At 42.0% G+C, this 72,089-nt stretch overlaps 2 protein-coding genes across 2 annotated transcripts; one reads left to right on the forward strand and one right to left on the reverse strand.

Moving 5' to 3' along the window:
- Positions 1 to 9,203: 9,203 nt before the first annotated feature.
- On the reverse strand, positions 9,204 to 47,503 carry Dcaf12 (DDB1 and CUL4 associated factor 12). The gene is made up of 9 exons (XM_010619214.3): positions 47,163 to 47,503; positions 45,817 to 46,071; positions 25,815 to 26,021; positions 24,410 to 24,470; positions 20,248 to 20,441; positions 18,872 to 18,937; positions 14,825 to 14,987; positions 11,500 to 11,678; positions 9,204 to 10,987 (listed from the first exon to the last, which is right to left on the reverse strand). Exons 1-9 carry the CDS (start codon positions 47,238 to 47,240, stop codon positions 10,829 to 10,831), a joined length of 1,362 nt encoding a protein of 453 aa, XP_010617516.1. The 5' UTR covers positions 47,241 to 47,503; the 3' UTR covers positions 9,204 to 10,828.
- Positions 31,009 to 32,679, forward strand: LOC104858844 (keratin, type II cytoskeletal 8-like). Its single transcript, XM_033759029.1, is given in 2 exon segments — positions 31,009 to 31,220; positions 31,223 to 32,679. Coding segments are annotated over 2 exon segments (1,413 nt in total). The 5' UTR covers positions 31,009 to 31,042; the 3' UTR covers positions 32,458 to 32,679.
- Positions 47,504 to 72,089: the final 24,586 nt, after the last annotated feature.

The following is a 72,089-nucleotide window of genomic DNA, read 5'->3' on the forward strand; positions in this document are numbered from 1 at the left end:
AACCCCAGTATTAGAAAAACAAAACAAAATGAAAGAAAAAGAAACAGCAAGCAGGGAAGAGCAACAAGAGGCAGAATTGGGAGCTGTGAGATGGGGGGTTCGGGGAAACCTGGGGTGCCTCCTCCTTCCTCAGAGTATAGTCACCTCTCCAGCACCTCCTGGACCTGTTAGATCTCTTTGGCTGTGTCCAAAATTCTCCACCCCTCATCCCTTCAACCTCCTTGAAGCCAAGGAGTCTGGGGAATCGAGACTCTGAGAAGCAGGTTAAACCAGTTCTTGCAGGCCTGGGCATGCACTGCTAAGGAACAGCTACTGCTGAAAACATTGTCCTCAGCTGTAGCCACAGTCAGCTACAGAAGTACAGAAGACCTGGAGAGGAGACACCTGAGGGAAAACACAATCAGCACCTACTTCCAAACACAGATTACGTGCAGGCAAAACCAGTGCTCCAGCCATCCCCTTGCCCTGGTCATCAGTGGCCACTCCTGTCTTCAAGGGCGTCTCCTCCAATCCCAATGCCTATTACTTGAGGCCTCACTCACGTTGTCAGTGGAGCTCCTCACAGAGTTTCCGGTGTTCTGCAAAGCTGCTTCCCAGCAACATTCCTAGGAGCCCAGCTTTCTGCTCTGGTCCCCTAAGTCCTGAGAAAAGGCTACCAATAGCTTTTCCTGCAGTGTGGGCAACCTGGCTGGCTTCTTCCGTAAATGTGGTTATACAGGGTAGGGACCAATAAGGAAGAGTAAAGAGGCTCCTGGTTGAGTCTTCAGTAAAGGTCTGGCCAGATTTTAGACAGCTGTGTTAGCTTTTTATTTTTTTAATCCTCAGACCATTCCTCTGCTCCTAGCTGCTCCAGAATCATAACATCAACCTGCGAAAATCTCAACAGATGACTCAGGTTATTGGGAGTCCCAAGAATGTCTTACAGTTGTGCTGTGTTTACAGAGCACCTTCAGATCCCTTATCAAAAAAGTTAACAATTGGCCCAGAGAGATTCAGTGACCTCCCTAAAAACACAGGGCTAGTTATTATACATTTTGATCGTTATTTACACTTTCAGTTTCTCACACAAGAGAAGCTATTCGGTATTTACACACGTGTGTCCTATTTATTTCACTTAAGAGTAGGCCTCATTGTTCATCCCTTTAGCTATAAATGTCCATAGTTTCTCATTCTTTTTTTTTTAATACTAGGAGTTTAATATAAATACAACCAGTATAGAAAAGCTCATTCGTTGCTCATTCTTTTTTTTCGTTTTTTTTTGTTTTTTGAGACAGGGTCTCACTATGTAGTTGAGACTGCCCTGGAACTCACTATGTAGTGTAGGATGTTCTCGAACTCACAGCGATCCTCCTGCCTCAGCCTCCCAAGTGCTGGGATTACAGGTGTGCACCACCACGCCCGGCCGTTTCTCATTCTTTATGGCTAAGTAGCACTCCATTTTATATATTTTTTAAAAAGCCACATGTTGGGGCCAGGGATTTAGCTCAGCAGTTCGGTGGCCTTCCTTGCAAGCGCAAGGACCCAGGTTCGATCCCCAGTACCAAAAAAAAAAAAAAAAAAACCAACATGTGCTTGAGACCCTTTTTTTTTTTTTTTTTTTTTGTACCAGGAATCAAACTCGGGCCCTTGCAGTTGCAAGGCAGGCAGCGGAACCACTGAGCCAGATCCCCAACCCTAAAACCACGTCTTTATTCAGTCTCCAGTTGATGGGCAATTGGGCTGTTTCCAAGTTTTGGCTGTTATAAACTGTGCCTCTATATTGGGCCAGGGATTTACCTACCTTACTCCTCCAACACAACTCTATTAGGGCCTGAGATGTAGTTCAGTGGTGCTGTGCCTAGCTGGCAAGCACAAGGTCCCCTGAGTTTGATCCCTGGTACTGAAGAAAAAACAAGAACTATCTATTAACTGGAGAGGCAATGATGACCTCCCATTCCTTCCACAGTAAGATCTATCTTGCTTTATTTTCTTTTTTTTGGTGGTGGTGGTGGGGTTTTAGGGATTGAACCCTCAGCCTCTCACATGCTAGACAAGTGTTCTACCACTCACTATACCCCTAGTCCCCATCTGACTTTATTGTTTTGTGTTTTGGGTTGTTTGTTAATTTGTTTGAGACACAGTCTTGTTGTGTAGTTCTGGCTTGCCTCAAACTCACAGCGATACTCCTGCCTCAGCCTCTGGAGTGCTGGGATTATAGGTATGCACTGCTATGCCTGGCTCTGTTTTTCTTTCATACTGGGTCTTGCTATATTGTTCAAGCTGGTCTTGAACCCATTATAAATAGCTTGCACTGTAACCTGGTAGATGGTGAGAATACACATCCAAGATCACTCATATTAAAAATAACCTTTTGGGCTGGGGATTTAGCTCAGTGGCACTGTGCCTGCCTTGAAAGCAAGATTTGATCTCTGAGTTTGATCCCTGGTACCAGAAAACAAAACAAAACAAAAACAGCCTCTAAATGTGTCTTGTTTCTCTGAGCACCTGAACCCCATCCTTTAGTGTGTCCTGTCTCTCTAATTCTTCTTGTACCTCTTTTCCTGACATGTCCTGAAAATTACTTTTCCATGACAGGAGTCATCAAACCTCAGTACTTCTGTTAAAGGGATGCGTTAAATTCCTTACTTCAGCCTCGGGGACACTCTGACTCAGACTGTAACTCAGGATTACAGGCCTTCGTACCACACCTAGTTCCCATCTGACTTTAACAAATACACACACATTTCTGAGAAGTTGTGTGCATATTTATATGTGTATGTAAACCAAATCCACATATAAGTGAGTAGGGAAGTGTGGTTCAAGGGTTACTGTTATGAAAATGCTATTAAAGCAAAACAAAATGCCTTTAAAGACTGACATTGCATCACTTCCCACCCCCCCCATTAAAAAAATATGTTTTAGCCAGGCCTGGTAGTGCACACCTGTAATCCCAGCACTCGGGAGGCTGAGGTAGGAGGATCGCTGTGAGTTTGAGACCAGCCTGGGCTACAGAGTGAGTTCCAGGTCAGTCTCAACCACATAGTGAGACCCTGTCTCAAAAAACAAAACAAAACAAATAAATGTCTTATGCATATCTTTTTTTCACAACCTATGTGCAATTTATACAGAAGAGAAGAGCTGTGTATCTCAAGAGTTTGGAAACTAAGCTCTGGCTCCCCCTACTGTGTATACGATACATCTGTCAGCCTCATAAGAAGGCTCTCCAGACAACCCTGTCTGCCTGTGCTTATAAAATCCCTGGAAGGCAGAGCTTCCTGAGAGGACATGTGAAATGGAAGACATACTAGAAAAGCTGACAATCTAGATTTTGACAGAAGTTAATTGAGAGAGCATATTTTGTTTCTAGTTGGGACTTGTTTGTTGTTGTTGTTGTTGTTTTGAGACAGGGTCTCACTATGTAGTTGAGTCTGACCTGGAACTACGTAGCCCAGGCTGGTCTTGAACTCACAGTGATCCTCCTGCCTCAGCCTCAGGAGTGCTGGGATTACAGGCATGCACCACCACACCTGGCTTTTTTGTTGTTGTTTTGAGAAAGGGTGTCTATGTAGTTCAGGCTGCTCTTGAACTATGTTACCCAAGCTAGCTTCGAACTCATAGCAATCCTTCTACCTCAGGCTCACAAATACTGGGATTATAGATAAGCGCCACCACATCTGGTTGTATATGTTAAGAAAAAAAACTCTTTAAAGCCAGATATAGTTCAGTGCAAAAGGCCCTGGGTCAAACCTCAGTACCCACCCACCCCCAATAAAGGAAAGTTTTTTTTTTTTTTTTTGGTGCCAGGGTCAAACTCAGTACCTTGCACTTGTGAGGCGGGCCGTGGCACCACTGACTAAATCCCCAGCCCAGGAAAGAACTTTTTTATTTTTTTTAATTTATTTTTTATTTATTTATTTTTGATACCAATAATTGAACTCAGGTCCTTACTCTTGCGAGGCAGGCAGCAGAACCACTGAGCCAAATCCCTGGCCCAAGAACTTTTTTAATGGAAAATTTCTAACATTATAAAATTAGAGGTGATGATGAGTATGATGAGCCCCATATGCCACTCACCAGCTTCAGCAATTATCACCATATTGATGCTGTTTTGTTTGCAGTACTGGGACCTTGCACATTTTAGACCAATGATAGCGAACCCTTTAGTGATGAGCACCCAAATTGCAACCTAAAACCCACTTATTTATTTCAAAGCGCCAATGCTGCAATTAAACATGAATACTGACCAGCTGTGTGAAGGCTTGGAGGACTCGGAGCTAATGAGTTGCAGCTTATGACATCATCACCTGGCACGGCTACTCTTTGAGCATGGACATGGCCCCTATGTGCACTATTATCTGATGCTTGGCTGTGAGGGTGATGCTGGGGCAACTTGGCTCAAATGCGGACAGAGAGCTGTGTGTGGCCACTGTGGCATGCATGCCATAAGTTCGCCACCACTGACCTAGACATTTGCTCTACCTCATCTCAGCCCAACTTTTTTTAGGGGATGAGGTAGGACTGGAAATTGCCCATGCTGTGCTACACAAGCACTCAATCACTGAACTCTACTCTCAGCCCCTTTTGTGGGAGACTGACTGCAAGACAGCTGGCTGCTTGCATTGCAGTTCCCTGAGCGAAGGAGTTGCTATGTTGTAAGTTCTGATTGGCCGTGATCGGCTGCCATCTTATGGCATTATTTACAATAACTATTTTGTAGAGCTGAGTTTCGCTTTCCAGAAAAAGCACCTGTTTCTTGTAAATCATGTGTACTCTGTGAAGCCATAATTGTGGCCTTGTACAGTTATCCTTGAGATTGTTTTTCATCCTTGAAGCTGTTTTTACCTTCATATTATTGCCTGATATAAGTGTGAGAGCCGTCTGGCAGAGAGTAGTAGTAGTAGTAGTAGTAGTAGAAGTAGTATTAGAAGTAGAAGTAAAAGAAGAATAAAGAAGAAATCTGTTTGAATCTGAGCATGACTCAGTGTGTTTACTCTCGGTGAATCCTCTCAGGTTTGGGGCCTGCTGGCAGGACCCCGACGTCGCGGCTCGCGACACCTTTTATCTTCTTCATTTTCTTTCTTTGTTTGTTTGCTTGTTTTTTTGAGACAGGGTCTATGTAGTTGAGACTGACCCGGAACTCGCTATGTAGCCCAGGCTGGTCTCAAACTCACAGTGATCCTCCTGCCTCAGCCTCCTGAGTGCTGGGATTACAGGCGTGCGCCACCATACCCGGCAGCACTTTTTATTTTCTGCAACATTTTGCTAAATTGCCTAGCTTGCCTCAGAATTTGCCATCCTCCTTAGTTCTCAAGTAGCTAACGAGATTGCTACAGATGTGTGCCATTAGGCCTGGATTTTTTTGTTTTGTACTAGGGATTGAACCCAGGCCTTTGCATTGAGCTATATTGCAGCCCTACTGATTGACTGATTGATTGACTGATTGATATGTAGTCTAGTCTGGCCTTGAACTCACTATATAGCCCAGGCTGGTCTTGAACTCATGGTGATTCTCCTCTCTCAGCCTCCCAAGTGCTGGGATAACAGGTGTGTACCGCTATGTCTGGCAGTTTACTATTGTTTACACACTTGAGATTGAAGCCAAACCTTCACACTAACACCTTCAGCCTTTTTTATTGTTGTTGTTTTTGGTACCAGGGATCAAACTCAGGACCTTGTGCTTGTGAGGCAGGCAGCACCAATGAACTAAATCCTCGGACCTCCAGCCTTATTTTGTAAATTTTGAGATAGGGCCTTGCTAAGTCACTAAGTTGCTAAGCCTGGGTTCAAAGTTGTAATTCTTCTACCTCATCCTCCCAGTGCTGGAATGACAGGCATGTATCACCATACTCAATTTTTTGTGGTGCTAGGAAATTAACCCATGGCTTCTGGCATGTCAGGCACATGCTTTACCACTGAGCTACATTCCCAATCTCTGCTTACCTTTAAACATTCTACCCATTCTAAACCAGACTAATCCAAAGCATGGTAATTGTGATAATTTTGTATTCTCAGCATAATAAACAGCCTAGGGAAACAAGAGGGGCTGGTGTAGGGACTGGGGATTTAGCTCAGTGGTTCGGCCACCTGCCTCGAAAGCTCAAAGACCCAAGTTCAATCCCTGGTACAAAAAAAAAGAGGGGCTGGTGTAAAAATGAGAGCTGTTTCTCAAGTAAATAATACATGGTAGGGCCCAAACTTCTATACTTCACACCAAAATACCCAGCTCAATGATCTTCTCAGCTGTTGACAAATGCCTTCATTTTGGTGTGTTATTCAACTTTCCATCACTGTGACAAAATACTAGAAACAAATAAAGGAGGAAAATTTTATTGTGGCTGATAGTTTCAAAGGTTTTAGTAGTCAGCCAGCTTTATCGCCTTCAGGCAGGCCTATGGCAAAGCAGAACATCATGGTGGGGGAACCCCGCACACATCACGGCAGCTGTAAAGCAGAGAGGGTCCCAATATCCCCTTGAAGTGCCTGCCTTCAGTGACTTAATCTCCTCCTTCCAAGCTGCACTTCCTAAAAGGTTCCATCCATTGTCTCCACGAGCTAGGGACCAAGCCTTTACACAGGAGTTTTTGGGGAACATGAGATCGAAACCATAACACCTGGAGAATAAAGATACCTCTTCATTTTCTCCACAGTCATTTGCCCAGGCTATTACTAGTTTTTTTTAAAAAAAAAAAAAGCTACAAGTGATAGTTTTGCTGTGTGTGTATGTGTGTGTTTAATTATTTAGTGACAAGTCAGGGTAAGTTGCCCAGGATCCTGCCTTGGCCTCCCAAGTGCTGGGTTTACAGGCCTGCACCACTGTGCCCGGCTGGGACTTTTTAATCCTTTAAGACAGTAGTTGATCATTTGTTTTCTTCCTGTCTGTATCACTAGGGATTGCTAATTACATCTCTGAGTGCAGTTAACAAGAAGCGCAGTAAACATGTTACTATGAGCTCAGTTAATGAGTATTATTACCCTTTAAAATTTCTGACTTCAGCAATTACACAGTAATCAAGAGTATTCAGATGTGAGGCCCAACCCAGGGGGAGTTTCAGAGGACAGCTCACACCTGTCTTGGAGAGGTGAATCATAAAAGAGATAAAAAGCTTCATCTTGAGTTTAGTGCACACCTTTGTCTCTGGTGGTAGTTTTTCTGTTTCTCACATTTGTTTTTGTTTTTTGTTTCTGGGTCTCATTCTGTATGTAGTCCAGGCTGGCCTACAACTCACAGCAATCTTTCTGCCTCAGCCTCCCAAATTCTGGAACTACAGGGATGCACAACCAGGCCCGGATTTTCTCACATTTGTAATTTCTACATGATTTGGAGGAATTGAGATTAAGGGCCAAAGACCAGGACAAGGGAACCAGGATATTAATGAGGCTTAAATGGCTAGGAATTCAATTCAGTACCAAAGCCTTCTGCAAAAGGACCCAAACAATGATGGGAGAGGGCTGGGGATTTAGCTAGTGGTTCCACCGCCTGCCTTGCAAGCGCAAAGGACCCGAGTTTGATCCCTGGTACCCTCCCGCAAAAAATGATGGGAGGACCCAGTAGACAGACTATTTGGAATGAGGAATGAGTATGTATTCTGAGAATACAAGGAGGTTCTTTCACAGCCTGCGAAAAGGGACAGCTGGGAGGGAGGGGATACCATAAAGTCCACAAAGCCCTTCTGTGATACTTATTTTGCTGGAAAATAAGAGCAAGGTCAAGATTTCATACAGGCTACATGCCCAGGCAGGTCCATCCCACCTCCCCTAAATCGCCTTTCTTTGAGCATGTTCCAGGGAACGTGAGTCCCAAAGTAACTAGCAAAATGTAAAGTGATGTTTGTTTCAATCTGCATTTCCCAAAAACAATGGATCATTTTGTGTAAGCACCAATACTCTTTAGGATCTATTAAACTCCTTACAGAAAAACCTTGTTCCAGTCCCTGTCCAAATATAACTTTCCTAGGAAGCCTTCTCAAATTGCTTAAACTCCTCCACTCCCCTTCCTATCTTGCAGCCTTTGATCACAGAAGTGCCCATGTGAGTTAGGGTCTGACTTTATCAGTTTCTAAGGCAGATGTGAAGAGCATCAGTAGCCAGCTTGCCCTGGCAAAGAGAGGAAAAGGGACAGGCTCAGTGGTCCAGGCCGGTGGGTGTTCCAGAGATGGCTGTGTATGACAGCAGTCGACCACTCTCAGGTACAGCTCCAAAGAGGCTCTAGGAAGAATGTTGCTTAGCATGATCTCCATATCCACTTTTTTTTTTTTTGGTACCAGGGATCGAACTCAGGCCCCTGTGCTTGTGAGGCAGGCGGCAGAACCATTGAGCCAAATCTCCAGCCCTACATTTCTACTCTTTAGAAAGTATAGTGGAGTTCCAACTGTAAAAATAGCATCCTCTTCCCAGGACACTGACACTACCCACTGACACAGAAAGGACCTATATGATGGGTGCAGTGGCACACACCTGTAATCTCTAATCCCAGCACTGTTAAAAAAAAAAAAAGATCTATCAACCAGTGCTACTTGCTCAAATCCATAGTCAGAGAGCCAGGTATGGCAGTGCACACCTGTAATCCCAGCACCTAGGATCACGAAACTGGAGGGCTACTGTGAGTTCAAGCCAGCCTGGGCTACACAGTGAGTTCAAAGCCACACAAACTACATAGTGAGATAGTCTCAAAAAACAAAACAAAAACAAAAAAACAAACAGAGCAGGGACAAGTACCTGCCCTCCCCATGCTCAGCCAGTGTTTCTTCAGGGCATAGTTTTCCCTGGGCATAGTCATGCTCCAGTGGACCCCAGAGCTATTGAGATTGGGCCAGAGCTGGGGACCAGGAGCAAGCAGGCCTTAGCACCTGTATCCCCACTTGTGACTTCACGGAAACACTTGTGTTGTCCCACGTAGTCCTAACGCACCTTCCAACCAATTCCCAGGCAGCCTTTTGACTACAGAGACTCACTCAAACTACTCTGTACTGCAGTAATATTTATTTTTTCCATGGCAAAAATTCAATTGCTACATTTTTAAAAACAAAATTTCAAATGATCAAACGCATTACCCATCATAGAAGAGGGTCTGGTAACAGTACAAAACATCCTACTTAAGAATTTTTTTTTAAAATATACAAGTCAGTTTAAAATGATAGAAGTTCTGTGAGAACTAAGAAATCTACAGCCTGTAGTTTAATAGAAAAAAAATTAAGACAAAAGATTTCCAGCATCCAGCATTTTGCTTAATTCCTTGTTTATAGCACCTATTTCTCTAAGTTAGAAGAATTTCAGAATCAGTGTATGCTGTGTACCAAATTAGGACACACTTGTTTGCCCTCCCCACGTTATGAAGACAGTGCTCTTTTTTCCAATATCCCCTCTTACACCCAGAGAAGGGGATAACTGTGAGAGCCACTGGGGTACAGGAATAAATATATGATGTTTCCATTCCCCAGGATGGGATGTTGACAAAGAAGCAATGTATTTCCTCAGAGGAAGAATCTGTGGGTAGGAGCAGTTATTTTCTTCACTAAGATGTATAAAAAGCAGGAACAACTGGGTATCAGTTAGTTACCTGCAAGTTTAAAAACCTCAGACTAAACAGACAAGTGAAGGGAGGTACAAACATGTTACTAATCACATCAATGCTGTTACATGCACAGTGATGCTGGCTACAGGCCACTTTATCACCATACCAGGGCTGAGCCAACAGAGCAGGAGGTGACTCCAGCCCTAGGCCCCACGGCACTGAGAAAACAAATACTCCACACATGAAGCACTCATTACACAGATAACCCCACCCTCCTGGACTGAACCCAATTTAGAAGATAGCTTTAAAACCCACTAGGGAGACTGGAAGAATGGTAGAGAAATTTCTTCTCAAAGCCAAGAGGACTATGCATAGGAATCTTAACAGACTTACGACCTCCACAGCCTCAGACCTCTGAAATGCCAGGTCAGGTCTTATTTGAGGGTAGGAGGAGGAGACTGGGATGTAGATTCACTTTACCAAATCTTTCTACAGCCTCCAGAGCTGCACTTAATGTTTTCAGAAAGTGGCCACTGGCTAAGTAGTTGGGAGGTTGCCAAGCAAAAGTGACACACACCTAAGTGTACTCACTTGGGGGGCACACAGGTGTGAAGGTAGGTGGGGGTAGATCACTTTGGAGTCCTGGCACAGAAAGCCCCAGGCACTCTGAAATCTAACTCTAAGGATATTCCTAGTAGTAACTTTTTTTCTAGTTTTACTTTCTATTATGTTGTTAGGCTTTAGAAAACAAGATACAGACCAGTCCCAAAGTTGGACTCTGAGTAAAGTTGTTTCTTTTATAAATATTTTAATTACAAGTAATCCTCACTCCAGGTAATTTTAGTGACACAATACCTATAGGCACACAAGTTCACATGCACACGGGCGCACACACACAGCTCCCAGGCTTTCACAGAAAGTCTGACAGCTACCACATAATTATAAAGGAGCCTACCTCTCAGGAGTGAAGTAAGGGTGAGAATGACCATGTCATTTCGGCCTTATGAAGCCAAAGAGGGAAGAGCATGTGTCACTTAAGAAAAAATACAAACAGGATTTGCAATAAAGTTTGGTTGAGAAGTTAGAAAGAAAAAAAAATGATAATAAAACCCCCAAATACCAGATGGGAAAAGACAAAGGAAACAACAATAAAAAACACCCTCTGCATTTCTGTACAAAGCTTCTTCCTATTAGGTGCCTAAACCACCAGCAAACTTGGGTGTTCCCACTAAAACAGAAAAGCCTCACACAATCGGGAAAACAAATCAAAGGAAGAAACAAGGAAACTGAGGGTAGATGTTAGTGTAAATCTGCATTTTAGGAGAAAGTTAGTTGCCATTAACTCCAGAGCCCAGCATAGTTCCCATGGAGCCCTGAAGGGAGGGGACCTCCTGCCACAAAGAGCTTCGTTCCAGACGAGTCGTAGCAGTGGGTGTAAACAGCATTGGGGAAGAAATCAATGTCTGAAAAGTAATTCCTCCAGGTGTCATCGTGATTCTATGGGAAGAGAAAAAAAGTGTTAGATCTCTAGACTGTGGGGTAGGAAAGTGGAAAGGGACAGGAATGCTTTCTGGTCTCCTTAAGAGAGTCCTATACCTATAACCTGATGAAAGGAAATTGGTTCTCAAAGAAACAGGGCCTCACTTTTCCAAATAAACACTAAAATAGAAATGAGCAGGTTGAGGGATTGCTACACAAAGCGGAGGAATTCTTAAAATGGTTAGAACCAAACTGTATAATTCACTGGCACCCGTGGCTGGAAATTCCTTATCCTTCTTACTATATTACCACTGGAAGGAATCCAGTATAATTTACTGGGCCTCTGTTTTCTAATAGACAATATGCAGATGCAACAGCAAAGTAGGAGAAAGTGCCTTTCTTGGAACCATGGAGGGCTTCTTAATAGTGAAAAACTGAGGGTGATATGTCAGTGGGGCAGGAGTGGGTATTAGAGGGAGGACATCTTTCTGTTACTGCCCAGCAACTATCTCAAGCAAGGGACTACTCACCAGCCATCCTTTGCCAGTGGTTAGTTTCAGATTTTCCCCTGCTAGCCTGGGCTTAGACCCGTAACAAGACGACAGCCTCTCTTCCAGAAATCTCTGAGCTCGGATGTCATAGAAGAGCAGGGAGCCCTGCCCTGTGCCCACAGTGATGATGTGCTCATAGAAGCTCACTGACCGGATCCCTGAGAAAGAAAAGTGAAAAGCAATGAGGGAAGAGAGCACAGGCTAGCAAGTCTGCTAAACTGAGTTTCACCAACATTATCAATAGACAGTGCTATTCCAGTGGTTAAGGACAGCTCATGTTTGCTAACAGGAACCCTCAGATAGCCTTTCACTGAACTAGATTCCTATGATACCAAAGATGCTCCCAGCCAAAGAGCATGTGTGTGTCTAGAACTTTCTTGCCTCCCTTAAGTCACTGTGGAGCTATCTGCCATAACTGTAAGCTCCATTACATGCTACCAACCTAGACTGCAACTCAGGATAATCTGGACATTTACAAATCATTACATCAATAAGGACTTCCACATATTTCACCTAAAACCATTAGCAGGGTACTACACGTCTTTAACTAGTATTAAGTGTGTTATGATTGTGGCAAAAAAGCTTAGCACTTAAGCACTCCATGAACAGAATACCCTCACTCACTCAGGGTGAATACAGAACGTGTTACTACTTACTCTGGGATATTAGCAAAATACATCTGCTGCACCAACTAAATGAACAGCTCCTGAAACACACAAGGAGCTTAAAAACATTTGTGGAACCAGTATTTCCTTATTAGGTATAAAGCTACTCTAACAGGGACCAAAATCTCTTAAAACTTTTCATTATATACATCATTCCAGCCAAGTTTATTGATTCCTTCTCCTATTGCTTTCATTATTACTCACTGTTTTCTGTTCTAAAATGTGAGTGTCTTAATATAATTTAAAATAAGAACTGGATAAAAAAAAAAGAACTGGATATGGCAGCTGAGGCGGGAGGATCTCTGCAAGTGTGAAGTCAGCCTAAACTACATAGTTCAAGACCAGCCTAGACTACATAGTGAGACCCTGTCTAAAAAAATAAATAGGTACTATGGTGGTGCATGTTTGTAATCCCAGCTACTTGGCAGGCTGAGGCAGGAGGATTCCAAGATTGAGGGCTGACTGGTCTCAAAAGCAAAAACAAAACAAAGCAAAAAAAGGGCTGGGCACATAGTTCAGTGTGGCCTGGGTTGAATTCCCAGTAGTATATCAAAAAGGGAGGGTGGGGGGAAGGGGAAGGGGAGAAAGAAGAGAAGCAGAGGGGGGAGGGGAGAAGGGGAAAGGAGAAGCAAAAAAAAGTAAGATAAGAAAATACTTCATTAAACTGGATGATCTAGATTCCAATCCCTGGCTGTTCCCTCAACAAGCTGTGCGATGACTAGGCACAGTGGCACACACACCTGTAATCCAGCACTCAGAAGGCTCAAGCAGGAAGATCTATATACTCTGCTCTTTTTATTCTGAGATAAGCGCTCCAGGCTGGCCTGAAACTTGTAGTCCTCCTGCTTAGTCTCCCAGGTAGCTGAGATTATAGACATGAGCTACTAGAGCTTTGTTCTGTTCTGTTCTTTTCTTTCTTTTTCATTCATTCTTTGTTTTTAGTTTGAGGGGTGTGCTGCTGAGACAGTGTCTTGCTATATAGTTCAGGTTGGCCTTGAATTCACTGTTTATGTAGCCCAGGTTGTCCTCAAACTCATGGCAATCCTCCTGCTTCAGCCTCTTGAGTGCTGTGATTACAGGTTGGCTAAGATGGGGTCTTACAATGTTGCCCAAGGTAGCCTTGAATTCCTGGGATCAAGTGACTCTCCTGCCTCAGCTCTTTAGTAGCTGGGTCTTTTACTATGTTCTTCCCAAGGGATTCTCAGGGTAGGATGAAATGAGATGTCAGAAAAAGGTATTCTGTGGTTTTTGTTGTTGTTTTTGAGATAGGGTCTCACTATGTAGTTCAGGCTGGCCTTGGAACTCAACAGTAATCCTCCTGCCTCAGCTTCCCAAATTCTGGGATTAAGGCATATGTCACCATGCCCAGTTTAGAAAAAGGTATTTTGAAACCTTCAAGTATACTATAAACATGCCTACAGGATGTTTATAGTTCTCCAGTAAAGAACAGGATGCTCTTAGAATATGCTATACAAGATTGTAGGTTTGCTGGCAATTTAGCTCGCTCAATGGGTCCGCCACCTGACCTGCAAGTGCAAGGTCCTGAGTTCGATCCCTGGTACCAAACAAAACAAGATTGTAGGTTTAAGCTCACCCAGTACTCAGAACTAAACTCAGTGTTTTCTTGTTTTATTGAAGTACAAATGTCATATAAAACACTAAACATATTTAAGTATACAATGTGGAGCTAGATATGGAGATGCACACTTATAATCCCAGCACTCTGAGAGGCTGAGACAAGAGGAACTCAAAACTTGAGCCCACTCTGGACAACTTAGTGAGACTCTGTCACAGAAAATAAAGAGGAGCTGAGGATGTAGCTTAGTGTGAAGATCCTGAGTTAAATACACAGCATTCTAAAAAAAACAAACAAATTTGAGGGTTGTTTTTTCAGTCCTGGGGATTGAACTAGGTGCTTGTATGTGCTAGGAAAGCGCTCTACCCTGAGCTATACCTCCAGCCTGAATCTGACAGCATGGTAACATGTTACATCCATGACACCACGACCACAATCAAGATAATAAACACCCCAAAATACCCTCATGCCCCTTTGTAAATTCCTCAATCCACCATGCCATTCTCTCATATAAATAGAATTTTAATTCAGGCAGGGCCCTAGTAAAAAATTACCATAGGACAGAAAGTAGAGCTCTCTGAAAAAAAGAAAAGAAAAAAAAAAACATAGAAGCCAGTAATGTCTTGACTGTTGGTTTTCAGCAAATGTTCCTGTGGTATCTGAAACTCTGCTGCCATATACAGATATTTAAGCTCATCTCTGATTGACAAATACTTGCATAAATAAAACAAAAAATTTTTAAAAATCTCCTAAAAAACAAACAAACAAACAAACAAAAACACGACAAATACTTCCATGTTACATATCCATCACTATATTTCTTTAGAAAGCACCATAGGAGCCGGGCATGGTGGTGCATGCCTGTAATCCCAGCACTTGGGAGGCTGAGGCAGGAGGATCACTGTGAGTTCCAGACCAGTCTGGGCTACATAGTGAGTTCCAGGTCAGTCTCAACTACATAGTGAGATCCTGTTTCAAAAAAAAAAAAGCAAAGCACCATAGGAACTGAAGGTCATCTACTGGTAATGTATCTGCTAGTCACAAAAGACATACCAGGACTTACCACTGCCTCGTTCCCTAGAGCATACAGACTTGACACTGTTTGATGGCTGCCGTGGATCCAAGAAGGAGACATGAGCTTGGGAGCCCACTGCATACACTGACCATTCACTACCATAGGCCAGACACACATTCTCCCGCCAATAGGGAAGTTTGGTGGAGAGGAGCTGAAAAGAGAGGAGAGATGTAGCCATGGTATCACCAGAGTGTACAAGCCAGAGGCTTTTTGCTTCAATTCCCACCTCTGAGTTTCACTCATATACAGCTACATAAGGTCAGAGAAAACAGCGACCCGATAAGGAAATAATCTGCTAGGTGTGACACTTGTTTGTAATCCCAGCACTCCAGGAGGCTGAGGCGGGAGGATTAAAAGTGCAAGCCTAGCCTGGGCAACTCAGCAATTTAGCAATTTTGTCTCAAAATAAAGGAACAGGCTGGGGCTGGGGATTTAGTTTAGTGGTTCTGGCACCTGCCTTGCACGCGGAAGGATCTGAGTTTGATCCCTGGAACCAAAAAAAAAAAGAACAGGCTGTGAGTGTGGCTTAGTGCAAAGGCTCTAGGTTCAATCCCTAATACAGCTAAATAAATAAATCAACTAATTTTTGTTTTTTTTGGTACCTGGGATCAAACTCAGGTCCCTGCACTTGCAAGGCAGGAGGCAGAACCACTGAGCTAAATTCCCAGCATAAATTAACTAATTTTTTTTTTTTTTTGGTACCAGGGATTGAACTCGGGTCCTTGAGCTTGCAAGGCAGGCCACTGAACCACTGAGCTAAATCCCCGGCCCTATACATTAACTAATTTTAAAAAAATGAAATAACCTTTGCTTAAGGAAAAAGGTAAACTGGAATTAAATAATGAGAAGTGCCAGGAAAGGTAAAGACCTGCTGGTTGTTTCCAGGAATAACCATAGGGTACTAAACGCCAAGGTTCTACCCCGTTTAGTCTTCAGGAAGAGACAATGCCCTTCTCACTGTTCTTCATACAAAGAGGCTGATCTCTGGCTACCCTCAGACCAACTCCCCAGCTGAATGGAAACTGTAATCCAGATGACCCGAATCAGCCGCAAACCTGGATCCTTGTCACTTGGCAAATTCTCAGTGAGTGCCTACTGCACATGAGACACCATCCAAGGTCAGAGTTTAGAGATGCCATGACATAAAGGGAGTCAGTAATTCCCAGAGCCCTGCTTTCTCTTGTGAGAAACTGTGGCCCTGTCAGGAGCACCCCCACCCTAGGCAGCCCCTCCCAAACACACTGAAATTATGGAAATGCCTGCTCAGTTTAAATTCTGAAACATAACTACAGACCAAGATAGCTTATCAACAGCCAAGGACCTTCTCTCCCCCACACTCTCTTCCCTCCACTTTTCCTTACCCCCAGCAACCCTTTGGATCCTTCCCTTGCACTGCTTGCTGCTTACACTTGATCTTAGCCAAAAAAGGCCGAGAAGCAATCACTGCTTGCTGCTTAAACTAGCCAACCGTGATAGATTGTAAACCTTTGTTTTTGTTTTTGGTTTTTTGGAGACAGGGTCTCACTATGTAGTTGAGACTGATCTCGAACTCACTATGTAACCCAGGCTGTTCTCAAACTCAGAGATCCTCCTGCCTCAGCCTCCCGAATGCTGGAATTACAGGCGTGCACCACCACACCCAGTGATTGTAAACCTTTGAATTCAGCCAATGAATGTAAAGGATAGCTGCTTCCTGTGCGTGAGGGCTTAAAAACTCCCATTTCTTTGCTTGCTCAGTGTGCCTACTTGCCTCTTGCGCCCTTCTGCAGAAGAAAACTAAACTTTGCCTTGTTGTGTTCTCTTGCTTGCTTTCAAAGTGCACTTTCCAGCACCGACAATTTGAGTCTGGGGGCTCATTTCTAACAATTTTTTTTTTTTTTTGAGATAAGGTCTCATACCACTAATCCAGGTTGGCCTCGAACTCTATACCAGCCCAGGATGGCTTTCATCACTCCTGCCTCAGACTCTTGCTATTGAGATAGGAAATAGGGAGTGGCTTAGACTGGCTGGGAAGTCAGGTTTGGCAGGATCCTAGAATCTACCTAGCACTGCCTCTCACATTCTCTTGGGGTTCCTGTGAGGTGTGGATGGCATAAAAAGACACAGATGCTATGAAAAGCTCGCTACCATGGCTTTCCTCATGGTAGCCCACCCTGTGTTTTTCAGAGTATACTTTTCTCCTTATTTGGCCCAAGTTCACTCTGCAGAGCCTGTTTCCTCCCTTACCCCTCACTTTTACTATTTCAAATAAGCCTTTTCACCAATTTTGTTTATCTTTTTCCAGATGAGAAGAACCTAGAAACCAAGATGCGAGCACCTTAAACTGGGTAACGCTGTCATTATAAGTATGCCTCTCCATATCTAGTCCTGCTTCCTCTTGAGAAAAAGCCTTGAGAAGTAGCAAATGAGAAGTAGAAGGGCAAATGATTCATATGCAGGCTTAACTCTATGAAAAAGCTATTTGTAATACTTGTAACTTATCTCATTATCACACATGGTTTATCTTCAGTCACCAGTAGTACCTAACATTTATGTTTGCCTGCCTTTAAAACATACTAAGCATTCAATAATCTATAAACAGGGCTGGGGTTTGGCTCAATGGTTCCACCGCCTGCCTCGCAAGTGCAAGGACCCGAGTTCTATCCCCGGTCCAAAAAAACAAACAAAAAAACCCAATAATCTATAAACAAACATTTAAATTCATTGTGGACTAGAGGACTGCTAGTTTAAAGTAGTCTCTCAGACTAACCCTTTCCTGTCTTTTTTTGGTTGCCATATGTGTGTGTGGTATAAGGGATTGAATCCAGGGCCTACACACTGAGCTACATACTCAGCCACCTTACCATGCCTTTTTGTTTTTGTGGTTTTGTTTGTTTTGTTTTTTTGAGACAGGGTCTCACTATGTAGTTGAGAATGACCTGGAATTCACTATGTAGCCCAGGCTTTGTTTTTTGTGGTTTTTGACATAGGGTTTTGCTACGTAGTTCAAGCTGATTTTGAACTCACTATGTACCCCAGGCTAGTCTTGAACTTGTGGTGATCCTTCTGCCTCAGCCGCCCAACTGCTGGGATTATAGGTGTGTGCCACCACACCCAGCTTTCGGCTTTTTATTTTTATTTTTTGCTATTATTTTTGGAGACAGAGTCTTGCTATATTGTTCAGGCTAGCCTTGAACTCAGTATGTAGCCCAGGCTGGCCTGGAACTCAAGGCAATCCTCCTGCCTCAGCCTCCCATATGCTGGGATTACAGATGTGTACCACTGTGTGTGGCTTTTCATGCTTTTATCTTTATTATTTTATTATTATTTTTTCAGTGCTGGGATCAAACTCAGGACCCTGTGCTTGTCAGACAGGAATGGTGCTGCTGAGCTATATCTTCAGTGCTTCCCAGTCTATTTTACAAATTATTATTATTATTATTTTGGTACTGGGGATTAAACTCCGGACCTTGTGCTTGCAAGGCAGGCGGTGGAAAAATTATTTTTAAGACAAGGTCTCGCTAACTTGTTCAGGTGGCACTCAAAATGCTCCCAAGTGATGAGATTACAGGCATGTGCCACTGTGCCTAGCTCCGCCAATCTCTTTAAAAAGACTTTCCTTCAAGAGAGGCATGCCAGACTGATTTCATGTACTTTGCCACAACATGCCTGGACCCCTGGAGACTGGGTGTTTTAGACTATAATCAAAAGGCTCAAGGAAAATCATTATTATTATTTTGCAGTGATGGGGACCAAACCCAGTACCTTCCACATCCTAGCCAAGCATTCCACCAGTGAGCTGTACTTCAGCCCTGGGAATTAAGAGTATTTTAACCATAAAGTAAATCATTAGGTTAAAGAGCTGGGTGTGGTGGCACATGCCTATAATCCCAGCACTTGGGAGGCTGAGGCAGGAGGATCGCTGTGAGTTGGAGATCAGTCTGGACTACATAGTAAGTTCCAGGTCAGTCTCAACTACATAGTGAGACCCTGTCTCAAAAACAAAACAAAACAAAACAAAAATCATTAGGTTAAAGTATTAAGCCATGTTCATACCTTAGACAATGTGTTTTCAGCCTTCCAGAGATGAAAGTAGCCATCCAGAGACACTGCTCCCAATTCCTGTAAGAGCAACAAAAAACAAGTCATAGGTCAATCTGTAGCAACTAAAATATAACAGAAAGCAAGGGTCCTCTCCTTTACTTCTATGTCATGATGATATCCACAGGACTGCCCATAATTATCAGCTTATGGACCACAGTATATTAAACTGCAAGAAGGAAGTCTGAGCTATAGTAATAACCAGGTACCCATGTTCAAAAAGACCTCACTATGCCATCATTCCCAACATCCTTTTGGATTGTTGAAGAACAGCATACAAGTGAAGGACAGCTGCCTAAATCTCATGGTGAGAGCTATTAAGTAAAAGGTTTAATCTAGAAGAGAAAAATTAGGCCAGGTGTGGTCACATACCCCTGTAGTCCCAGCACTTGGGAGGCTGAGGCAAGAATTTTGCTGTGAGTTCCAGGTCAGCCTGGGCTACACAGTACATAATGAGTTCAAAGCTAACAGTTCAAGGTCCTGATACAAAAAAAAAAATGTAGATCCAGAACCAGAAGAGGTAAAAGGCTTCTGTAAAATCTGAACCATGTCACAGCTGAAGGGAAGTTTTCTTAGCCTATCCCCATCTGTATTTCTGGCTAAAGGTTAAATTTCTCTCTCTCTCTTTTTTTTTTTTTTTTTTTTTTTTTTTTTGAGACAGGGTCTATGTACTTGAGGGTAGCTTTGAACTGAGCATTTCAGGTTTTTGTTGTTTTTTTTGGTACCAGGGGCTGAAATAGAGACCTTGCATTTGTGAGGCAGGTGGTGGCACCACTGAGCTAAATCCCCAACCCAGCCACTGAGCAATTTAAATCCCCAGTCCTGGGTCTACATTTTTACATTCAAAACACTGTTGTCAGGAGATCTGACACAATTATTAGGTAAGGCAATGGCGACAGTGTGAAGGGAAAGGAGGTAGTGAAGAGGAATAGGAACTGAGAAAAAAAATGATTGCTTTTAAAGGCAAGTATGAAAAACCACAGAGCCACTGCAGACATGTGCAAATGAAGCACAGTCAAATCAGGGTGGCCCTGGGGAAACTATGAGGTTGACCCACAAAAATGGCCCACCTAGAGAAATACCGCAGAGGACAATCCCAAGGTGGGTCTCACAGTCTCATTATTTTGCACTAGCATCCCTCAGCCTTTAACAGGTGTTCTGTGGATACAGAAGCAAGCTATACAGAAAGCACTGACATGGGGAGGGAAAATGGGATTCATCTCCTGAGACATACACTAAGAGAACAGGCTTCACAGATTCCTCTGTGACTTCATACCTTGTTTTTTTTTTTTTCCACATTGAGTTTATTGGTACTTTTTAGGTATTCATACCTTGTTCTTGTTATTGAAGGCTAAAGCCCGGACCTTGCAGTTGTCAGGGTTTGTGTCCTCCTTGGGGATGTCCTTTAAGGCCTTGTGAGCAATGTGAGCATACATAGGGACCCGTGACACATTGTGCCTTGCATCACTTTTGGTCAACACATCGTCTGTCACCTCCCAGAGTCCCATAGAACCATCACGCGAGCCTGCAGAGCAGAGACCACAGATATCAAATATATTCACATCTCCATGGGACACTTCCACAGAAGCAAACATGGACTTTCTTTAGTTCTTGGCATTTTCCTTATCAGTACTGTGGCTTGGCCATGTGACAGAGAAGTAGGCATTTTATACATTTTGGGGGGATGGTGTTGGGGCAGAAATCAAGGGATTTACAAATGCCAGGCAGGTGGCTTTACCAGTGAGTTACAACACCATCTGGCAGGAGTAATTTAAATAGTTATTTAAGATGATTCAACTAAGGTCTAGGAATTACAATATAACTTTTCAGCAGTTTAACATGACTAGTGGGATTTTTTTAAGAAAATTTAACTCAGGATGATAAAGCCCAGTTATTTTCCAGGATGATTTTTTTTTTTTTGGTACTGGGAATCCAACTCCAGACCTTGTGCTTACAAGGCAGGCAGGTACTGAGCTAAATCCCCAGCCCCTCCCAGTTTTTATTCTGAGACAGGACCTGGCTAAATTGCAAAGTTCCCCCAGGTGGGAACTTTGAAATCCTCCTGCCTCAGCCTGCTAGAGTGCTGGGATTACAGGCATGCACAAGGAAGCCCAACTGGTACTTACAAGATTTTCTTTTTGTCCAGGGAATTGAACTCAGGACCTTGCGCTTTCACGTCAGGTGGCAGAACCACTGAGCTAAATCCCCGGCCAAAAGTTTTTTAATCTTTGGGTTTAAGAGATTTAAGATTATTACAAAGCTCTTTCTCTAGAAAAATACACCCTCATCCTTCTCTCCTTTGCCCCCCTCTCCCCACATCCTCCTTCTTCTCTCCTCTCACCTGCTCTCACCACCCCTCCTTTTCATGATGCTGGGAATCTAACCCAGGGCCTCAAGCACATTGGGCAAGGGTTTTACCTCTGATCTACATACCCAGCCTCTAGTAAATCACCATATTTCAGGAAATCCATGGGGTTCCTTAAAGCTTTCCATGGATACAGAGATTACAATCTCTTTACAGTAGTACATGTCTCTAATCCCAGCATCCTGGCAGGCTGTAGCAGAAGAACTGCAATCTTAAACCCAGCCTGGGCAATTTAGCAAGACCTTGGCTCAAAATAAAAAATGGCCGAGGATGCAGTTTAAGTGGCATGAAACCTCTAGATTGAATACCCAGTGCTGAAAACAAACTATTTTTTGTTTTTAGTACTAGGGATGGATGTGAGGGTCTCATTCAGGCTAAGCAACTGCTCCATCACTGAGCTACATTCCTTTTTTGAGACAGGACCTTGTCTAGCTGGCCTCAAACTTGTGAATCCTCTTGCCTCAGTCTCCCAAGTAGCTGGGATTACCATGGTAAGCAAAAACCATGTACTTTTTCCAAAGCAGACGTGGTGGTATATTTCTATAATCCCATTTGAGAGGCTGAAGCAGGAGGATGCTGAGTACGAAGTGAGTTCAAAACTGTCCTGGACTACATAGCATGACCTTGTCTCAAAATACAAAACAAAACATGCCAGGGATGTAGCTCAGTGGTGTAAAAGCAAAGAGAAAATATAAAAGGATACTGGTACAATTTAAGAGATAGATGATAAGCACTTGAGAAGGTAGAAAAGAAATTGATGGATTTAAGAGATATTTTAGAAAATAGTTATCACCAGAGTTTGGCAATTTTAGGAGGCTGAAGAGCCTAAGTGTTAATTTTTTTGTTTTTTGGCAGAGTAAGGAATTGAACCCAGGGCCTCATGAACACTAGGAAGTGTTCTACCATTGACCTGTATCTCCTACCTCTAAGATGAGTTTCAGTTCTCTACTGCGGACCTAGCTGGAAGATGGGAGCATGAGCCAATACATCTCAGTGGCAGAGAGGGACAAGCCTTGGGAGGGAGATGAGAATTCTGAACATTCTGATTTTTTTTTTGTATTGGGGATTGAACAGCACCTTGCATTTGTGAGGCAGGTGTGGCACCACTGCGCTAAATCCCTGGCCCCTTAACATTCTGATTTTGAGGCACAAAATGTTCATGGGATGATACTCATATTTAGCCTGAGTAACAAAGCCAGGCATGATGGCGCACGCCTGTAATCCCAGCACTTGGAAGGCTGAGGCAGGAGGATCGCTGTGAATTTGACACCAGCCTGGGCTACACAGTGAGTTCCAGGGCAGTCTCAACTACATAGTGAGACCCTGTCTCAAAAAAAAGAGTAACAAATAAGCAGAGCATGGTGGTACACAGCTATAATCCTAGCAGCACGATCACAAGTTCATGCCCAGCCTGGGTAACTTAGTGAGGCTCTGCATCAGTGATGGCAAACCTTTTAGAGCTTTCAGTGATAACAAATAGACCATTGTGACACATGGGCCACAGGTTTCCCACCACTTTCCTATGTCAAAATTTTTTTTAAAAATTTGTTTTTGGTACCAGGGATTGAACTCAGGACCTTGCATTGTAAGGTAGGCAGCAGCATCACTGAGACAAATCCCTGGCCTTAAAAAAATTCTTAAAAAGAGCTGAGGACATAGCTCAGGGCAAAGGCCCTGCATTTAATTTTCAGCACCGCCACCCTATTGAGTAACTAATACTAGCTGGATACGGCAGCTCATGCCTATAGTACTACCACTCAGAAGGCTAAGGCAAGAGAATTGTGTGTCTGAGGCCAGCCTGGAATACACAGCGCAGTGGCAGCAAATCTAGGGCACAGGTACCAGAGTTGGCAGTTTATTATCATTGACAGTTTTAAAAGGTTCACCATACTGACACAGTGAGATCCTGTCTCAAAAAAACAAGAGTAAACTGGGTGTGGTGGCACATGCCTGTAATTCCTACATTCTGGGAGGCTGAGGCAGAAGGACTGCAAGCTTGAGCCACAGCTGTTTTAAACTGTTCTATACAGTTCAGGAAATGCAGATATGGGAGCCATCAGTCCAAGAACATAAGATACTGCCAGAATTTCTGAAAGAAGAGATGGGAGTTTCTCAAAACAAACCTAAGTCATAGCTCCCATGAACCAAATTTATTGAAGTTACCCTCATATGAGAGTATCCCACAAGTATGACACGACGCAGCTTGTATCTTAAAAACAGCTCTCATTCCACTGGGAGATCAAATGACAAAGAATCCACCCAGATGATGACCCATGCCTGTAACGCCAGCCATTGGGAGACTGGGTTAAGAGGAGCACTGGGAATTCAAAGACAGCCTGGACTACACAGAGAGTTCAAGGACAGCCTGAACTACATAGCAAGACCCTGACTCAAAAAACAACAAAAGTTCTCATCTATGATACGAGTCTAACAGTACAAACCTGCTAGTATCATTCTTAGGGTTACATGAAATAACATATGTAAAGTACTCACTTTGGTAACCACTGATTATTTCTCTTGGGAATCTGAAATGAGGGGGACTGTATTTTTATCTATGGGTATCAAGCAAAGCTAGTTAGCATTCTGAGCCAACATTCTAGGCTGCTGTGGGTAGTCAGAAAGCATTTGATTCTGTAGGTTAATTTTTCTACATGCATTTATCACCCTCCGACTCTTCTAATCGCTGGAAAAGAAATCCCCCCAAGTCCTATGCAGCTTCTATCAAATTTAGTGTTGGGCAGTTGACAGATAATTGCTTCTAATACTCTGGAGATGACATCAACATTTCCAAAACATTTTCACCACCATAACCTCAATGAAGCCAAACAAAAACATGTCTATCCACAACATGATATTGCCACAACATACTATCATACATGCTTTTTGAAACGAGAATGAATAATAGATGGATTTGCTAACATCTCCACTTTACAGATAAGTTAAGATATAAGGGAATCGATTTATCCAGTTACATGGCAACAGAGGAAAAGCAAATAGTGGAAACAAGAGCTCTGGGTTCCTGCTGTTTCTGTCTACCATTTTTATTTCCTAAAATACTACTGCTGCTTCTCAAACTCCAGCCGTATGTCCTTGCCACACCAAAAGGTCCCTAAAAAAGATAACTTTACCAGACACTGCCATAGTATCGCTGATCCATGCAATGGAAAAGATCCAGTCCTTGTGTCCATCCTTGAAGGGAAGAATGACAGGTACAGGGAGGGAAACAAAAAATAAACAGTGAAATAGGATTGTAATGAATGCTCTTGAAAAAGATTCAGATATGACTGAAAATATCTTTTTGAAAAAATTACAACTGTGGTAGCTGGTGATGTCAACCAATAGGGCTTGATTTCAACTCACAATCTTTACCTTTTTTCTTTTTTTTTTTTTGGTGGTACTAGATATTGAAACCCAGGGCTGTCATATAGAGCTATGTTCCTGGGTCTTTAAAATTTTTTTAAAAATTTGAGACAGGGTTCTCAGTAAGTTACTAAACTGCCCACACTGGCCTTGAACTCATGATCCCTTTCCCTCAGTCTCTCAGGGTGCTGGAATTACAGGTGTAATCTTAGTTTATGTTTTGTTTTGTTTTAAGAGTTTTGTTAAATTGCCAGCATAGGCCTTGAATTTGTCTCCTGAGCAGGTGGAATGTGCCACAGTACCCAGCCTCATAATCCATTTTTTTTTTTTTTTTTTGGTACTGGGGATTGAACTCGGGACTTTGCACTTGCAAGGCAGGCAGTGGAACCAATGAGCTAAATCCCCAGCCCCTCATAATCCTTCTTAACGGTCAAAGCTGGAAAGAAATAGGTACTACTGCAGGTAACAAACATATCCCTTGAATGAAGAGCTCTTACTGTCTACCTCTAGATATCTTATCTAAGTTTCCTACTTCCTGTCTGGAACATATACAAAGCTTGTACCTCTTCCTTAAGTGTCCCTGCTCAAATATCACCTTTTCAATGAGGCTTTCTCTAATATAATATCCCCTATCTTCTCTATTCTGTGTCTTGATGTTATTCTCCTCCATAGCACATACTGCACCGACATATAACTGGAAAATAGTTATTGGTTCATGTGGTTGATGTGTCACATTTCATCACAATGTAGGCTTCACAAGAGTAAGGGGCTTTAACTATTTCATTCACTCTGTGTCCACTAGGGTCTAAAACAATGCCTGAATAAAGAAGACTCCACAGGTACTCAATGGATGATTTAATAAAGTTGCTCTCTGACTTTACAGTGGGAGATATGTGAACACTGCAGATTCAAACAGAAACCCATTGCTTTTGGCCCCCAAGACGTGCTGCTTGTACCTTCATGAAACATAGGCTCTTCTGCCAAAATATTTCTTATGCCAGATGAAGTCTAATCCCTCTGCATCATCACCCTATACCTCACCATCAGGTTCCTAGAATCAACAGAACTCTAGAGGGAACTATTCCCACCCAGGTAGACAAAAGATACATGTTACCTAATAGTTCCTGTTTAAAAGTAAAGTTACCTCCAACTATAACTAATGAGTAAACTTACATCTCCCACACACACAGGATCCAGTGTAGGCAGTCGATAGATGGCAAGACTGTTGGGATTGTCTCCTCCTGTGGCTAACAGTGTTCTAGAGGGATTCAGCTCAATAGCATGGATGCCACAGCCCTGCTGGGTCACACCTCCAGGCTCCCGGTCCTTCAGAATGGGGATCTTTGTGATCTGGCTTGTCTCGACATCCACTACAAATAGCTGTAAGAGAAAAGGATACAGAAGCTGAACACAGTTTTTACTTAATGTGGATGATGCTGGGTATAAATATCATTTGTTTGATTATCAAACACCCCCCCCCTTTAATTTCCTGCAGTTCTGGGGATGAACTCAGGTCTCATACATGTTAGGCAAGTGCCCTACCACAGAGCTATTACCTCCAGTCCTCCATCAAACATTTGAAGTGTACTACATGCTATACCCTGGGAATTAGTAAAGGCATGGTCAGGGCTATTAGTCCAATGAAATTTGAAAATAATAAACATAATGCTAGAGATATGTTTACCATCCTACATACATACAGATTACGAGTTACTAAATTCTGCTTAAAAAGCACAGAAAGCTTCAGACAAGCCTTGTAATAGGCTATGGACACAAAGAACCAGACCAACACAAATGGGCATATTTTATATTTATTCCTCACATGTAGAAAAACTTGTATGCAAAACACTATTCCCAGGACACCTCACAGCCACTATTAAACATGCCTAGGTTTTCTGAAAAGATTCCAGAAAATATCTATCACCATTTTGTTCTATGCATTCCTACCTTTGCTCATGCTGTTCCTCTACCTAAAATGTTCTCTTCCACCTCTTACCAACCTAATTCCCTTTCCTTTCTAGGATTCAACCCACAGATGATTATGATTATAATTATTATTTTTCTGTACCAAGGATTGAACTCAGGACCATGCATTTGCAAGGCAGGTGTGATGCCACTGAGCTAAATCCCTGGCCCAACCCACGGATTATTTTTATGGAAAAGATCAGTCTTAGAGAAAGAACATTCTCAATGGAGTCTATTGTTAAATTCTTCATGTGATTCAGTGGTTCAACCTTTCTTCATTTGTTAGTGGGGTGGGGGTGTAGCTCAGTGGTAGAATACTTGTGATGCCAATCACCACCCAAAGAAAGAATGTAACTATAAACCAGGGAGAAATAATCTCTGCCTTCATAAAATATATATCCTAGGGTCAGGTGTGGTGGTACAAACCTGCAATCATTCCAGCAATCTGGGAGGTTGAGATAGAATGATTACAATTTTGAGTCTAGCATGGGTAACTTACATGACTTAGCTAGACCCTCTCTCAAAATAAAAAATAAAGGGGCTAGAGATGTAGCTTAGTATGAAGGCCCTGGGTTCAATCTCTTGTACTATAAAATAAATAAGTTTTTAAAATGTATCGTTTAGCCCCTTTCTTGGAAGAAAGGGGCTGAAGGAGTAGGGAAAGTGGGAAGGGTAGGGGAAAGGTAATAAGGGAAAAGAAAAAAATATGAGAAAATGAAAAAATGGAAATAAAGTGTTTGTAGGGGGAGGGGAGGAGGGATTGAAGGGAGGGCAGGGACAAGGGGAAAAAATGAGAACCAAGACCTGTCATGTAAAGGTACAAGATCCAAATAATGAATCTAACTGTACTGTATACCTAAAATGTACCAATAAACTCAATGAGGAAAAAAAAAAAATCAAGAAGATTTTCTGGAAGTCAGAGGAGAAGCCCAGGACAGAGGAATGCATTTAGGAATTTCAACATATGTAGTAGTAGTAGAATTGAACTCAGGACCTGCACTTCTTAGGCAGGCACAGTGCCACTAAGCCACATCCCTGGCCCACATATGTATTACTTTTACATTTATGGAAGTATGAGACCATAATATGACTGGAAGTGGTAAGAAGGGAGGAAATATTGAAGAATGAACCCTTGGATATGTCTTGCTTAAATTTTAGAATTACGGCAAAATTCTATTAAGAGTATAAGGAAGTTTATATACATATTTTAAAAAGTGAGATCAAGTGAGGTTATAATAATGCAAAATAATGGACACAAAGTCTTTGTAGATAGGGAGGGAGGGATTGAAGGGAGCAGGGGAAATGGGGAAAAAATAAGAACCAAGATGGATTATGTAAAGGTACAAATTTCCAACAATGAATGTCATTATATTGTACGTATTAAATGTAGCAATAAAATTAATTTTGAAAATTTTTTCCTATATAGGTAATAGTGGCCGGGCATGGTGGCACATGCCTGTAATCCCAGCACTCGGGAGGCTGAGGCAGGAGGATCGCTGTGAGTTCGCGATCAGCCTGAACTACATAGTGAGTTCCAGGTCAGTCTCACTACACAGTGAGACCCTGTCTCAAAAACCAAAACAAAACAAAAAAATACAGGATAGTAGTTACATAATTCTTCAATTCATAGTGACACACACTGTCTCTATTCTCTCATGATGGAGGTTTAAATTCCACTCTCTTCCTCCTCAAAGTGGAATTTTAATAAAAATTACTTCAGTTTCTTGTTTGAAAAAAAATGTATAGTTTAAAAAGATGAATTAAAATCTTTCTCTCTCTCAGATGGGTTCTCATTCTCAGGCTGTTCTCAAACTTGTTGGTCTCAAGCAGTCTCACCCTTTTAAACAAATGATCCCTAATCAAAACATTTACTGAAGCTATATTAATGGTCCATTCACATGTCTGTATTGTGTGGGACAATGCATCCATAATATATTAGAATCTAGACCAATAATCAAACTGATTATTAAAATAACCTGGGGGATGGAAATGCAGCTTAGTAGTAAAGTGCTTGCCAAGCATGCATGAGGCCCTGTAATGAAAGAGAATACAAAAATCAAACAAAATAAGACTGGGGAATTTTCTTTAAAACAAAGAAACAAAAAACATCTATAAAGCCAAAACAATCCCTAGAACCTAAACAAAACTCCATTAAAAATTTTTGAGTTAGAGGCTGGGGATTTAGCTCAATGGTTCTGCCCCCTGCCTCAGAAGAGCAAGGTCTCGAGTTTGATCCCTGGTACCCCCCCCCAAAAAAAATTCTGAGTTTAAGCACATGGTGGCACATGCATGTAATTCCAGCACTCAGAAGGCTGAGACAGGATGATCTGTGTAAGTTCAGGGACAGCCTGGGCTAGTGTGTGTACACATACACACACACACACACACACACATTTTTTTTTAAAAGACTCTCCAGATATTGGGCCAGGGATTTAGCTCAAAGTTGCTGCACCTGCCTGGCAAGAACAAGGTTCTGACTTCAATTCCCAGTACCAGGAAAAAAAATAAAATCTCTAGATGTATCAGATGATGTCCTAAGTTTAACAACCATCAGTCGAGACCCTTGCTGAAAAAAGACCCATGAATCTAGTTGCAGTGGTATGTGACAATAGTCCCAACTACTAGGTAGGAAGGTGAGGTGAGAGGGTCACTTGAGCCCATGGTGTGAGGGCCAGCCTAGGCAACACAGCAGGACCTCATTTTGGGGTGTGGGGAGAACGCTTTGTAAGAAATACAGATCTCAACCTGCCCCAGAAATTAGAATCTAGCTTCGGCACACTGAAGTTTCCTAGGCACACTGATATTTGAGCAATGATCTAGAGAAAAACATGGCAGCGCAGTAAGACTCAATGTAAACTGGGTCCTACAACCTAGAAAGATGCTGGAACCTGAAGGCTCCTTAAAACCTTAAAAGAAGAACAAAAGCCTCTTTAATAAATGGTACTGGACTTGGGCCAGGGATTTAGCTCAGTGGTTCCACCTGCCTCACAAGCACAAGGTCCTGAGTTCAATCCCAGATACTAAAATAAATAAATAATAAATAAATGGTACTGGACAAACTGGCTTTCCATATGCCTAAGATTGAAACTAGACCTCTTATTTTTCACCATGTAGTAACCTAAAACCTAAATGCATCAAAGATCTAAATATTAAAACAAAAACACTATGTGCTCACTTCGGCAGCACATATACTAAAAAACACTAAATTTGCTGGAAGACAAAGTAGAATGTGTGAGGACATAGATATAGGCAAAGACTTCATGAACAAAACCCAAATCACATGGGAAATACTACAAAGAATCAACAACTGAGACCTCATCTTATTAAAAAACTTTTAGGGGGCTGGGGATTTAGCTCAGTAGTTCAGTTGCCTGCCTCCCAAACACAAGGTCTTGCGTTCCATCCCTGGTGGGGGAGGAGAGCAGGGGTGCAGGGTGGGGGGTGGGGATGGTGGTTTAGGCCTGGTGTGGTGGCATAGGCCTGTCATCCCAGCACTCAGGACAATGAAGCAGGACTGTCGTGAGGCCAACCTGGGCTACACAGTGACTTCAAAGTCAGCCTGAACTACATAGCGAGACCCTGTCTCAAAAACAATAAAATAAAAAAAAAAACTTTTGCACAGCAAGAGAAACCACCAACAGAATGAAGAGACAACCCACAGTGTGGGGGAAAAAATGTTTGCCAGCTGTTCCTTAGACAAAGGTCTAAAAAGAACAAAACAAATAAACAAAAATCAGATCCCATAAATTTAAAGACCCAATCCAAAAATGGGCATTTGAAGTGAATAGATACTTCTCAGATGAAGTAGAAACAGCAATAAAATATATGAAAAAATGTTTAACATCACTGGTCATTTGAGAGATGCAAATTAAAACAACTCTGAGATTCCATTTCACAGCAGAAAGAATGGCTGCTATCAAGAAATCAATCAATAACAAATCCTGGAGGGGGAAACAAAACAAAACAAAAAACAGTGAATGGATAAAGAAAAATGCAGTACTTACACAAACACACACAAATGCTAGAGGGGTCGTGGGGGAAAAAGAAACCCTTCTCCACTGTTGGTGGGAGTGCAGACTGGTGAAACCACTGTGGAAATCAATGTGAAGATTTCTCAAAAAGCTAAAACTAGAGGTTCCATTTGACCCAGCTATTCCCCTTCTGGGAATTCTGTAAGAATTTTTTTTTTTTTTTTTTTTTTTGGTACCAGGATTGAACTCGGATCCTTGTGCTTGCAAGGCAGTCCACCACACTGCTGAGCTAAATCCCCAGCCCTCCCTTCTTGGAATTAAAAGCATCATACTACAGAGTTATATATACACACCCATGTTTATAGCAGCAGAGATTTTATGACAAATGGATAAAGATGTGGTTTTTTAAAAAACCATGGAGCCACCTTCCAGAAGCAGCTGCCTGGCTTCACCCCAGCCTCCACCATGTCCATGAGGGTGACCCAGACCTACAAGGTGTCCACCTCTGGCCCCCGGGATTTCAGCAGCCTCTCATACACCAGTGGCCCAGGTTCCCATGTCAGCTCCTCCAGCTTCTCCCGAGTGGACAGCAGCAGCAGCTTCCAGGGCAGCCTAGGTCTGGGAGGCTATGGCGGTGCTGCTGGCATGGGGGCATCACAGCTGTTCTGGTGAACCAGAGCCTGCTGAACTGCCTGGATCTGGAGGTCGACCCCAACATCCAGGCTGTGCGCCTTCAGGAGAAGGAGCAGATAAAGACCCTCAACAACAAGTTTGCCTCCTTCATTGACAAGGTGCGGTTCCTGGAGCAGCAAAACAAGATGCTGGCAACCAAGTGGAGCCTCTTGCAGCAGCAGCAGACATCCCAGAGCAACATGGACAATATGTTCGAAAGCTACAACAGCCACCTCCGGCAGCAGCTGGACACACTGGGCCAGGAGAAGTTGAAGCTAGAGGCAGAGCTTGGCAACAAGCAGGGGCTGGTGGAGGACTTCAAGAATAAATATGAGGATGAGATCAACAAGCGTAGAGAGATAGAGAATAAATTTGTCCTCATCAAGAAGGATGTGGATGAAGCTTACATGAATAAGGTGGAGCTTGAGTCTCGCCTGGAGTTGACTGATGAAATCAACTTCCTCAGGCAGCAGTATGAAGAGGAGATCTGTGAGTTGCAGTCCCAGATCTCAGACACATCTGTGGTGCTGTCCATGGACAACAGCCGCTCCCTTGACCTGGACGGTATCATCACTGAGGTCAAGGCCCAGTACGAGAAGACTGCTAACCTCAGCCATGCTGAGGCTGACAGCATGTACCAGATCAAGTATGAAGAGCTGCAGACTCTGGCTGGGAAGCACAGGGATGACCTCCACTGCATGAAGTCTGAGATCTCAGATAAGAACCACAGCATCAGCCGCCTCCAGGGAAAGATTGAGGCTCTCAAAGGCCAGAGAGCATCCCTGGAGGCTGCCATCGCTGATGCCAAGCAGCGTGGGGAGCTGGCCATTAATGACACCAACGCCAAGCTGGCCCAGCTGGAGGGTGCCCTGCAGAAGGCCAAGCAGGATATGGCACAGCAGCTGCATGAGTACCAGAAGCTCATGAACGTCAAGCTGGTGGTGGACATCGAGACCACCTACCACAAGCTGTTGGAGGGTGAGGAGAACAGGCTGGAGGCTGGGATGCAGAACATGAGTATCCAAATGAAGACCACCAGTGGCTACTCAGGAATGGTGAGCTCACCCTACGGGGGCCTCCCAATCCCTGGCTTTGGCAGCCTCCAAAGTCCTGGCTTCACCCCCACCAAGTCTGCCGTGGTTGTGAAGAAGATCAAGACCTGTGACAGGAAGCTGGTGTCTCAGACCTCTGATGTTTTGCCCAAGTGAATGGGCCACAGCAGCCTCTCCCAGCCTGCACCCCTCCCACAGCTGCCACAGAGCCTGTGGGGAGACAGCTGTACATGGAAGCATTGGGAACAAGAGATCCAACTGAGACTCAGTCCTAGCCCTCAGCCCAGCCTTGGGGGGAAATACTGCCTGTGGTACCTCTTCTTGCCCATGCCCTTCACCAAAACCAATTTAAGTGTCATTTCCAAAATAAAGACTGAGCTGGTTCTGTGACTTGGAAAAAAAAAAAACAAAAAAAACAATGGAATACTACTCAGGACCTTATGTTTGCGAGCCAGAAGCAGCGCCACTGAGCTAAATCCCCAGCCCTGAGACCATACTCTTATGTGAAATAAATTGGACACATGTTTAAACACTGCAGTATCTCTAGTGTGAAAAACAAAGTGAAAATAAGGACTAAAATGTATAATAGATATTGGGAAATGGGAAGAAAATTTTCAAATGGGAAGGGGAAAAAGGGAGGGAGGAGGGAGAAAGGAAAGGACAAAAAAAAGTGGAAATAGAAGGAAAAAATTAAAACAAGCTTTTTTTTGGGAAACAAAGGTTTTGTACATAGGGAGGGGAAGGGGCATGAGGGGGGATGGGAAAAAAGGAGGTGGGAGGTATTGTGTACAGGTGCAAATTTCCTAGGATAATACCAGTATGTTTTGCTATTAAAAAAAAAAAAAAAGAAAAGAAAAGAAAAAAAAGAAAGAGGGCTTGGAATATAGCTCAGTAGCACAGCATCTGTGCGGCAAGCTTGAGGCCCTGAGTTCGAGTCCCAGTACCAGGGGGGGAAAAAAAAAGGAAAGGATTCATACTGAGAAATGACCAAAAAACTCCCCCAAAACAAAAAACCTTAGGAGAGCATTTCTGGAAGTGGTGGTACACAGCTGAATCCCAGCACTCAGTAGGCTGAGGCAGGAGGACTGCTATGAGTTCGAGGCCAGCCTGGGCTACACAAACAACCAGATTTACATAGTGAGACCTTGTCTCGAAAATCCAAAAAAAGGCTGGGCTTCATAGTGAGTTTAAGGCCAGCCTGAGCTACACAGAGGGACCTGTTTCCAAAAAAATTAGATAACAAACTCTGTCTTATTGGCTAGCAGGGTAGCTCAATGGCAGAGTCTTTGACTAGGATAGAAAAACTCAGCACCACAGAAAAAATACATAGTTGCTATAAGACCTAACAAAATAAAGCTATGGTATAGAAGAGTTGCTTTACTATATGATTGCTAATAATAATAATAATAATAATAATAATAATAATAATAATAATAATAATAATAATAATAATATATTATGCTACAGTTTAAGTCTGTGATAAACTGGCTAAAAAACTTTCTTTCTCTTTGTGTCACTGGGGATTGCACCCAGGGCCTCTGTAATAAACTACATCCCAGTCTTTATTTTGAGACAAGGTCCTGCTAAGTTGCTCAGGCTGTGCTTGAACTTGTGACCCTGCTGTATATAAGTCTTCCAGAATGCTGGGATTACATGAGCACCACCACATCCAGAATGAAAAACAACGATACAAGGACATGCAAAAAACTGAGAATAATGGGTCTGTAGAGCACTCAGGAAACCAAGAGTTTATCTGCGCTCTCACCTTTCCAGAGGAATGACCAAGTGCCCTTTAAAGGACAAAGTCTTCCCACTTGCTTCAAGGGAAGGTACTGTACTGGGATGGGGGTACACTGCCACACAGTCACTCTCCATGTTCTGTGACAAAAGGCCAGGGACCCATGGAGCTCCTGTGGCACACCCTAGAATGGGGCCGCTCCTCATTAACCTACTGGGATCTCTGCCAGAAACTGGCAGACTGGCAGGGTAAGCCTGAGGCTTCCTGTACCTTACATTAGGTCAGAAGAGGAAATAGCAAGCAATGGCTGTTGCTCAGAGAGAAGTTAAGACTTGTGAGTACACCTCTGCATTCATATCTGGGTGCATATATAGATACATGTAAATGGTGTACTCAAACACCAACGTAGCTTAAAAGGGGAGCCTCACGAAGTTTCTAAAACTCAGGGTTGCTAGGCACACTTATAATCTCAGCACTCAGGAGGCGGAGGCAGAAGGATTCTCCCAAGTTCAAGGTCAGTCTGGGGTACATAATGAGTTCAAGGCCCCCGTCCCAAGCAACAACAACAACAACAACAACAAAAAACTCAGGGTAGTTTAGAATAGAGACTAATGGAGAAGGAAAACAAATCCAAGAAGGTCACACAGACATCAAGATAAACTATCAAGATAAACAGGAAGGGTAGGGAAAGAAGGGAAAAGAAAAAACATGAAAAAAGGAAAAATGGAAACAAAGTCATTGTAAATAGGGAAGGGTGGAGGGAGTGAAGGGAGGGCAGAAGAATGGGGAAAAAATAAGAACCAAGTCACTTCATGTAAAGTACAAGATCCCAATGATAAAATGTAACTGTATCCTATACCTAAAATGTATTGATAAACTTAATGACAAAAAAGATAAATTATATTACAGTCAGACAATAAAGATGCAAGTAGACAGTCTAAGTCTGCTGAAAGTTGGCTACAGAAAAGACAAATGAAATCAAAGAATAAGAATTCATTCCCCATTCCAAACTCAGGAAGTGAAAAGGAACAGAAGACAGAGCCATGACCAAGAACCACCACAGAAAATGGTCAGAAAATGCACAGCAAAAATGAAACACCAAGACAGGTGCAGTGGTACATGCTGTAATCCCAGCTGGGGGGGGGGCTAAGGAAAGAAGATTGTAAATTTAAATCCAATCTGGGTAATTAAACTCAGTGAGAGCCTGTATGAAAATAAAAATAGGAAAAGGGATGGAGATATAGCGCAGTGCAAAGGTCCCGGGGTCAATCCCCAGTATGAAAATAGACAGACAGACAGACAGACAGATATTTGTAAAAGAAGTCATGCTTATCTCATAGAACTTTTTTGTTTTTTGAGAAAGGGTCTTGCTATGTAGTTTGGGCTGGCCTTAAACTCATGGCAATCCTCCTGCCTCAGCCTCCCTAGTGCTGGGATTACAGGAATGCACCACCACACCCAGCCTCCAGCTCATGGAAATTTTTTAAACCATTGATGATGTGGAAGCCATTCAAGTAATTGGCCTTTGGTGAAGGAGGCAAACAAGGGCCCAAAGAAAGCAGGACTCAACCTAAACAACTAGACTATCTTATTATTTCGCCAGGTAGATGGCCTTTGAAGTACCTCTTGGCAAAGCTCTGCTCTCAGCAATCCAGGTTTACCCATCACCAAGGCTATAGGACTGCAGATACAGACCCTAAATTCACAAGGCGCCAGCTACTAAGCATGTAATTCCAGTTCTCATGAGAAAGGTGATTAATGGTATTATTACCATTAATAAAAGGCTAGACATAACCCAAAAAAGAAAAAAGTTACCCTTGCCAGATGTGGTAGCGCACACCTGTAATCCCAGCATGCGGGAGGCTGAGGCAGGAGGGTCGCTGTGAGTTCGAGACCAGCCTGGGCTGCATACTGAGTTCCAGGTCAGTCTCAACTACACAGTGAGACCCTGTCTCAAAAAAAAGAGTTAACAAATAAACAAGGCATGGTGGTGCACAACTATAATCCTAGCGGCATGATCACAAGTTGCCATGTAACTTCCAGTGACTGGGTCTGAGTTTCTCTTTCCCTATAGTTTCTGTCCTGTGTCAAACAAATGGGTCTAATCCCTGCAAATTAAATTTTGACATAAACTGGGTGTGGTGACAAACACCAGTAATCCCTGCACTTAGGAGGCTGGGGCAGGAGGATTGCCAGTTCAAAGCCAGACTGGGCTACATAGTGAGTTTAAGGTCAGTCAAGAAAAGCAAACAAAAGGGTCCATTTTGAGTCCTTTAACATTCCTTGAACTTCCCTAACTCATAGGATGGACCACCCCACTTTTAATTTATCAACTGATTTTTCCCTCTAAGAAATACTGTGAGTACCTTCTATAAGTGAATGATTTCTTCACAGTAGGAGCACTCATGGTTGGAACTACTAATGAGCTACTGACATTGTATATAGCTTTGTATGTGTCCATGCATCATATCCCAGGTAAGCTATGTAGATATACGATGTAGTGCTGTGGGATTTCTGTTGATGCTGTTGTTTTTTGTGAAAATGGGGAATGAACCCAGGGGCACTCTATCATTGAGCTATACCCCTAGTCCAGCCTCAAACTTGTGATCCTCCTGCGTCAGCCTCTTGAGTAGCTGGCATTTTAGGCATACACCACTGTGTCTGGTGGTGTCATGCTTTTTGCACAACAGGCATCTCATCTTTCTGGAGCTTTCATATAATCAGGAAATGAAAAATTCCACACCCTGACAGGCTTGGTTGTGTGTGTATGTGTGTGAGATAATGAGGACTGAACCTTATGAATGGTAAGCATGTGCTACTAAGTTACACTTCAGACCCTCCAACACAGTATTTTTTATTAAGAAAATCAAGTTATGGCACAAGCCTGTAATCCCAGCTACTCAGGAAAGGCTGAGACAAGAGGATCTTGAATTCAAGGCTAACCTAAAAATCAGCAAGAATCTGTCTACAGAAAAATCAAAACAACAAAAAGGTACATTAAAAAAAATCATGAATAGGACATAGCTCTCTAACTCCAGCACTGTCTCTTGCTCATCAAGATCCAAACGCAAGCCTGGAAAACACAAGGTCGAGTTCATTTCTGGGGCAAGCAAGGAGATCTTTATCACAGATCATACAAAGCAAACTGCCCACAAATCCACTAGTAGTAAAGCACCCCAGAAACAACTGGCTACAAAAGCCTCTAATGAGAGTGCACCCTCTACTGGAGGGGTTAAAAAAACCCTTATCGTTACAAGCCTGCAACTGTGGGACTCAGTGCAATTAAACACTAAACTTCTGATTTGCAAATTCCCTTTCCAGAATCCCGTGTAAGGAACTGCTCAGGACTTCAAAACAGATCTGCACTTCCACAGAGCAGGAGACAAGCAAAGTATCCATGCCAAACGTGATAATTATGCCAAAACACATCCAACTAGCAGGCCATATATGTGGAGAACATGCTTTAAAATCCACTAAGATAAGAAACATTTCATTCTCAAAAACTTTTGTCTTTTCTTGCTATTATTAGTAGTTCTAAATGTTAGGTATCCCCCCCAATGGGCTCAAAAGGTACCTAAACACATGAATGCAAGTGGAAAATAGGGACTAGAAATCAGGTATTGGAAATTTTTCCATTTTCCTGTGTGTGTGAATTTTTAATATTAATGCAGGGTGCCGGGAATTTAGCTCAGTGGTGCAGCACCTGCCTTGAAAGCACAAGGTCCTAAGTTCAATTCCAGTTACCATAAAAAAAAAGTAATATTAAATATTAATGTAGGTATGTAAAACATTAACATATGTGTGGCCAGGCATGGTGACATATGCCTGTAATCCCACAAGGCTGAGGGAGGATCACTGAGTTCGAGGCCAGCCTGTACTACATAGTGAGATCCTGTCTAACAAAACAAAGCAAAACAACAAAACAGTTTCACTGAACAAGTTTCAGCAATTCAACTTTATAATAATTATAAATAAACTTGTTAAATTTTTCTGGACAATGTCAGCTTATGGATTTTTTTAAAAAAACAAGTACATCTTTTATTGACAGCAACTAAAAAAAATCATGGATATATACTATAATACAAAATGCACAAGAATATTTAAGATAGTCTTAGAATTTCAAAGAAATTTCATACTGGATCTAGACATCCTAAGCAGACCTCTACCATTAGCCCTCTACTGATTAGGGGTATTTCAATGAAAAAGTCTGAGAAGTATTTGTGTAATATAAATTATAAGCCAAGCATAATCCCAGCTACTTAAGAGGTTGAGGAAGGAAGATTACAAGTTCAAGGTCAGCCTGGAAAACTGAGCAAGTCCCTGTTCCAAAATAAACACACAAAAAAAGTCTGGGCATACAGCTTAGTGGTAGAGTACTTGCCTAGAATGGGTCCGATTCTCAGTACTACAAAAGGTGGGGAGGATGGAAGGAAGAGAATTGCTTTTATCTCAGACAGGCATAGCACTTTCTTCCTTTGGTCTATTTTCCTATGAAAGGAGAATCAGAGCCAGGCATGGTGGCACACATCTGTAATCCCATCACTGTGGGAGGCTGAGGCAGGAGGATATCAAGTATGAGCCCAGCTTGGGCAATTTACTGACTTACTCAGCAAGACCCTGTCTCAAACAAACAAACAAACAAACAGCTGGGATGTAGCTCAGTCCAAAGGCCTGGGTTTGATCCCCAGTAACACACACACACACACACAAAAGCACTAGAAGCCAGGCATGGTAGCACATGCCTGTAATCCTGGCACTCAGGAGGTGGAGGAAGGGGAGGGATTGCCACCAATTTGAGGCCAGCCTGGACTACATACAGAGACATCTCAAAAAAACAAGAAAAAAGGAAACTTGTGGTCGCAGGACTACAGGTTGGGCCTCTATTACTTTTCTGTATCTTCTGGTTCTGTCTGAGACTTGATTTTATATTACTATAACCCACACTGGCTAGCGTCTTGCTGTACTGAGGAGAAATACAGTAACTGCTTACAGATTTAATAAATTCAGACACAAACTGCCCCACTATATTCTAGCCAACCAGACAGACACACTCCTTCAGTTCCTTTGTTAAAAAATTGCCCTACAACTGCACGTGGTAGTGTTTGACAATATCCCATCTACTTGAGAGGCTGACACAGGAGGATTACAAGTTTGCAGTCACCCTGACAACTTAGCAACTTAGTCAAATTCTGTCTCAAAACAAAAAAATAAAACAGTAAGGGATGTAGCTCAGTGGTACGGTGTCCCTGCTTTGATCAATCTCCAGTACCATTAAAAAAACAAAAAAAACCTGCCTTGGGCTGGGGAAATGACTCAATAATGGAGCACTTGCCTAGTATATTTGAGGTTCATAGTTCAAACTCCAGCTATGCAAAAATAAAACAAAAAATACTGAACTAGGGCCAGGGGTATAGCTTAGTAGCACTGTATCTGCTTGGCAAGCCCAAGGTCCTGAGTTTGATCCCCAGTATCACAAACAAAACAAAAAAGCACTGAACCGACAGAAATGCCTTCACCTAACAAGAGCCTGGTGGCCCCTACATACAAAAGAAAAATGAAGCCATTCAAAAGGAACTAACAGCTTAAGAAACCAAATGCAATTTTGCTGGACTGAACACAGCCTGTCAATTTGGGGCCAGGTTCTTTCATTGCCTAGAACAGAATATAAAGAAAGTATAAATAATTCCATCCTTATAGTTTAGGTAGGAAAGCAATACTCGTATTCAGTAAAAACTTGTATTTGCCTAACCTCTCATTTTTCCCCCTAATACTGGTAATAGAACCCAGGGCCTTTGCACCAAGCTACATCCCCAACCTTTTAAATTTTTTTTTTTCTTTTGGTGGTGTTTTTTTGGTACCGACAACAGAACTCAGGGCCTCATGCTTGTCAGGCAGGCTTTGTGCTGCTGAGCTACATATATTCCCAGCCTTTTTGGGGGGGCTTTTGAGACAGGGTCTGTATATCTCAGGCTATCCTTGAACTGTGTAGCTCAGGCTAGCCTCAAACTCATATTCATTGTAGCAATCCCATACTTGGTGCTAGGACTGGCCTTCTTATTTTTATTTATATGTTTCTGGTTTTGGGTGTATGCAGCTCAAGCTGGCTTTGAACTCACAGCTATCCTCCTGTCTCAGCTTCCTGAGTGCTGGGATTACAGGCATGTACCGCTATACCTGGCTCCCTTCTTTATGCTTTGAGACAGGGTCCTGTGAAGTTTCTAAATTGCCCTGGCTGGGCTCAAACTTGTGATCCTCCTGCCTCAGCTTCTCAGAATGTTAGGATTACAGGCACACACCATCATATCCAGCTGCTGCTGCTAATCTTTTTATTTTATTTTTTTTGGCAGTGCTAGCAACTGAACCAAGGACCTATAACCCTAGGTCCTTAACTTCTCATCTTGAACCAGATACACCTACTGATACTATTCCAATAGAAAACTGTTCACATACAAACTTGAAAAATAACCCTATTTCTATGACTGTAATACCTATTGAAGACATAGCTAGGAAACAAAAGGCACAAGAAAAGGTCAATATGCTCTTCTATTCACTATCCAATGTTGAAAATCTCAAACAGACTTTACCTGAAATAAAAGACTGAAATAAAGAGATCACTTAATATGTGGTCACTGAAATCACTTCAAAATCTGCAGTGGTTGTCAACTAAAAGAGTGTCTGTTTTAAATTAACAGACACAAATGCGTACCTGTGTGTATGTATTGATATGTCTGATTATTGCAAAATTTGGGAGTATGGGATGGGGTGGATGAACATTTCAGGCATCTGCAGAACAGGGGCAAGGTATGTGTAATCTGCTGCACTACAAGGCAAAGTCCCAAACAACAAAGAGACCATCCCCCACAAAATCAATGTCCTTTTTTTTTTTTGGTTTTTTGAGTCAGGGTCTTGCTATATAGTCCAGGCTGACCTTGAACTTGGTGCAATCCTCCTGACTCAGCCTTCCAAGTGGTGGGATTACAGGTGTGCACCATCACACCTAGACCAAATTGCCTTAAAGTCTTTTCAATATTTTTCCCCAATGCTTGGGATCAAACCCAGGAACTCATGCTACGCAAGCACTCTACCACTGAGCTACATCCTCAGCCTCTAAATAATTTTTAACCCCATGAGAGGGCTGCTCAGGCTCTAACATTCTTTTTTTTTTTTTTCTAACATTCTTGACTATGAATCATCTCACATATAGAGGGTAACCCAAAGTGTGCAAAGCAATACACTAAACGAGATTCCCGGGGTCCAAACCTGTTGCTAATCCAAGTACAGTAAGAAGGCCTTCCCAAAGATTGAAACAAGAAAGGAGCAGAACAAAACTACCCTAGTACCAACACATCTAAGAGTCATAACCTCATTCTTACTCCTGCATTTCCTCCAAAGCCTAATTAACTTTGCATGGACTCTTAGGGTTTATGAAGTACTGCTACAATTACTTACAACCTAACCTATTTACAACCTGACAGAGTCTTGTAAGTCACTAAAATTGCCCAAGCTGGGCTTGAAATTACAACCCTCCTGCCTAACCTCCCAGTATGTTGGGACTACAGGTATGCACCACCATGCCTAGCTTTAAAGCATTTCCTTTGGCAAAATAAAACAGCAAGATAAAGGGAACTGAGTAAAATGTGCCAGGGCAAAACTACACATAATCATATTTTGCTTCCTTGCATATCAAAATTTCATATTCTGCTTTTATGATTTTAGGGATCTGAATATGTAAACTCAAGGTTATAATATTATAGCCAATTTTCTTACTCCTGGTGCCTTACCATTCTACTTTAACTCTGAAATTAGGCTGCCTCAAAGTTCCTCCTCTCATCTCAGGGAACTGTAGCCAGCTCATTTATTTGTTCCATTGTGATCCACTAAGTCCATCTGTGATATCAGCAGTGTCCTCTGACCATCATTTTGGGAGACAGTGAAAAAGAAAAAAGCACCCCAATACCAGGCAGTTAGTCTTATATTATCAGATAGGCCTGGTGTTCCTTGTAAAAATATAGAGGTTCACAAAACATCAACATCATACAAGGCCACTTTGTCTCTTCTTTCACTTTCTGCAGTGCGGAGACTGAACCCAGGCTAAGGCCAGGCAAGTGCTCTACCACTGAGCTACACCTCTAAACCCCACTCTAAGGCCACTCTATAATCATATATGAACAGAGAACAAAACATGAAATCACAAAACAGGAACATTACGCTGGGCATGGTGGCACATATCTGTGATCCTAGCAATGAGGCTGACACAGAAGCATCACTCAGAGTTTGAGGCCAGCCTTGGCTTCACAGTGAGTTCAAGCCCAGCTTGGACTACATAATGAAACCTTATCCCAAAAAAACCAAGCAATTGAACAAAAACAAAATAAAACAAATCAAAAGAGGAACATTCTCTAAAATACAAAAAGATCAAACATTCCCTTACCTAGGCTAAGTGACTGCTTCATCATTACCAATTATAGTTGTAACCTCCTTCTAGACAAGACTAAATATACAAATTATGAATCTCTACTTCCTGACAGTGACCTCCAGATAAAGAGCCCTATTCATCAAGGCCTCCCTCAATATCTAATACAAGCTCCAATCTTCTAAGTTCTAATACTCTGTTTTGGTTTTTTTAAAACAGGGTCTCACTGTGTAATTTCAGGATGGCTTTGAACTCACTATGTAGCCCAGGCTGGTCTGGAACTCACAGAAATCCTGCCTCTCAGCCTCTCGAGTGTTGAGGTTACAGGCACATGACATCACATCTGATCCTTTAGTATCAATTTTGACTTACTCTTTACTCTTCGGTGACAGATTAAATCTGAGCACGTCATTCATCATCTAGACTCCACCTCTAAAATGTCTTATATCTCTTCTCACACTCCCTGTTGCTGTCCTGGTTCAGCCCTTCATTACCTCTCATGATACATCATGACAGTAGCCTCCTGTAAATATTCTCCCTGAAGCATTACTCTCAACTACCCGCCACACTCAGCACTGAAAACCCTTGGGCTACTGTCTCCCTATCTTCCATAGTGTAAAATCAGCCACACACTCAAAGGCTTCCATGATCTGAGCCATTCCAAATCTCTTCCTAGACATGTGAAAGTTTGTCATAGTAGAATCTCAATATCCCTCATAAAGTCCATAGTACTCCCATTTAACAGACAGAGGCACAGATAAGGGAACATTTGCCAAATACTACAAAACTCAGAGAAAAGCAGTGTTTCTTGCTTTGGTTCTGAAAGCTAAGCAAAGGGAAACAAGCTAACTGCAAAACAAAAACTCAAACATTTTATGTCATGAGGACACAGGAATATAGAAGTAGGTATTACAAGTAAGTTAGCTAGGCAGGGTGGCACATACCTATAATTCCTGCTATTCAGGAAGCTGGTACAGGATTGCAAGTCTGAGGCCAACCTGGGCAACACAGTGAGACCATGTCTTAAAATGGGGGTGGGTGGCTGGGGACATAATTTACTGAGGGAACTCTTGCCTAGCATACCCCCAAGCCCCCCGCCAAGATTCAATCTCCAGGACCACCCCCCCAAAACAAGAGGAAGTTCACCTCTGACTTAACATGTTCACCTTAATAAATTCAAATAGCAGGAAGTTCTGATGATTAATTCGGGTTACAGTTCAGCAGTATTTGCTGGGCCAAACACCATGGGGCACGTGTGGGAAGTAGAATGAACACTCCCAAGCAGAATTCTTTCCCTACTCCAGTAATGACAGTTCTTTTGAACCATACATAGGCAGGCTGAATGGCAAGAAAAACGAAGTTTTGTGAAGGCTCGCTATTACTACTATTTAGTTTTGAAAACTTCAGTATAAGCCATGCACCTCTGACACAAGAAATAAAAGCTGGAAATGGTGGTGCCTGCTTATAATCCCAGAGCTCAGGAGGCTGAGGCAGGAATTTAGCCATGAGTTGGAGGCCTGCCTAAACTATATAATAAGGTCCTATCTCTAAAGACCAAAAAAAAACAAACAAAAAAAGGGCCAGAAGGTAGCTTGGTGCAAAGACTCTGAGTTCAGTCCTCAATACCGCCAAAAACTTTAAATTAAAAAAAAAAGAGGAAATGAAAACTTGCCCCCAAACACCATGGTATTATTTCCTTCCTCAAAACTATGTGAACTATTTGAATTTTTTTCCTATAAACAGACATTTCTCCTAGTACAATGGTACCTCAGTAACTTGTTAATTGTTTCTGGGAGGTGCTACAAGTACCAAAAACAAGTACCAGATAAATTGTTTTGGCTGGAAAGGGTAGCAAGTCACAAGGAAATCAACACCACAGCTTGTGTGTCAAATACCAAATGCATCATAAGGCATCAGGTACCAAAACTGTACTTAAGATTTTTCTTGATCTAAAGCAACCTTTTTTTAATTGATCCCAGTTGTGTTTCGATCCAGGGTAAGATTAAAAACGGAGGGAGTGCCTAGACCTAATCATTTCCCACCTGTAGGTCCTCCTTCTCATTTGCCATTTTTCTGACATCATGCTCTTTGTACCCTTCTGTTCCAATCATATCTACTATTTAACTTATTTTGTCTTTGTCTATAATTATGTTAAGCTAGCACGTTAAAATTTTCCCTATTTGTTACTATCACTCAAAGAAAATGCTTTTACCTAAAATATCACTATATACTACTAGACACACCTTTTCTGTCTTCTTTATCGGAAATGGTTCATGTCTCATACATCTTTGGACTCTATTACATTAAAAAAAATTATGAGACATGCGTTGTGAAACACACCTGTAATCTAACTCTTTGGGAGACTGAGGCAGGAGGATCACAAATTTGATGCTAGTCTGGGCAACTTAGTGATAACCTGTTTCAAAATAAATAAAAAGGGCTGGGGATGTAACATAGCGCAAGGTCCTGGATTCAATCCTCAGTAATACACACACACACACACACACACACACACACACACACACACACGGTTTATTTCATTTTTAGCCAAACACTAAATTACCTATGTCCTCATGCTGGCAGACAGCACTTACACATTCACTATAATGTGTGCTGAATGATGCTTCTTTCAGAATCATTATTTCCTAATCTTTGTACTTTTAAATGTCTTTTAAAACACAACACACAGGGCTGAGAATTTAGCTCGGTGGCACCACACCTGCCTGCAAGCGTAGGTCCTGAGTCTGATCCCCAGTACAAAAACAAAACAAAACACACCCAACATATAAAGATGAGGTTAAGAAAATTCCAGACCAGGCATGGTAAGCCATGCGTATAATCCCAGCTATCCGAAAGGTGAGGCAGGAGGATTGCCACAAATTCAAGGCCTGTCTGCCCTACAAAGCGAGACCTTGTCTCAAAAATCCAAACAAACAAAACAAAAAAAGAAAATTCCAGAAGCAGTAGCATATACAGAGGGTTATAGGCCTAAAGAAATATAGTTCTCTGAAGACATGAGAAGATGCAGAATTGAGAAAAGGTGAAGAAAAAGAGAGAAGAGGTCCTCAACAAGAAGGAGGGGAAATTTCTGCCCATTCCCCAAAGAAACGAGATGGTGCCAGACATGGTAGTACACATCTATAATTCCAGCTCTCAGGAGGCTGACACAGAAGGAATGCCACAAGTTCAAGGCAGCCCGGGCTACAAGTTTAAGGTCAGACTGAACTACGTAATGAGACCCTGCCTCAAAAAAAATATAAAGAAAAGAAAAAGAAACAAGACAGGGAAAATGTGCAGTGAGAGGTTCTAGACTACAGCACATAAAGCTACAAAGGAGAAAATTCTCAAACTCCTAGACACTTACCGTGTTGCATTTTGTTCCACACACCACTTGCCTATGATTCAACCACTGCGATGCAAACACTTTATTAAGGGTCCCAAGTTGAAACTCTCTCTCCTTCAGAAGACTGGGGAGTTGCTGTGCTGCAAAACCATGCAACACTCGAGAATAGTTGGTTTCATTCTGTAGCCTTACTTCCCGGTTCTTCAGGTAATACACTAAGGATCTCTTCACTGGAGGAAGTCTTTTCCTTTTGTGAAGTGAGTGATCCCAGCCAAACTGTGAAAAGCAATATCAGAAATCAGAGCTTTGGCTACTCCAGCTATCTTTTTTCAGAACAAGAGATTCTAATATATTATGGAAAATAACCAAGAACTCATCCTGCAGGGTTTACATACAACAAAGAAGCAACACAATAAGAATCTCAATGCAGAAAGTCCTGCTTAACTCTTCCTGCCTTGAAATGATGTTGCTCACAGTGAAACCTACATAAGAAATGGAATCAGTAAAGAATAGGGCAAATGGTTTACCAGACCTTTGAAGAGCAATGGATTCAGATACCCTATATCTATTCTTGGCAGGGAAGAAAGTGAATGAGAGGCCTGTTGAGTTTCGCACACACTTAAGCTGCATCTCTACCCAGCCCTGGTCTTTCTCAGCCTGTATTCCCTGCAGAACACAAATGCTGTGGTTCAAGGAGGAAGACTAGGGTCTCAGGTCTTCCAGGGATGTACTATCAATGGCTGTCCCTCTGTAATCTTGCCAGTGCTCCAGGCAGTTGAAGAATTAAAAAAAAATAAACACCAACAAGGAGGCACAGGAAATCAGAATCAGAATCCAAGTCAAGGCCTTCCCCTCCAAAGGAGGCGTTTACAAGAACAACACCTGACTGCTATTTCTTCTTTGTGTCCAAAAGCCAGAAGACCCAGCTGAAGGCTTGGGTAATCCATCCCGGGCTCCATTCTCGATAGGTGTCTCAATCTGCCCGGATTCCCGGTGTCCCTGGAAGGCAGATTTGGGTTCCCTCCCATAACTTCTGGGAATATGGTTTTGTTCCCCCATTCCCCTCGACTTCGGTTTCCCTTTCTTCTAGGGCCAAGACTCTAGTTTCTTCTCAAGCTCTATCCCTAGCTGAAGGCCTCCGGCGGAAGGCCTCATTTTTTACTTCCCCTTGAGCTCCTCACACCACCCGCCTATCTACGCTGAAGTGAATTCCTGAGGGACTAGACTGATTCCATACGCCCAGGTCCTGCGTTCACCTCGCCTTTGAAGACATTGGACTCAGATTCCTGTCCCAGGATGTGCGGACCCCCCTAATCCCCACCTAGTGCCTCGGGGTCAGCACCTGGATCCGATCTCTTAGCCCTCACCTGCGGACCCTGACCGTCGCTCCCAGTTCCTGGCGAGGCAGGCGCTTTCCGCTTCCTGCTAACTGCTTTCCGGGCCATAGTGGGCAGCGCCGCCGCGGCCCCGCAGCCACATGGGGCGGGGGAAGCAAGGGGTAGTAGGACAGCGGGTCATAAACTGGGCCCCGGGGCCGCGCGCTTCGGTGCGCCCGGCCCGGAAAATGGCCCAGACCCGGGGCAGCAGTAGAAAAAAAAAGAGAAGCAGCCACAAAGGAAAGACGGAAGGGGACGAGAAAAGGGAAGGGGAGGCAGGAACCAGAAGCTTTCCTACTACGGACTCTGCTAAGGACGGCGAGCGGCGAGAACCAAAACACCTCCGCCCCCCACGCCCGCGCGACGTCAACGTTGCGCAGCCGCGTTCCGTAGAGCGTCGCCGCGGAGACGCAGAGGAGACCCACCCGGGCGGGATTTCGGACTCCTAAGAAAATTCTAAAAGAAAGCTGTGGCTCAACCGCCCTCCTTTTTCCAACGGTCGCTTGGCGGCCGCTGATGGTAAACGATCTGGAGCAAAAAAAAAAAAAAAAAAAAAAAAAAGAAAGGAATTCTGGTTTGTGGCTTCCCCGGACCCAGATCCTCCCATCCGTCCGCACCCGGAAGTAAGGACTACCGGCCCCAAAGGGAGAAGCACTGTAATTCCTCTAGTACTGTATTCGTTATCTCCTTAGACTGGTTACCATCCATCAAGCACCCAGCTCCTCGCATCTCCCCGGACCTATCACAAACTCCTGGGACCTAGGGTTTTACTGCCCCTTGCCAAGGTGGAATCTGACTCGGAAGCCACAGGGGCATGGCCAGACTTTCCCATCACAGAGAACCGAGCAGGTAGAAGGAACTCAAGACGCCCCCATAGGACATTGGCTACCCCCTTCCAGTCCCTGCGGAGCTCTGAAGCTCCGTTCTCCCCTCGATGTCTTCCCTCACTCCACTGCTCCCTCCTCTTTCCTGTCGTTGAAAGCAGGACAGTCCCTCAGTCACTTTCCCCTTACCGAGACCTCATGCATGTTAGGGAAGCACTTCACCGCTGAGGTACACCTGGGGACCCACATAGTCAAAGGAAGCAGGGTGCCCTTACTTGGGACTGTGGTGCTCAATTATCTGCTGGTCCCTTCAGGCTTCTGGCCTCATACCTCCAAAGAGTTCCGTTGGCCCATCTGAAGTTCTGCTTACAAGAAAATCTCGATTTGTTTTCCAATCTGAACTAAAGACCAGTTTGAGACAGGATCCTCCACCATTCCAGCTTGGCTGCCTTTAACCCTTAATGCCACCATAGGAAAGGCAATCTCATCCTTCTTGGTTATGTAAATTAGCACTGCAAAATGGAACTTTAAATGTTAAGATTTTTTTCTTTCCCTTTAGAGGCAAGTGGTTTCTCAATACTTCCTTGGGCTTAGGGTATAAATAGCTACCCCACCTCTCCTCAGCTCAGATTTATGAACAGAATGTGCAGATACTTGCACCAGGAGATCAAGTCCCTTGGGCAAGTTACATTCCCTTGGGCAAGGAATGGAGAGGTCCGGGATCCAAGAAGGAATGAAACAAGGGTGAACAGGTCTATTGTTTCATTGTACTCCCTCCCCCACTTTTCCTTGCTAGAAAAGACCCCAATACACCTGTACACGAGGAGATGGTGATTTGAGGCAAATGAGTCCTTTGATCTCAGAATCCATCTTGAATGAATCCTTTTCCTTTTTTATTAAAATAAATGGCCTCCTTTGATTTGGTCAGCAGCAATCAAACCAACCTGAGCGTATGAACCTAAGGGCAGTAACAGACCTATCTCCTCAGACACATGTACATAGTAAATGGGTCAGGGGTGAGTCAACTTCCTTTTTTGAGTCTGTTGTTCTAGTTTTGTCTTGCCTCACAACGGTTTGGATGACTCACAAACCCATTGGACAAGAGCCTGAGACCCTTGAGAATCTCTAGGCTCAGTTTGGGCTGATCTTTACTACTGATCTCTTCTGCCATGTTAAGGGAGCACACTGGACCCTTAGTATGTTTTTTTCTCTTACTGTATTACCTAAGCTAGTCTCAAACTTTCAATCTTCCAACCTTAGCCTCCCAAGTATTTGGATTACAGGCATGCACCACCATGCCTTTAGAGGCTCATTCTTAAAATTAATTTTATTTCATCTTGACATACCAGGAATCATCCCCAAATACATATCACAGTAGAGCTCACTGTTTGTGGAAATAAAGCAGAATAAAGGCCCATTTGGAAATTTAAAAATTCACAACTTCCAGCACTGAGAGAGGCAGAGGTAGGAAAGTTACAACTTCAAATCCTGCCTGGGCAATTTAGTGAAAAAGCCTATCTCAAAAATTTTTTAAGAGGCTGAAGAAGTAGGTCAGTGGTAGAGTCTTCTGGAGTTCAATTCCCAGAACCATGTACACGCCAAAAAAAAAAAAAAATCACATCTGCTTTTTTTTCAAAGTGCTAGGGAGTCCAACCCAGGGCTTTTCATATGCTAGGTAAGGACTATATCGCTGAGCTATCAACTTAGTCATTTTTACTATTAGACAAATTCTCCCTAAGTTGCCCAAGTTAGATTCAAATTTGTGATTTATTTTAAGGTATTGGGAATTGAACCCAGGCTGGGCTAGCACTTGTGATGCTCATGCCTGAGTCTTCTGGTTAGATTACAGGCAAGTACCACCATTTGTAGCACCTAGATTGATTTTGTTTTTGTTTTTGTTTTGAGACAGGGTCTCGCTATGTAGGCTAGCTTTGAACTCACTATGTAGCCCAGGCTGGGCTAGAACTCAGCAATCCTCCTGCCTCAGCCTCCTGAATACTGGGCTTATGGGTATGCACCACCATGCCTGGCTCCAGGATAATTTTTAAAAAGACAGATAATACTAAGAATTGATGAGAAGGTAAAAAGACGAACTCTTCATACTTTGCTAATGGACATGTAATTTGGTACAACAAATTTAGAAAAATCTGTGGCAGTTACCTATTAAAGCTAAATGTGTACCCTTTTCTTTGTTTTTTTTTTCTTCCAGTATTGAGGTAGATCCCGTGGTCTACCATTGAGCAACACCCTTGACCTTAAACATGTATAACCTGTGATAAAGCCTTTCTACTTCTGCATTGTAATCTTAAAATAAATGGGGGTTTATATCTACAAAAGGCCTGGACAATAATAGTTTAGTAGGTTTATTCATAATAACCCCAAATTGGAAATAGTCATCTGTCAATCAACAGGAAGAAATATCAATTGTGTGTATTTGTACAATGGAATATTACATAGCAGTACTATACATGGATACTATGTGAATGAATTTTACAGTGTTAATTAAAAGAAATACAAAGCAATCATTCTTCAATTAGCAAATGTAGGGAACTGGGGAGATAAGCTCATGATAAATTGCCTACCTGTTATATATGAGGCTGTGGGTTCAATCCCTAGTAACACACACACACACACACACACACACAAATACACAAATCCTTAACCTAGGCTTTATAAGCCTGCATTATTTGCCTCCTAATTGAATTTCAGCCACATTTCATATCATTTTTCTTGTCACCAATAGAAATGTCTACAGACCAAAAACAAAGACAAAATCAAACAAACAAAAAAACCCAGAAATGTCTAGCTGGTTGTGATGGCACACACCAGCACTCTGGAAGGCTGAGGCAGGAGACATTTGAGCAGAGACAGTACAATTTAACAGTTTAGCAAGACCTTGTCTCAAAATTAAAAAATTTAGGGCTGGGCATGGTGTTGCACGCCTGTAATCCTAGCACTCAGGAGGCTGAGGCAGGAGGATCACTGTGAGTTTGAGGCCAGTCTTGAATATATGGTGAGTTCAAGATCAGGCTGAACCTACATAGAAAGACCCTTGTCTCAAAAAAAAAACAAAACACTTTTTTTTAAAGAGCTGGAGATGTAGCTCAGTGTGAAAGTCTTAGGTTCAATTAATCTCCCGTAACAACAACAACACAAAACAAAGTGTTCTTGTCTACTCATTCCAGCAACAAGTAAGAATCATATGTTCTTAGTAAATAAATTATTGAACCCAAGCATCACCCTCTCTGGGACTGACCTCCCTCCATCTTTCCTCAGCATGGAAATCCTTGTATCCTTGTATCCTATATCCTTGTTTTTCCTCTGTATGCCACTGGAACTTTTTACAGTGATAGCTTATCACCTTTATCACAATAGTTGATTTTCGTGTCTGCCTCTTCACCTAGCTTGAAAACTTGAAGACAAAGAGTGCCCTTTTTATCCTCAAAATCCCTAGTGTCTGGGAAGGTACCTCGTTTATCTTACACATTCTGTAAATGTTGAATGGCTAGAGAATGAGACAAATGTACATTTTACCAAGTTCTGCAGATTTTTTTATTTTGTGGGGGCAAGATCTTGCTATGTAGCCCAGGCTGCCCTTGAACTTGCAGTGATACTCTTGCCTCAGTGAGTTCTAGGATTATAGCAGAGTGTCACCACACCAGATTTTGTTTTTTGTTTTTTGTTTTTTGTCTTGGTACTGAGGATCAAACTCAGGACTTGCCAGGAAGGTGCTGTGACACTGAGCTACATCCCCAGTCCACATCAGGTTTTAGATATGTAAACTGGATGCCAGCTTTCTAGTTCCCTTTTATAAGTACCTGTGTCTGTCTCTGTTAAGTATTCTTTTTTATTTTTTTTTTTTTTTTTTTTGTACCAGGGATTGAACTTGGTTCCTTGTGCTTGCGACGCAGGTGGCAGAACCACTGAGCTAAATCCCCTGGCCAAGTATTCTTTTTTCACAAGCATGCACTGTCACTCATTAAGTACCTTTTTTTTGTTTGTTTGTTTTTTATTTTTTGAGACAGGGTCTCACTATGTAGTTGAGACTGACCTGAAACTCACTATGGAGCTCAGGCTGGTCTCGAACTCACAGCAATCCTCCTGCCTCAGCCTCCCAAGTGCTGGTATTACAGGTGTGCGCCACCATACCTGGCTCATTAAGTACCTTTTAACAATGATTTAAAGTAGTATTTGTAGGGTGTTTTGTTTTGTTTTTTTAGAGGACAGAGTCTCATTATGTTGCTTAGGCTAGTTATAAGCTCCTGTACTGAAGTAATCCTCCTGCCTTAGCCTCCCTCCCAAGTAGCAGGAACACAACCACACCTAGCCTGTAGCGTTCAATTAAAATTACATATCTTTTTTTTTTTTTAACAGTACCAGGGATTGAACTCTGGCCTTTGCACTTGCAAGGCAGGTGGTGGGACCCCTGAGCCAAATCCCCAGCCTAAAAATTGCAGGTCTTTTTTTTTTTCCGGGAGATCATATTCTCCGCTTCCACCCCTGCAGTTCAGTCCTTGTCACCTTTTATCACACCAAAGTGTCTGCTGGAGACCCAGGACCAAAGCCATTATCTTTGGCTTGATCTTGCCTGGAAGAATAAACAAGAAGACATTCTCAAAAATGGTTTGGAAAAATTGAGTTGTGCTATATTTACTTAGTAACAGTGATTCCTCTTGTTTGTTGCATTGGTTTCCTGGAACAAACAAAGCAGATGTTACCACAATTTCTTGTAGGATTCTGAGGTGAAAGTAATTAACTATCCTTGAAGCACAGGGGCAAGTGAGCACTCAGGAGGAAAGCATCTGTAAAGGAAAAAGGATTTGGGATTTTAATTTATACAAACATAATAAAAGCATGGCAAGGAAGGAGACAGGGAGGATACAGGAGCGAGAACCGGTAAGAGCTCAACAGCTGCTCTCCAAGGATATAGAGATGTTAGAGATCTCTGAGGTGTGGGAATGGTAATTAACTTCTGAGAAATATTTCTGAGATCTTGGGCCATGGCATATTAAAGGGAGAAATATTATAGAGATAGCTCATCTCTCAACTGCATTGTTTTATAGAAAACTAAGGTCAAAAAACAAAAGATCATGCAGCCAGACAGCAACTAAGCCATAGCTGGAATCCAGGAACTCTGGTCTGTGTAATTCTGAACTGTGTCATTTTAAATATCCAGATCCAATTGAAGTTGCAGGTGGTGTTTATTTTAACATTTTCATAGTACTCTTTCATTTTTCTTTGTTTTGTTTTTTTGTTTTGTTTTGTTTTTGTTTTTGTTTTTTTTGTTTTTAGACAGGGTCTCACTATGTAGTTGAGACTGACCTGGAAATCACTATGTAGCCCAGGCTGATCCTCCTGCCTCAGCCTCCCTAGTGCTGAGATTACAGGCATGCGCCACTGCACCCAGCCTTCTTTCATTTTTCTTTATTCAGAGCCTGAAATATTTTATCCAGTATATTAATTACTTTGAGAGCAGAAATGGTATTTATTTTATGTATAATTTGGAACACATACTGGTAGAATTTGTAAGTACAAACAATTTCTAATCATTCAGAATTTATTACAGAGCTTGTGAAATTTTTTTCTTTTTTGATACAGGGTCTTGCTATGCAGTTCAGGCTAGTCTTGAACTCACTCTGTATCCTGGGCTGGGCTTGACCTCACAGTGATTCTCCTGCCTCAGCCTCTTGTGTGCTAGGATTACAAGCATGCACCATCATGCCTGGTTCTGTTTTTATTTTATGTATTTATTTATTTATTTTTGGTACGAGGGATTGAATTCAGGACCTTGTGCTTATAAGGCAGGTGTGGTACTACGGAACTAAATCCCTGGGGCCCTATTTTTTAATTTTTGAGACAGCAGCTTCCCAAGTTGCTGAATTGTTCAGATGGGTCTCTGAGCCTGTGATCCTCCTACCTCACCCTCCCACAGTGCTGGAATTACAGGTGTGTGCCACCATGAACGATTTGTAATTTGTTTTTTCTTTCTTCAGTAATGGGGATTGAACTCAGGACCTTGCGCTTACGAGGCAGGGGCAACACCCTGGCCCTTTTTCTTTTCTTTCTTTTTTTTGTGTGCTGGGGATTAAACTCAGGGCCTCACACTTGGTGGGCAAGTGCTGTATCACTGAACTATACTCACAGCCCAGAGATTGTAGATTATTGAGTTTCTTTGTTTTCTCTTTCCTATGCTTTTTAAACAGTCTTTTTTCATAGGAAAATGAATACATATTGAGGATATACTCCTAAGTGAAATAAATAAGTCACACGTGTAAATACCGAATAGTTTCTCTGCTATAAATAAACTATAATAGTACATAAGATCTTAATGATATAATGAACAATGTGAAACAGGAAGAAAGGAGCTAAAGGTGTAGGGAAAGTGGAAAGGGTAGAGGAAAGCTAATAAGGGAAAAGAAAAAAATATGAGAAAATGAAAAAATGGAAATGAAAAGTGTACATCGTGTAAAGGTACAAGATCCCAATAATGAATGTAACTGTACTGTATAACTAAAATGTACCAAAAAACTCAATAAGGAAAAGAAAAAGGTAATGAGAATGTGAAACCGGATTTTCCCCCCCTGCTTTTGGTGATCCCTTGGGCTGAGGTCTGAAGCAATGATGAAGATCTCAAGCATGTTAGGAGGGCTTTTCATGCTTTTTTTTTTTTTTTTTTTTTTAATACCGCGGATCAAACTCAGGACCTTGTGCTTGCAAGGCAGGCACAGCACCACTGAGCTAAATCCCAGGCCCTTTTCATGGTTTCTTAGTTGACTCACATTCATGCCAATTTGGCAGTAATCTGTAGCACAATATGGCTCCTGGCTAGAATGGATCAATTGCTTCTGGTGAGTAACCTGCAAATCCAGCCCCTTGAGCCTACTCTGGGTTATGGCTGTCCTGACTCTGTCTTTGACTTCATTTATCTTCTAATTTTCTGTGACACCAGAGTTCATGAACAACAGTCAGGTACTTTCATTGAAACTTCAATCACATATAATTTGGTGCTTTTGGATCTTACTCTCTACTCCCCCGTAACATGTTTCATTCCTAGAGTTTCCAATAAGCTTTATGATGAAAAGAAGAGAAGCCATAAACCTAAAAGTGGAGTGGGACAGATGCACTCTCTGTCAGGTGAAATTGAATACTTGGGAATCCAACTAGGAGCCTCATCTTGGGCTAGTTGTCCCTTGTTGAATTACTTTCCATTACATGGAGGGATTTAAACTATAAATTCTGGATCATGAAGTGATCTTGTGAACCCTGGCTGCTTGAAGATTTCACTGCTTCTTAGGTGTTGGACAAATGCCTATGGGGTCATCTATGGCCACTTTCAATATGACCTTTTAAAATGAAAATGTTGCTATTTTATCCATATTTATGAAGTCTTTGGACAGGAAAAAGTTTTTTCCAGATTTGAAATTTGTAATAAAGGCAATTTTTTTTTATACCAGAGATCAAAGTCGGGACCTAGCACTTGCCAGGCAGGTGGGACGCTCCTGAGCTACATCCTCTGCTCAATAAAGGCAATCTTTATAGAAATAAACTCTTGCAATTCTTAAAAAAAATTGAAACCTGCTTAGAAAAGGCCAAATTGTCTCCTATTTTTTTCTTTACTCACCTCCCCCACTTAACCCTCCTTTCCCTGTTGTCATACATAAAGACACCCATACACACACACACACACACACACACACACACACACACACACACACGGATTTAAATTTGCTCCTTCAAATCTGGCTCCAGATTTTTGACTCCAGATCAAGCTTCTGCTTTTCCTGCTGACCTGCACTAAGGGAGTCAGCCCTCAACCTGGAAACCGTTTCCTCCTCAGCTCACTCCAGGGCACAGCGAGGCAGTGGGCAGCTGACAGAACAGGCCCATCTTCTTGGTCATAGTGGTCGACAGCATGTTGCTGTTGTTGTACACATTTATAGGAATACAGGAGCTGAATTTGTTCTTGGGAAGATCTTTGCCTTTTCATAAAAGGGCATTTTCAGGAAGTCTTTAATATGGAATCACATAAAAATTTCTAACTTTTCCACATTCCTACCAGTACAGTAGACAACAATTGTTTTGGTCCTTCCAGAATCCATGCACACTTTTTGGGGTAAGAGAATCTTGTTTCTATTAATTTCAGCTGGTGTGGTTTGACTGGGGTAGACCAGCCGTTACTACCACTGGATCTATGACCTAATTCTGTCCAAAGCTGAAGCTAGTGGGAAAGCTTCTATCCCTTGTGGTTCTACATTAGCTGAATATAAGGCTGGAGAGGCCAGATCAGCTTGTTAAGCAGTGGAGGTGCAGAGTTATCTAAGAATGAAGTCAATTCTGAGGAAAACAGAGCCAAGTGATAAAAGCTAATCTTGATGAAACTGGAAACTCCTTTAGTTGGAGTAGTTTCTGTCACTTGCAACCAAACAATTTTTAATTAATACATAGGAGACCTCACATATATCAGCTCTCTAAGTGACATTTTGCCAGATATTATACCTAACCAGATATTTCTTTAAAAATGTAGTAATGCTTCATATTCTAGGTAATACTGATTATTCATTTTGTTTGTTTTTTTTTTTTTTGTTTATTGATACTGAGGATTGAACTCAGGATCTTGTACTTGCAAGGCAGGCAGCAGAACCACTGAGCTAAATCCCTGGCCCTGATGATTCATTTTTGAAGATCCTTTTGTGTTCTGCCCATTTTGCTATACAGGACAAAAGGGTACTTATTAAAGCGTGTGTGTGTATGTATGTATGTGCGCAAGTGAGTGTGTTACCATGGACTGAACCCAATGCCTTTGCACTGAACTATATCCTCAGCCCTTTAATTTTTTTTTAAATTTTAAGATAGGGTCTTGCTAAGTCACTAAATTGCCCAGCTTGGGCTCAAACTTATAGTCCTGCCTCAGTTGCCCAGAGTGCTGGGATTACAGGGATTACAAGCAAGTGCCACCACACCTGGCAGGATTTAGGGTTCTTTTTTTTTTTTGCTTTTTTGAGACAGGGTCTCACTGTGTAGTTGAGACTGACCTGAAACTCATTATAGCCCAGGCTGATCTAGAACCCACAGTGATCCTCCTACCTCAGCCTCCCAAGTGCTGGGATTACAGGCGTGCGCCACAACACTCGGTTAGGATTTAGGGTACTTAATCCTGTCTCCACCACTTACTAACAATGAGACTCTCAAAAAATTGAAGAAATAAATTTGAACCTTGTTTTTCTCATCTGTCAACACACCGGGATCAGACTTGGGTCCTTGCACTTTCGAGGCAGGTGGCAGAACCACTGAGCTAAATCCCCAGCCCTAAATAGATATATTTAAAATATGTTATTGAATTGAACTAAAAGTCATATAAGGTCACATATGTAAATTGTAAAATGTTCTAAATATATAAATATTATGGGTTGGAGGTGTGGCTCAGGGGCAGAACACTTGCTTTGTGTTCATGAAGTCCTGGGTTCATTTTCCAGCACCACTGAAGAAAGAAAGAGAGAAAGGAAGAAAGAAAGAAAGAGAGAGAGAGAGACAGAGAAAGAGAGAGAGAGAGAGCAAGCCAGGCATAGTGGCGCACACCTGTAATCCTAGCACTGAGGAGGCTGAGGCAGAAAGATCACCAAAAGTTTGAGGTCAACCTGAACTATATATTGAAACCCTGTCTCAAAAAACACACACACACAAAAGAGAGAACTATTATAAAATGGATTTTTTAGGGTGTAGGGAGATTGTCCTTCATATCCTGATTTTGTTGCAAAATTGGAGTAGAGTATAAAGATATTGCCATGTTGCCCTCCAAGGATTCACATGTACATTTTCCTTGTGCATGCCCATTTACAGGTATACTAACAGCAAGGCATGAATTTTTAAAGCACTAGTCTGAAAAAGAGTAATAGTTGCTTCATTTTGGCCATGGGAATGGTGCTTACAGCGGGGCAGCTAGGATTCTTTTTTTTGTACCGGGGATTGTGGAACATATTTTAAAACCTTCCAAACCAGTGTTTCAAAACCTGCATAAATCTGAGTGTGGTGCCACATGCCTGTAATCTCAGCACTTGAGAGGCTGAGGCAGGAGGATTGCCATTTGTTCCAGGACAGCTTGAACTATATAGCAGGATCCTGTCTCAAAAACAAACAAAAAGCAAACAAAAACCTGCACAAAGAGATCAACAACTGGTATTCCCTAACCCTGGAAACCAGCTGATTGATTACTCAGATAAGGCTGTTGGCGGCGCATGGTTACATAATGCAGCACCCTTTACAGGCTGTTGTGTCAGCAAACAGGATGCCTTCTTTCCACTTAATTTGCCACATGAATGAACGAAGGCATGCCCTCACTGTACTTGCAAAATCATGGTCCAATAACCTATATCTCTTTAAATGCATTTCATTCATGCGTTCTTTGATGACTTCTGAAATCATTGCATAATCTTATTCAACTTCTTTCTCCTGGGAGTAGAAACTAGGGTAAGGGACTTAGCCATTTCAAAATATAAAAGAGTAGGGGAGAAGATGGATAAAATTATATTGAAGTCTATTTTATTTATTTATTTTTAGCAAAACATTTATTGGTACATTTTAGATATACATAATGATAAGATTCATCATAAGGAATTTATACCAATATATGATATATCCCCCCCTTTTTTTTTTGGTACTGGGGATCGAACTCTGAACCTTGCGCTTGAGAGGTAGGCACTGGAACCACTGAGCTAAATCCCCACCCTGATACATGATATATCTTGAGTGCCCCCCCCATCTTATGTACAAAAGCTTTGTTTCCATTTTTCCTTTGATTTCCTGCTTTTTTTTCTTGTCCCTTCTTTATAGTCTATTTTATAACCCTTAATACATGTTTTTTGAGACAGGTCTTGCTATGTATTCCAGGCTGGCCTTGAACTCATCATGTAGCCCAGACTGGCCTTAAACTCTCAGAGATCCTCCTGCTTCAGCCTCCAACATGCTGGGACTATAGATAGGCATGTGCCACCACACCTGGCTAATACTTTTCAAAGTACTGTCTGCTTTGGAAAAAGTATTCAACAGAATTCAACACCCATTCATGATAAAAACCCTGAAGAAAATTGGAATAGATGATCTTTATCTCAACTTGATAAAGGCTATCTATGAAAAATCAACAGCCAACATCATACTAAATGGTCAAAAACTGAAAACCTTCACACTAAAATCAGGAACAAGACAAGGATGCCCACTATCACCACTCCTGTTCAATATAGTACTGGAAACATTAGCCACAGCAATTAAACAAAAGAAAGAAAAGGAATAAAGATAGGAAATGAAGAAGTCAACTTGTCATTATTTGCTGATGATATGATACTATACATAGAAGACCCAAAAACCTCTGCCAAAAGTCTGTTAGATTTAATTGAAAGATCCAGTAGAGTAGCTGGATACAAGGTCAAAATTCAAAAATCAATAGCCTTGTGTTGGTAGAATAGTGGTGAGCATAGCTGCTTTCCAAAAATGAACAGCCTACTTATACACAAATAAAAGACTCACTGAGAGAGAAATAGGGAAACAATTTCACAGTAGCATCCAAAAACATGAAATATCTAAGAATCAATCTAATGAAAGATGCAAAGGACTTCTGTACTGAAAACTATAGCACTCCAAAAAAAGAGTTTGAGGAGGATATAAGAAAATGGAAAGACATCCTTTGCTCTTGGGTAGGAAGAACGGACAGAGTGAAAATGGCCATACTTTCAAAACTGCTATAAAGATTCAATGCAAAAAAAAAAAAAAAAAAAAAAAAAGAGCCGGGGATTTAGCTCAGTGATTTGGTGGCCTGCCTTTCAAGCACAAGGACCCGAGTTCAATCCCTGATACCAAAAACAAAACAAAACAAAACAAAAAGATTCAATGCAATCCCAATTGAAATCCCAACAGTATATTTCACAGAGCTAGAGAAAACAATCCAAAAATTTATTTGTAACCAGAAAAGACCCAGAATAGCAAAAGCCATTCTAGGCAACAGAGACACGACAGGGGGTATCACAATCCCCAACTTGAAACTATACTACAAAGCCACTGTGATAAAGCAGCATGGTACAGGCAAAAAAACAGACCTGAGGATCAGTGGAATAGATTGGAAGATGGAGAAATAACTGCAAACATACCTAGCTACCTCATCTTTGACAAAGGAGCCAACCATCCTCAGTGGAGGAAGGATAGTCTGTTCAATAAATTTTGCTGCAAAAACTGGATTTCAACCTGCCAAAGATTAAAACTAGACCCCTATTTTTCACCATGCACTAAACTAAAATCCAAGTGGATTGAAGATATAAATATTAAAACAGAAACACTAAACTTGCTGGAAGTTAGGTAGAACTCTGGAAGGCATTGGCATAGGAAAAGACTTTATAAACAAATCCTCAGTAGCATGGGAACTAGCACAGAGAATCAGCAACTGGAATCTCATTAAAAAGCTTCTGCATGGGGCTGGGGATTTAGCTCAGCGGTTTGGTGGCCTGCCTTGCAAGTGCAACGACCCGAGTTCAATCCCCGGTACCAAAAAAAAAAAAGCTTCTGCACCATAAGAGAAACCAGCAACAGAGCTAAGAGACAACCTAAAAATGTGGGGAAAAAATTTTACCAGCTGTTCCTCAGACAAATGTCATCTATCTAGAATATATAAAGAAAAAAAAATCAGACCACCCAAGTATAAAGACCTGGTTCAAAAATGGTCATCTGAAATGAACAGACATTTCTCAGGCAAACAAATAAAACCCGCAAATAAATATATGAAAAAATGCTCAACATCACTGGTCATTCAAGAGATACAGATGAAAACAACACTGAGATTCCATCTCACCTGAGAAAGAATGGCTGCTATCAAGAAATTAACCAATAACAAATGCTGGTAGGTTGTGGGGAGAAAGGAACACTTCTCAGTTGTTGGTGGGAGTGCAGACTGGTGCAACCACTGTGGAAATCAATATGGAAGATACCTCAAACAACTAGGATTAGAGGTCCCATTTGACCCAGCTATCCTTCTGCTGGGTATCTTCCAAAGAATTTTAAAAATCATACCCCAGTAATATATGCTCACCCATGTTTATAGCGGCACAGTTTGTAATAGCCAAAACTTGGAAACAGCCCAATTGCCCATCAAATGGAGACTGGATAAAGATGTGGTTTTTCTATAAAATGGAGGACTCTCAGCCATAAAGAATGAGAAACTAGAGACATTTATAGCTAAATGTATGCACATTGAGGCCATACTCAAGTGAAATAAATAGGATACACTTGTGTAAATACCGAATAGTTTCTCTGGTGTGAAAAACTAAAAGTGTAAATAAGGATCAAATTGTATGATTGATAATGTGAATTAGGAAGAAAAGGTCTAAAGGAGCAGGGGATGTGGGGACGGTAGGGGAAATGAAAGAAGGGGAAAAATATGAGAAAAGGAAAAAATGGAAACAAAGTCTTTGTAAATAGGGAATGGTGGAGAGGGTAAAGGGAAAAAATAAGAACCAAGATACATCATGTAAAGGTACAAGATCCCAATGATGGATGTAGCTGTACTATATACTTAAAAAGTACCAATAAACTCAATAAAAAAGAAAAAAATACTGTCTGATTCAAAAATATTGAGAAATAAACAATTATTATTCTTATGTTATAGAAAAGGAATTTGAGTTCAGAGAGGCAAGGTGACCTACAAAAGCCACACAGCAAATTAGTGGCAGACAAAAGAATAAAACCAGATCACTACCCAACCCAGCAGTATTTCCTCTCTGACACTCCTTTACAGGTACAGTTCACCCTCTGTTGTGGTAAGATCAATACTCACAAAAGTCCTTTATTCAATAGAAAGTTCATCCTAAGCACAAGTAGCTCTGCTAAGGCCATGTATTCCTCTGGTCCTGTGTAATGCTCCCTCCTTTCTTTTTTTTTCATGGCCCCTCTTTTCCATATCACATCCCCCATACTCATCAATATGAGTATCTAGTTAGTGCTAGAAACCAAAAGGCTCCTCCCACTTCATAATTAAAGATTGGATCAGAGTCAAGCATCACTATCAAAGGCTCCCAGGTCAAGTTTTAGCATCATTGATTGTGTGGATAATAAAATCTTGTGACTATTAACAGGAATTCAGCTGCAATAATCAGCAAGAGTACAGGAGAGAAAAATGTCTGGTACCAGTCAAGACATCTTCAGCTAATTCTTCTTAATGTAGGAGTTGATTGAGGCAGTGGAGACCACAGAAACAGGCAACAGAAATCATAATAGAAGAAGGTGGTGACTCTAGTACTTCTGGGAAGGAATATGAAGCTGTCCAAGCAAGCTAGACCTTGAGGTTCAAAGGGCTTTTAATATCTTCCCTGTGCCCTTCCTTCCTTCCTTCTTCCTTTCTTCTCTCCTTCCCTCCGTCCCTCCTTTCTCTACCCCCTCACTCTCTTGCAGTCTGACTATATAGGGATTAAAATGTTCTGGGGATTTAATTTCTGTAATTACTTGGAAGACCATCTGCGCCCTGCTTTAATGCATGAGTCCCTGCTCTGGCCGGGAAACATGTGGTGATCTGCCAGGCTTTCCTTTCTGCAACCTTGTTTGTTCCCCATCCTCGACCACCTGGCCATGGGATCACTTCTGTCAGGGAGAAGGACTGGGAGATGGAGCTTGAGGCAGAAATCCTCCTCACCCTAGTGTGTCCTTGATACCCTGGGGACTGGCAATCAACAGAGAGGCAATTTGACATCAGCACTTTTGTCTACCAACCAACATCCACAAGCTGCACCGGGTGGAAACCTACCGCTGCTGAAGGAGTACAGTGTTTTCCTCCCTTGCTGAGACTTGCAGCTTTATCTCCCCTTAGCAGATCTGACTTGAATTCAAGGCTGAGTCATCAGGGTGAGCACAGGAATATTTTTGTTGTGTTTAAATACGAGTTAGTGATGTTATAGCAGAATTCTGGTAAAGATGACATGTTGATCCAGTTAAAATACTTTATATTGAAAAATCATGAACAAAAGTGGATTTTTTGGATTCCTATTTATTATCTAAAATAAGACTGAATTATTGTGGGCTGTTTGGAAAGATATAAATTATTGTATCTTTAAATTTTATTTTTTTTTGTCTTTTTTCTTTTCCTATTGTTTTTTTTTTTTTTTTTTTTTTTTTTTCATTTGAAGTAAGGCCTTACGATGTAATCCAAGTAGACTTTGGAGTTTCGATCCTCCTGCTTTAGCCTCCCAACTTCTGGGATTGATTATAGGTGTGCTCCAGCACGCCTAGCTTGTTTAAATTTTTTTGTCATTGAGCAGCAATTAAGCTTCATTTACTCTACACTCTTCCAAGAATATGAGGAAGAAAATAGAGTTAAAAGCTGCACATGGTGGCACATGCCCTTAACCTGAGCAGCCTGAGGTTGAAGCAGGAGGATCATTGTGGGTTCCAGGCCAGGGAAGATTCTTTCTAAAAAGAAAGAAAGAGGGCCAGGGATTTAGTTCAGTGGCTCTGTTGCCTGCCTCACAAGTGCAAGGTCCCGAGTTTGATTCCCAGTTCCAAACAAAAAGAAAGAAAAATAAAATAGAACGAAACAGCTAATAAAAGGCAGGAGGAGAAGCAGAAGAAGGTTGCTTCAAGAAGCAGCCTGTTGTCCTCATCAATATCTTCCTTTTATGTCACTGTTCACTGTACTCAGCCATTTTTCTCGCTGATTGGCAAGCCTATCTCTCCCTCTCCAGACACCCAAGTGCCGTTCTTAACATCTGGGTGTGGTGGTACATGCCTCCCAGCACTCAGGTGCTGTAATTCTAGTACTCAGGAGGCTGAGGCAGGAGGATTGCAATGAGTGTGACTTCAAGGTTAGCCTGGGCTATATAGTGAGTTCAAATTCAGCCTGAACTACAACTCAGAACCCTGTGTCCAACCCTGCCACATACAAAAGAAACCCCAACAACAACAATTTAAAACGGTGAAAGATTTATATGATCTGAAGAGAAACCAGAGTATAACAATGATTTTTAAAAAACCCGAGTGCCCCTATTTACTGGAATAAGCCACACATCTCAGCTCAGAGATCCTATCTGATTTGTGTACAAACTCCAATAAGTGAGGCCTTGCTCCTCTCTTTGATTAACACAGATGCCAGCTCTTGCTGGGTGTTGTGGATTGTGCCTGTAATCCTAGCACTGGGAAGAATACTAGTTGGAGGTCAGCCTGGGAAACTCTCAGTCTGGCTTTGAACTCACTATGTGGCCCAGGCCGAGTCTCAAGCTCTTGGTGATCCTCCTAAATCACTAAATTGCCCAGGCTAGACACCAGCTTGTGTTCTGCCTGCCTCAATCTCCCAGGGTACTGGGGTTACAGTCATGTGCCACCCTGCCCAGCTATTGTTTCTTTCTACTGATGGAAAACTGATAGGGGAAATTTAAGCTTCTACTTTATGTAATAGCATGATGTAAAATAAGAAATACACATACAGATATTTCTTGATTTATGATTGAGTTGCACCCAGGTAAATCTATCATGACTCAAAAAACCATTTAATACACACACAGAAGATCACAGTTTAACGACACAGTACACCATAGAATAGTATGATCACATGGCTGAGCAGGAGCCATGCCTAGAATCACAAGAGAGAATTGTACCTATGTCATGTCACTAGTCCAGAAAAAGATCAACACTTACATTTTTTTGTTGTTGTTGTTTTTTGTACTGGAAATCAAACTCGGGGCCTTGAGCTTTCCAGGCAGGTACTGTACTGTGAGCTATATCCCCAGGCCTATTTTTTGGTTTTTCAAGACAGGGTCTTGCTGTGTAGTCCAGGCTGGCCTTAAATTCACTATGTAGCCTGGGCTGGCCTTGAACTCGTGATCATCCTTCTGCCTCAGCCTCCCCAAGTGCTAGAATCTCAGGAGTATGCCACTATGCCTGGCTGAAGTATGGCTTCTATTGAACAAGTATTGTGTCCACACTACTGGACAGCCAAAAAACTGTAAGTCAAAGCATTGAAAGCCAAGGGCCATTATATTGTTTTTTTGTTGATTTTGTTTTGTTTTGTTTTTACTGGGGATCGAACTCAGGCCCTTGCACGGGTGAGGCAGGCAGCAGAACCATTGGGCCAAACCCTGGTCCCATTATATTGGTTTTTGACAGTGATTCTTGACAGAGCTCCTGAGACTTTTGTATTTCCTGAGTGCTAGCAGCTTCTGAGAGAGAGAGAGCTCCTAAGTCCCTTGGAATTTCCCAGGTGATAAGAGTATTTTTATCTGAAGTGGCTTTTGGTGGGCTCCTGGATGGATAGTGGTCACCAGAAAGATCAAACCATAATTAGACACTTGAAACTTTCAGCTAACTTCCATTTTCCAGAAGAGAGAAGGAATGAAAATGGAATTGAAAATCAATCATATATACATGGTGAAGCCTCTATTAAAATTCCAAAAGTGTGAGTTTGGAAAGCTTTTGGGTTGGGAGGATGAAGCACCCCAACTGTACAGTGACAGACACTCCCGTGCCTGGACCACCCTAAGACCTTGCTTACGTATCTCTTTTTTGTTTGTTTTTGGTACCAGGGATGATGGTCCTTGTACTTGAAAGGCACTCTGAGCTAAATCCCCAGGCCCACCAATGTATCTCTTTATCTGTACCCTTTATAATATTCTTTATACTAGACTGGTATATGGAAGTGAACTGTCTCTGAATTGGTGAGTCACTCTAGCAAATTAAGCAAACCTGAGTGGAGAGTGGTAGAAATGCCCAGTTTAAGTCAGTGGGTTAGAAGTTTTGAAGCCCAGATTTGGGATTGACATGTAAAGTTGGGGTATTCCTAGCTGGGCATAGTGGATTACATATCTGTAATCATAGCACCTGGGAGGCTGAAGCAGGAGGATCATAAATTTGAGCCCAGCCTGGGAAACTTAGCAAGACCCTATCTCAAAATTTTATCTATCTATCTATCTATCTATCTATCTATCTATCTATCTATCTATCTATCATCTACCAGTCTTTTTTTTCTGAGACAGTATGTAGTCTTTTTTTTTCTAAGGCAGTAGGTAGTCTCAGTACGTAGCCCAGGCTGGCCTTCAACTCATGGTGATCCACCTGCCTCAGCCTCCCAAGTGTTAGGATTATAAGTAAGTGCCATCATGCCCACCTCCTCTCTCAAAATTAAATAAAAAAGGGAGTGTGTGTGGGGGCAAGGCTATAGCTCAGTCTAAAGGGCCTAGATTCAATCCTGAGTACCACAAAAAAAAAGAAAGAAAGGCAGTCTTACAGGATCAAGTCCTTAACCTCTGTGATCTGATTCTGATTCTATGAAGGTAGTATCAGAATTGCATTTGAATTATAAGACACCAAGCGCTGGAGAATTATTTGATGTGTGGGGAAAAGATCCCTACACATTTGGCCACAGAAGCAATCTGTAATGTGTTACATATACAGTAGGAAAAAATAGTCAATTTAGTTTTCCTACTGTATTCATGAGCAGTTTTTCCTTTCTTTTTGTTTTGTTTTACAGTTCTGGGAATTGAACCTAGAACCTTGTACATGCTAGGTAAATCTGTCGTGAAAAAGTGGAACAGCTCAGTGTTACAGCTCAGTGTTACACCTGTGTGTTACAACTACAGCAATTTGAAAGCTCAAGTATCTGAAAGTTACTAGAAGAGATAGAGAAAACTATATTAGTGAGCTGGCTCAGAGGATTTTGCCTACTCCAAAGTCTGAGCACTGAGTTGTAGTGAGAGTGCATTCATATACAGTTGTGAAAGGAAGTTGAGAGGAACGTTTTGGAGTGGAGACATAGCTGGAAGAGGGGGGAACTAAGGTAGAAACATCAGGTACTAACAGTTATACTGCTTGAACAAAACACTTCTTTTTTTTTTTTTTTTTTTTTTTTTTTTTTGGTACTGGGGATTGAACTCAGGACCTTCCAAGGCAGGCATGAAGCCACTGAGCTAAATCCCTGGCACAAAACACTTTTGATACATTGAGCAGGTACATTCTACACACAGTCACAGAACGCTTTGGTGCACTGGGCAGGAACATCATGTATTTTGTGCCCAATGTAGAAATGGCTACATATCTGGGACAAAAACACCTAATAGAAAAAATAGAACAAAACATGGGGGCAAGGCAAAGGCCTGTCCTATTGTGCATTATTGCTTCATTAAACTCACTACTGCTGAGCTGCAGGACTGAGGATTGAACACAAGAGAGCTCTACCAATGAGCTATGCCCCCTATCCCTTTTTATTTTTCATTTTGATTTTTAAATTATTTTTCTGATGTAAGGGATGGAACCCAGGGTCTCATGCATGCTAGGCAAGCACTCTACCACTGAGCCACATCCCTGGCCCTTATATTTTATTTTAAAATTTTATTTATTTAATTTTTATCTATTTTTTGATACATAGTCTTGCTACTACTTCAGGCTGTCCTTGAACTCATGGTATAGCTCAGAGTGGCCATGAACTCTCAGTGATCCGCCTGTCTCATTCTCCCAAGTGCTGGGTTTATAGATGAGTACCACCATGCCTGGCCTTTATATTTTATTTTGAGACAGAGTTTCACTAAGTTGCCCAGGCTGGCCCCAAACTTGAGATCTTTCTGCCTCAGCCTCTGAAGTAGCTGACATGACAGTCCTCTACCACTGTACCTGGCCCCAGATCTTTTAAAATTTTTACTTTGGGATAGAGTTTCACTAAATTGGCTAAGTTGGCCTCGAACTTGTGGTCTTCTTGCCTTAGCCTCTGGGCAGTTAAGATTAGAGGTGTTCACCACCACACACAGATAAAATGTGGATTTTTGACCTGTATTCAAATGCTGGGTAGACCGCTTAATTGTTGTGTGGTCTTGGGCAAATTATGTAACCTCTCTGAGATTTTTCTCTGTGATATTAATATCTACCACATTGGGTTATTGTGAGGAAGAAATGAAATGATGCGTGTGTATACCAAACCTATGCTAGGCTGAGATGAAACTGTTTTTTTTTTTTCTCTTTTTCTAGTAGCTTAAAAAAATTCAGGGAGCTATAATTTCCTCTATGTACATTCTAATAGTAGAATTGTCAGTCAGATACACTGCTACCCTGACCAAGTGGCATGTGACCTATGTTAGGTTAGCCAGTCACTTGTTTCCTGTCATTTGAATTCTTTTCAGAGTGAAATCGAAATGGAAAATTGTTAGAGCTGATACATGCTAGATATTATCCTGAAGAGACTGTCCAGTAGTCTTTTCTAAAAATGTAATTATTTTGGTAGTCAGGATTGAATCCAGGGCCTTCCCTCTGAGCTATATCCTTAGCGTCCCCTTTTTTTCTTAGCCCTTCTTTTTTTAGTTTTTATTTTGAGATGAGATCTTGCTAAATTGCCCAGAATGGGCTTAAACTGCCTTAGCCCCTCAAAGTGCTGTGACTAAAATGAGCCAGAAAATGATTTCTGAGCAAAAAAGATTTTTCCTGTGGTCACCCGACCTGAAAAAGAGCCATCCCCAGCTTATACCTACTTCCACACCTAACACACAGCCTCCTTCATTGTCCTTTGCTCTCAGGAAGTATCTGTATCAAATCATGTAAACTAAGTGTAACTTCCTAAATGCCTCGAACTAATAAATGCTTTGCTTCTGTATCACCACCCCTCTTCCCTCAACCCATGTAAATCCTGTTCACTGCCAGCTCCTGGCTGGTTGCTTTGTGGAGAAATCCCTGATCAGTCCCCCGGCATAATAAACTTGCCTCCAACCTCCGGGTGCGTTCTCGACTCTTCTTGGCCTGATCTTGCTGTACCACTAAGAGCTGCCACACGGTGAGCTATAAGTTTGCTGTTATAACAGGAATGCGTTATTACACCCAGCTGTACCCAGTAGTTCTTGTTTATTTTTATTTATATTTTTTGCTGTTCATAATCAAACCTAGAGCTTTACAGAAGCTAGGTAAGTGTGCTACCACCCAGCCATATTCCTTATCTATTTTCTAGGTGGCTTAGCTCTTCTACCAAGACTTTGAGTGTTTTCATGTCCTTCCAATAAATATCTTTATTTTCATATATTGCATTATCCACAGTCCAGTCCTGTTATTTGGTACTACAGAATATGACATCTTCAAATATACTACTTCTTAGTTTTGGTTTGTTTGTTGTCTTTTGAGATAAAGTCTTGCTATGGAGTCCAGCCTAGTCTTGAATTTATAGTAGTCCTCCTGCCTTAGCCTTGTAATTACTAGGATTATAGGTGTGGGCTATCATGCCCAACTTCCAAATATACCACTTTGGCATAAAGATTATTAATCTGAAGACAAATAAAAAAACAGATGCAGGGAGAAGCCATTCTGGAATTTCCCTTATATGACTAAAGGAAGATATTTCTGTGAAGTAGGAATACCATTATCCTTGGGAGTTTTTTGGCCAGGAAGAAGACTAAAAGCTGACAGTGAGAAAACAAACAAATCTTACTAATATTTGTACATCTGACAAAATTTGAAAGATCGATATTTCATAATACTGGAAATAATATAGCAAACATAATTTTATACACTGACATTTTGGTTCTAGTATAAATAGTTGAAATTCTTTTGAGGGGCAATTTGAGGATGTGGGAAGCTTTGGTGAGTGAAAATGCAAGATGTTGACCCTGTGAAAAGCCAACATTTCTCCAAGACAGCTATGTTTGTTTCTGTGCCCATTGCACCTGCTGTGGGGTGGTTGATGGCAGAGGCTATCATCTACTGTCTGAGTTATGCTGTTTACTTGGCTATTTAGTGCCTCTCCTGTGATGGATTCTCTCTAGTATACATACATTGTTATGGACTGAATTCTGCCCTGCCTGCTAATATGTTGATGCCCTGACTGTATTTGGAGATACAGCTTTTAAGGAGATGATTAAGTTAAATGAGCATATTAGAGTGGGCCCCTAAAATCTGACTCACATCCTTATAAGAAAATTTGGAGTCACACAGCCACCAAGAACATGAGTGCACAAAGGAAAGGCCATGTGAAGACACAGTGAGAAGGTAGAAGCCAAGGGGAGAAGAATGAGAAGAAATTAAACATGCTGACACCTTGATCTTGGACTTCTGGCCTTCAGAATGATAAAACAAATTACTATTGTTTAATCTTCTCACTCTGTAGACCCCAGCAAACTAATACACACATGATGGATATGGTTACGGTCTGGGCCACCACATCTGGTTTAGACTGTGATTCTGTTATTGAAGCTTGTCATAAACTCCATGTGATGTCTTTTGCTGCAATCTTATCTGTTTGTTTTGCTATAACCAGCTGGGGATTTAGCTGAGTGGTGTCACTGCCTGCCTCACAAGCCCAAGGTCCTGAGTTTGATCCCTGATACAAAAAAAAAAAAAGTTTTGCTATAACAAAATACCCAAGATTGGGTAATTTATAAAGAACAGATTTATTTTGCACAGTTCTGGAGGCCAAATCCAAGATCCAGGTGTTGGTGGATTTGGAGTCTGGGGAGGTCTTCTCTCTGTTTCCAAATTTGTTCCTCTTTCTGCTTCCTCAAACATCAGAAGGTGAAGGGGCAATATAGGCCAAAAGCTGTATGAAGCCTCTTTTAGGAGATCCTTAATCTCATTCATGAAGAAGAAGCCCTGCTGTTGTTTGGATATTTTGTTTCTCAAAGGCCCATATAATAAAGCCCTGGATGCCAGCATGGCACTATAGGGACAGTTGGGATCCTTAGGTAGGGTTAGATTAGGGAACCAGGCCCCTTTCTAGAGGTAGAAAGGATGGGGCTTCTGCCTCTCAGAAAACAGCTAAACTGATGGTCTATCATTTTAAACCTGCTTCTGTGTAATTGCATTGAGCCGATAGTCTGTTGTTAGGACACTCTCTTCTGTATAGTTACACTGTCCCACATAAGCCCCTCTTTAAGCAGGTTACTTCTCCCTTCAAAATTCCCCTATTACCCCACCAAACCTCACCCCCTAACAAGTCCATAAAGCCATCAAGCAGTGACCCTCAGAGGGAATGGAGGCAAGATCCCTACCCTATAAAACAGGACTGTTGCTTCAGATTTGGCAATGTTCCAGCCCTGGGCCCTGCCACTCCTATAACTTTACCACTTTCTCTTGCAACACCTGCAATAAAATTACTTTGAATTTGCACTGGTCTTCTGCTCTAACTCCTCTTCCTCTTTCTGCGTTGGGGTGAGAGACAAGCCCAGTGAGGGTGAGTCTAGGAACCATAGACCCCAGACCAACCAGAGATAACGTAATTAGGGGCTGGTCCAGGATGGAAAGTAGAGCACCAAAGACTACTGGATACAGTCAAGTGTTGTGGCTTGTGTCTAACCCTTATGTGGTTATTGGTGGGGCTTTTCAAAGGGGGCTGGATCTAGGGTATATGATGCTAGGATTAAGGGTATGTGATTACTAAATTAGTCCACTGACTGGTTTAGCATAGTTCTGGGTAGGATTAAGGACACCCCACCATGGGTGTGAGTGCTACTCACCCTTAGGAGTGGAATATGAGGGATAAAAGAGGGTCATTGCTTGCTGTTTGCTGCTTGCTTTCTCAATACTTTGCTGCTTTGTTGCCTTTCTGCCTTCTGCCCGCTGTGAATTGTTTCTCCTCTGCCATGCTACCCTTCCTTGGAGCCAGCTATGAACCAAAACCTTTACAAACTGTAAGCTGAATAAACATAAACCTTCCCTCCCTTAACTTGTGGGTGTTGTGTATTTTGTCTCATCAATGAGAAAAGTAACTAAGACACATCCCTCCAGATGTAACAGCACTATGAGAGACAGCAGAAACTTTAAGAGGTGGGGTGTAGAGCGAAGCTCTCAGCTCATTGAGGCTTGCCCTTGAAGTGGGATAGTAGGACCATAGCCTATTTCTCCCTCTTTAACTTCCTAGCCATGGGGAAAAGAGTTTTGCTCTGCCACAAATTCCTGTCATGATATGTTTTCCCCACCAGAGACCTAAAAGCAATGTACCGGTCCAGTCATGGTCTGTGACCCTCAAGACTGTGAGTGACATTCTCTCCTTTTTAACTCTCTCATACAGGGGATTTGCACCATGGCTGAACAAGTGCTTTACCACTGAGCTACACCCTTGTTCTTTAATCTTATTTTGAAATAGTGCCTCACTAAATTGCTCAGGCTGGACTTCTGA

The sequence above is a fragment of the Fukomys damarensis genome, unplaced genomic scaffold (genome assembly GCF_012274545.1).
Source record: "Fukomys damarensis isolate Sample0158 unplaced genomic scaffold, DMR_v1.0_HiC HiC_scaffold_36, whole genome shotgun sequence".
Lineage (NCBI taxonomy): Eukaryota > Metazoa > Chordata > Mammalia > Rodentia > Bathyergidae > Fukomys > Fukomys damarensis.

Bases quoted from the DNA above. Each gene is read 5' to 3' on its own strand.
- Dcaf12 (XM_010619214.3), bottom strand. From the start codon at position 47,240: ATGGCCCGGAAAGCAGTTAGCAGGAAGCGGAAAGCGCCTGCCTCGCCA. The intron at 24,471-25,814 runs GTAAGTTTACTC...CTTCCCTTCAAG, and splicing joins ATCCTGTGTGTGTGGGAGAT to GATGGACACAAGGACTGGAT. The intron at 20,442-24,409 runs GTAAAGTTATCT...TCTGCTCTGCAG, and splicing joins CGATACTATGGCAGTGTCTG to GCTCGCGTGATGGTTCTATG.